Genomic DNA, 70,700 nt, shown 5'->3' with positions numbered 1-70,700 from the left:
ATTAAATTGACTGACGGCTAAACTTTAGGATTGATGGTTTAGGGCCTTTAGGCGGGACCCTAAACCCTCTAGCCTAAATCCTGATTAATTTGAAGATTTAGGGCCTTACAACACTAAAGTCGAGGAATCAGTTTAACAAAGTAATAATTGGAACATAGGTTAACAGTCGTTAATATTTTAGGGTTCATATTTGGCTTTTAGAATGATTAATTTATACTTAAAATTAAATTGGCCGACGGTTAGGGTTTAGGATTGAGGCCTAAATCCTAATTAATTCGAGGCTTTAGGGCCTCACGCTAAAGGCGAGGAAACAGTTTAATAAAATAATTTAACGGTTGTTAATATTTTAGGATTCACGGTTGGATTTTAGAATTATTAATTTATACTTAAAAAATACTTTAGGGTTGAATAGAAAACGCTACATGATATAGCATTTTGAAAGTTAAACGCTAGATAGAGTTGTGTTTAACCCTCGAAACGCTACACGATATAACGTTTTGCCCTAAAATGCAAAACGCTACACGATCCATCGTCACTGAATGGTATTCAAGGGCCATCTCCTAATAAATTGTGATAGTCTGGACCGTCACCCTGCAGAACACTACCCACCCTAAAAAAGCACAAAGAAATAGAAAATGGATAGATAGTCAAAGATCAAACTAGTCAACAACAGTACCAAATCAAGATTAATAAAATTTTATGGATCTTCAATCATTCCCACTCGAAACCAAAAACCAAACTCAACTCTGAAATCCAAGAATCCGAAACACAAATCAACACTAACCTCCGGAAACCGAATGACTCATCAGCAAATGCTAAAGCAAATAGTGGAACTGTACTAATAAAGAGAGATTTGGGATGGTGAATCAATCATAAGATCTAGGAGTGGGATTTAAGGTTAAAAGAGAGCGTTGTTGCGCGGCGGGTTAGAAACTTAAGATCAGATTAGGTATTTTAAAGTTTGATGGGTCGACCATTTGTACTGTGTATCATGTATGTACATTATATATTTTTTTTGTTTCTAAGTTAATGTTTCTTTTTTATTTTAAATTTTAATTCTTGTTTAAAATTTATAATATATAAATATAAATATATAATAAATTTATATAAATACTATTTTTCTTATATATAAATATGAATAATTTCGAATACATATATTTTCAGATACAGATACGCCTATATCCATAACCGTATACAGTACGTAATCCCCGGATTCGAATACGGATAATATCCGTTTGTTTTAGGATACAAATTTTATCCGCTTTTTCCCGGATACCATAATGAATTTTTCGGACGGATATGAGATTTTTTGGATTTTTTTAACAGCCCTACATTGGAGTCCAATGTAGAACTGCCTTATAATTTTTATATTTTTAATTTTAATATTTCGGTTGGAAATTTAGTTAGATATTTTCAAGCATTTTAGAAGTTCCATATAAATTCAAAATAACTATAAATCGAATCTTATTTTTTAATGGAGTGTGTTTTGTTTTGTTACAAAGGCTTAAGTAATTTTAAAAAAGTTTTTTAGGACTTTGCATCCATTATTTTGAAAACTTTTTCATTTTGATCACATACTTTAATTCATTACATTTTGTACTTAATAGTTTAAAAACTTTTACAATTTTCACCCTTTTAAATGAGTTCCATTAAAATGGTTGAAAAATCGTTAAAATAACAAGAATGTCAACCGTAGAGAGGTGCAAAGTGTAAAAGGTTTTTATAAAACATATTTATATAAAGTAGGTTCTGGCTTGGAAAAAATATAAAAGATAATATATTTTGGGAGAAAAAGATGATTAATTAATTATTATTAAATATCATGTTATTTATTTATTAAATTTTAAATAGATAGAGCAAAAATTATGTGCGATGCACGATTTAATATTTGTATTTTCAGCATTTTATTAATTATATTGGTTAGAAAGAGTAATTTAGTAGTTCCTAGAATATGCACCTCCGGTAGTGTTTCAAATCACAAACCGAATGTCTTCCTAACAAAATACATTATTATATACATAATCAGTTACGTCATCCCCCAGAGAGAGATAAATGGCTTTCATCCGTTCCTATTAATCAAGCATTCATAGTTCTATCTCCGGGCGGGAAGTTTATGGTGCTATTTGAGTATTTGTCAACCAGCGTACCAATCAGTTCTGATCATGCCTCACGATAATGGAATGGGAAGAGTAGTGCTGGTGGTTAGTATCATGTTCAAGATCGTGTCTGGTTTTAAAGATATTTTGGTCTCAACAGTCTGTTGTTTCTTTCTTTGATGTGGCAACTTTTGATTCATCAGTTTTTCTCTGATTCTTCCCCAACAATCATGATACACGCGTCTTTTAATCGTTGCGCTAAGGCTCATCTACGGATCTACATGTCAAGATTTTGACATTAAAAAACAAAGGTGCGCTCTCCTCTTAATTTACATGTTTATGTGACTATTTGTATTCTTAGTATATACAATATTTTATGTTTTTAAAAGGGTTGATGTAAAAAATCGAATTATCTCTTTAAGAGGGTGGTATTGTATTATGATTTTTAATGACTTTTATTGACTTTTAAAACGTAGGTGTATTCAATTAAGAATTTTAAATACTCTTTAAAAGTAAGGAGGTATTGTATCAGGATTTTTAAAAAGTCTTTCAGAGTTTGAGGTATTGAATTACAACTTTTAAAGAGTTATCAAAAGTCGGTTGTTATTCAATATATCAATGATTTTGGAGGAAAAATACAAATTGATATACTTTTAATGACAAACTATATATATTTTTTCAGAAAATTGTCAGGCCATTATTGAAAAGATTTGACATGACTTTATCTTCACTTAATAAACCAGTCGTTTTTCCTTTAAACAAAATCAAACCCAGATTCTTGTCCTTGTTTATCTTCTTTTGTTTCTTTAATTCCTTTTTTCTTTTAACTGCTGAAACTCTACACCACCACATCAGTAGCCTGGGAACTCTTCTAGCTTCTCAAGATTAACTACTTGGACATGATATTCATCAAAAAAAAAAAATATGCAATCTTATCTTATTGGTCATTTTCGATCTGAACATTGCTTGTATTATGTATTATGCAAAAGTCAACAATTAAATAACACAGCAACTTGATCCACTTGAAATAATCACTGAAGTACCAAAAAAGTTACTAGTAAAACAACGACATCCAGCTTTATAATAATATCAGGTTATGCAGCATAAAAATTCTGTAAATTACAACACGAGCAGTCACAAAGATATAGAAAATATAGAGTACATGAAACACAAATTAGCCAATAAAAGGTATAGCAAAAGGTCCAGAGAGGTTATTTATGATTTTAATAAAAGTCTATTAAAGTATTTGAAAGTCATGAATTTGTAAAAAAAAAAAAAAAGTCTGTTAAAGTTTTTAAAAATCATAGTCTTAAGAGTCATGAATTTTTTTTTGAAATCTTAAGAATTCAACAAGAGTCATTAAAAGTCTATAAAATCTATTAAAGTCATCCTCGCAAAATTTGTCATTAAAAGTCATGATACAATACCAGCCCCTAAGTTTGATTTGTGCGTGATTATCAATCGTTGTAGGTGTTGTTTTATGTCTTAATTTTGTCCTTTTTTATTTATCTAGTAGATGAGAATTTTGGTGAAGTGTAGTCAAACTTATTTTATATATTATGTGCTTAATATGTTGTCTTCTTACCAAATTTTTGAGTCAAAAGTTTTATTTGAAATTGTGTTTTTTTGAGCTTCTAAGGATTGTTATAACTATATATTTATAATTTTATATTTTTTTAAACTACATAGTTATGTTTTTTAAAAAATTCTCAAATTATTTTGATAAATACTAGAGACAATTATGAAAGTACTCGAAGATATATCGTGGTAAAAAAACAAACAGTTGATTTTTGATAAATGATTAAGTGAAGAAATATGAATAGTGATGTGGGTAAAATGATATATATTTGTTTTATAGTGGCTTAAATGAGTCCGAAATTAAATGGGTGGGTCAAGTGAGAAATTTTGACGAAATGGATGGTCAGTTTGATATAAAACCCTAAATTTTAGCTATTTTAAATGGTAAGTTGACTCGCTTGATTGTTGCTAATTTTTGAATTCTATTTTTTTCTCGAGTAATTTCTTGTATATATATGCTCAAATAGCTTTTATTTGTATCATTTATTGATGGCCACGATTGATGGTGTATATTCTTGGCCTAATAAACGGTAATTTGGTGTCATTTTGTTGGCTTGTTTATTACATTTAATTTAATTTGTTACTTAAAATTTTAGATATTTTTTGAAGATTACACTTTTATATTTTAATACTTATATTATTAATTATTCTTAGTAATTATTTATCTTGTTATATATCTAGCCAAAGGGTCTCCCTGTGGTTAGATATATTTTTTTATGTTTTCATTCTTATATTATCTTCTTTTTTTGTCAAATTATTTTTATATTTATCATTTCATCCACTTTTACCACTTTTGATAAACTATACTGATTTTAATTGAAAGGCATATGTTAAGCCTATTTGTATTTAAGAGTATCAACTCAACTCTGATAAGAAAGCAAGTAAATAGCAAGTACTGTTAACCGGAATCCGTACGAAGAACGTCAAATGATTTATTGAAGATTTTATGTCAGAAGAATTTCAGGATGCTGCTACAAACCACTGGAAGATGTTCATTAATATGTTCAAGCCTCAGTGTACAAATAATCTTTTGTAGCACGTCCAAAAAATCAGAAGGTATAAAGTTTCAATACTTTATTTACTCAGAAGATTCCATTATTGTGTCTACAAATGAAGAAGAACTCAAGAGACGAAGAATCGACGAACAAGCCACAACTTAATTGTTTAAAAGACAAGGAATATTTGATTCAGCTAGTTACAGATGAACCAGACAGTACATTTCTGTATCAGCTTATCAGATTAAATATTCTACGTCAAGAAAAGGTGGTCGTTTAATCAAGTCGAAGATCTTAATTGTTTAAAGAAGACTGAAAACTCTACTGAAGAAGAAAAGGGATAATTGATTATCTAATTATTTATTTCACTTCTCAAAATAATTATATATGATGTGTAATTTATTTATTAAATTAATTCTATCTCGAATTAATTTAATTTATAAATTTATGCATTTAATATAATTAAGTGAATGCTAATTGGTTAATTAATTAAAGGAAATAAGGGATTGTCTTGTTGAATTACAAGGTAAGACAATCCAAAGGATTGTCTTGCATAAACAACAAGGTAAGACAATCCAAAGGATTGTCTTACCGTGTTATGACCCTTCCAACACAAGGTAAGACAATCCTTAAGATTTTCTTACCGTCCCTCAATTGTCTTACCTACGTTTCCTTCCAAGACAATCTTCAAGATTGTCTTGCCGAATGGCTTGTAAGACAATCTTGAAGATTGTCTTACCGGCCCCTCTCAATTGTCTTACCGCTTGGGATTGTCTTACTAGGCTATAGACAATCGTTCAGATTGTCTTGCCTTGTGTTTTTCAGCAAGACAAAGTGCTTAATTGTCTTTGCCATCTTTGCATTGTCTTGCCTACCATTGTCTTGCCTTGTTCTTGGATTTTGCCTATAAATATGGCCATCCAACTTCATTTGTAAGTGTTCAAAGTGTTTGTAAGCTTTCAAGTTGTGCTAAACTTGCTATTCGTTAAATCCACAGTTTACTGTGCTTTGATCATTCGGTTGTTTTGTTCCGCTAAGTTAGAATACTTTCTGTCAAATTTATTCTACGAACTAGTGGACATTAAAACGAACCATATTAATTATATAACGACTTTCACATTGTTATATTAATTAATTAAAATCTGATTAACAAGTAAAACTCCAATCAGATTATTCCGCCGCGATTATTTTTAAGTGACGATTGTATTCAACCCCCCTTTCTACAATCGTTCCAGGACCTAACATTAATTATTAAATTTATTATTATTATTATTATTATTATTATTATTATTATTATTATTATTATTATTATTATTATTATTATTATTATTATTATTATTATTATTCTTGTTATTAATCGATCGTATTTGTTTCAGGTAGCGTGGTCTTACAAGTTGGGACGCTTTCTTTTCGGACATTAAGGTCTTATTCTCCAAACTTTCGGAGACATTTTCATGTCTTTCGGTTAGATGATAAACTTATCGAATGAAAGAAACTCCTTGGAGTATTGGCGTATATCGATACGAGCAAGTGCATTTCTGTCAAAAAAAAGAATAGGTCCTAGAGTATATGTTTAAAGTGTGAGTCTACTAGCCCAATGCAGCCAACTTGGGTTGTCACAATCGCACCATAGGTTCAAATAAACTTCTAAATTTGACAAACAGCTCGAATTTACTCGATGTGTTGCTTCTTATTTTTTTACAATTTTCTTCTACTACATTCTTATAAAAAAAATTACACAGAAACAAAAATGAATCCCAACAACAACTCTCTGCCTTCAAACTCGCAAAATCCAAACCCAAATTCCAATTCTCAAACACCAAATACTCAATATTCATATTCGTTTCCAAATCTTTATTTTCCATATGTTCAAAATATGAATATGGATAATATTCGATTTTCACATCCACAAAGTATAAACTATAATTCTTAAGCATCGAATTTTCAATTTTCGAATCCATATTTTTCGTTTTCTCAGAATTTTGAGTATCAATTTTCGTGCTCCCAAAATTTTAAAACTCCACAATTTGAAACCCAACAAACACATATAAATAAACAAAGTTCTCCAGAATTAGATATTTCAGCTTTTGATGACGCAAACGTAATCAACCTAACAGTAATTGTGATGATCTTGAAGATGGACGAGAATTTATTGGCCAATGAAAATGGATTGAAGACAAACTTTTAATTAATACTTGGTTGAATGTATCTATTGATCATATAATTGATCATATAATCGGTGCAGATAAAGAGGGGAAGCATTCTAGGAACGAATTCGTCAATATTGTAAGTAGAGCAATCCCAACCTTATCAAGAGAGGTCTCATAACTATTAAGAAAAGGTGGCACCGGATAAATGAAGGAGCTCAATGATATGCATCATGTTATGAACAAGCGGAGCGAAGGATTGGAAGGGGTTCAAACTTGGACAATATAGTGGAGTTAGCTCATGAACTCCGGCCACAAAGCTAAATACAAGAAAAAGTCCAATTTTGATAGGCATTGGAATGAGTTTCGTTGACAGCCGAAGTGACGAACTCCTTTGACAAATAGTGGGAGTACAAAGAGAACGAAAAAAATGATTTTAAAGTTTATTCCTCATCGACTAACAATGATACACCGACAGATGACAATGATGTCGTGCAATCCCCGGTTCATCCTAAAGATACAAAACGTTATACGATATAATTAATAAATTATATTCGGGGCCATTTTTTGGGTCGTGATATTCTGGACATTAACGATAGATATTGTGATAATGAGGGCCGACACACGTTATATGCGGGATCCATCCGAATAAAATACATATATTTTATGGATAAATATTGGTTAAAATTTATAATGGATAAAAATATGAGTTATGCATAGTAAGAAGATGGGTTATAAGTTTAGCACTCATTAAGAATATATAGATACAAATAGCCCTTTGTTATTCCTAAATTCTCCCCGCTCTCAAAGTAGCCGCCTCTATTAAGTGATGGGCTTTCATTGGCTTTCATCAGTGGAAAACCCCGAACTCTTTTGTTTGTTTTATTTGATTGTTTCTTTCAATAATCTTTCTCTTTGAGGGATGATATCTAATTTTGATTACGTTTGATTTGATTTTGATTTCTAATATGGTGGAGTTAGCTTATAAACTCCACAAGGCTAAATACAAGAAAAAGTCCAATTTTAATAGGCACTACAATGAGTTTCGCAAACAGACGAAGTAACGAACTCGTTTGACAAATAGTGGGAGTACAAAGAGAACGAAATAAATGATTCTGAACCTTATTCCTCGTTGACTAACAATGACACACCGATAGATGACAATGATGTTGTGCAATTCCCGGTTCGTCCTAAAGATACAAAACGCTACACAATGTAACATTAATAAATGATATTCAGGGCCAATTTTTTGAATCATGATATTTTAGACATTAACGATGGATATTATGATAATGAGGACCGACACACGTTATATGGGGATTCATCCGAATAAAATACACATATTTTGTGGATAATATTAGCCCATTTAAGATGGGGGTCGTCAATTTCAATCTCAAACAAATGCATGCTTACTCTCAAACTAGATGTTTTCCGGTTATGTTTCAAGATATAGACGCAAACTAAAAGCCGGAATCAGCAACCAAGGTTGATTACTTTTTGGGGTTGGAGTCTAATTTGCAGCATCCTCGCATCTCCTTGTACGTATTCTGAAGTCTAAAATCTAGGAATCCAAATTGCATAAACCTTACATCTTCTTATAATTAAATATATTTAAACAAAGCATTACAGAGGCTCTAATAAGAATTTGTCAAATGTACCTAGTCAAAAAGAATATAACAATTTGTTGTATTTCTTCTCCTTGAATTTTTTTCATGTGATAATTTTTCATTTGAAGGACATAAAAACGGTATGCTATAAGCAATGAATAAGCACCGGTCACAAATTCAAAATGGCAATCCAGAGTATAAAAAGATCTTACCTAGTCCCCCATTATGAAATTGTGAAGTTGGTTGCAAAATTTTCATACATAGATAGCAATTCTAAGTAACATTAGGTAAATGATACCATCTACCGCTGGCTAAAACAACATTGTGCTGGAGACATTCTACGGAAGCAGTTCAATTTTTAGTTGCTGGTTCAAAAAAAATGTCAGAGAACCTAATTAAGTTGCAATTTCTTGCCTCTATATCTCAAAATGATAAATTATTAATGAACATCTAGTCCAGGGAGATCAATCATTAGCAAACATTATGAGGCAAGAAAATGACAGGAAAAAAACCCCCTTCCAATTGTTGTTGTAGATGCATTACAATTATAACAAAAGTCTATTTTCCAAACACACACATAAGCTAATATTAACCACCTCTTTGTATATCCAGCTTATTACAAATACTTACCGGTCACTCGATACTTATCATATGAAAAACTAGAATAAAACTAAAATACTAAAATCAGAAAATAGTAAATCAGAGAATTGCTCTACTGCAGTATTGGTATAAGAATTGCAATAAAAAACTATTTACTAGTACTATGTTCAAACTTGAGGTTAAGAGAGATAATTCCCTTATGTCGATGCTTGTATTAGTAATACCAACATGTATGGCTAATTACTATAGTTAACAGAAAAACTCAGGGCATTTGTACTCTGATAGGGCACTTTTTCAAGACCATAGGTAATATCTTATTACTCAAATTTACTGGAATGAACAGGGGTCCCAGACCCTTCAGATTTTAGAGTTTATAACCTGGAAACTTCACTTTTCTCCCATATTCACATCACAAAACTTCTAAAATAAACAGACAGACTATTGCATGTTGGAATATTAATGTGTTTAGGAAAATAGACATCAGGATCCAAATCTAGTAAGCGGAAGCAAACATTGCGGAGTGCTAACGAATTAGGCAACAACCTTGGATGCACAGCTTCAAGAAACAATACAGAATCTATAACTAAAAATTTAGCATGCCGAGGCACAAAGCATAATTTTATGGCATTCTGTTTTTTGGGGGAGGGGGGCAGTACCAGGATATTTCATCAAGTTGTCATCAAAAGGAAGAATAATTCACTAATGGAAATTAGATCACTATACCTATTCATATGAAATAGGTCAACTCAGCCTTACAGTCAAGAAAACCAATCTTTCTAATACAGCTTGTCTTAAAGGGGATCCACCAAAAAAAAAACCTCGTCTGATTTCTTATTCAACTAGAGGAGCTGGCAAGTTGTATTCCCCCTTTGTCACATTAACCTCCAAAACAAGAGCCCTCAAACCAACATATTTTAGGCATATTAACCTTATCAATTGCACAATTCAACTCCAGCAAACTATCCGAGCAAACTATCCTGTCTAATAGGATTATGGACAACCTTATCTTTGACGAAGAGACTAGTTTCATCAAAGGGATGACATTTTCAGAACTTTATTAATCAATTCAGAAATCATCAACGGCCTTAAACATTTCAAAATAAACGTAGGTATCATCTTCAAATGGACCTTGAGAAGGTCTTTTACAAAATCTGAGTTAGGATTCCTCTTTGATACACTTACGGGATCACGTGGTTACAGGGATAGCAGTATTTAAATTTCTATCTTCATCAATGTCATGCTTACTTATAAATTTTAAACCACTTGGAGACCTGAGACCAGGAGAATACAGTAGTCAGTTGTACTTACTATAATGAAAATCGACAATAGAAGGTAGAGGGCGAACCTTGAGATTAATAATAATCAAGAAACATAACTTCTAACACAAATTATCAAACAAATAGAAGCAAGCCTTAAAAGATACAAAATTACACAAATTAAATCTACCTGAGCTACCAAAACTTCCACCAACCACTGTGTTATTTTAGGGCATCAACATCGTCTTTGAGGGCTTCAATTGAATTCTTCTCCTCCTCTAGTTTGCACAGCAACTCCTTGTGCCGCTCCAATTTCAATTCCCGAAGCTCTTCTTCAGCTTTCTTCCTCAAAGGCTCAAACCTTATCTTTTCATAAGCTATGATGAAGCCAGCCGAAACTGTAGAAGATGCGCCCCACCACAGCCAGTGGCGGATCCAGCTCCGAAAATAAGGGAGTCGTATATAATATTTTGTAACAAATATTAATTGGAATAAACACAGAAAAAAAAAATATTCATATTATATAATTTTTTACTGCTTCACAACATAAATAAGTTATGTCCACTTTCATTAGAATGGTGGATACCAAAATGATAACATATAAAACAAAAAATTAATGTTTAGATTATGTAATTTTTTACCGTTACATGACATGATATAATTATGTAAAATTAAGTACAAAAATTTAATGGGGGTCGACTGACCCCTCTTGCCCCTATCAAGATCCGCACCACATCAACTTTACTTAACCACGTCCAAAAGGGCGTCTACACCAAAAAAAAATTAAAAATTAAAAATAAAAGATATAAAGAGATTAGGGCTATTGGGTTAGCATATGCACCGGTTTCAAATATAATTGAACAACACAAAACCCTAAATCTACCCAACAATAAGGCCCAAAAAACATAAAACAAAAAATAACATGCATGAACAAAAAAGAACGGAATGAAACATAAATAAAATACAAGAGAAATATTCACTACCTCCTCAACAGCATTGCAAACAAAGGGAGTTGTTTTCAGCTTTTGGCTAGCACTTTTCACCCTGAGTTTCTGAAAATGAAAAATCAAGTTCTCCGCAGTTTCAGAAACAGGGAATGTTGATTCCGTTAGCTTCGAAGCAGCATTCTCTGCAAGTGACTTCTGGAAGTTCAACATCAAAATCTTCGCCTCAACACAAAACCTAGACATTTAATTTTCTTTCGCTCACTTTTTCTCTTTCTCACACCTTGTCTTTTATTTTCTTCATATTTATCTTTTACTACAAAATGATGGGACGGGTTTGGGATTTTCATACAATGAGTAAATAAAAATTATTAAGGTTTGTTTGAAAAAAAAATAATGATATGGTTGATATTATAAAATCTTAAATATTAACAAATTAATGGGTTAACTAAGTTCCTTTTATAATTTTAGGGATCGAGTGTATACTTTATTCGCATCAATATTTTTATTCGATGGTTAAAAATTTTATTTATTCCAATTATAAAAATATTTCAAAATTTGAAATTTTCATATTTTTCATAAATTTAAAATTTTAGACATATATAATTATTTTATTTTGTAAGAACCGGAAATTTTAGGAGGAGGTAATTATGTGTTAAACGTAATTATATATGTTTTATTCCGGTTTAATGCACTTACATCACTACGTGCTCTTTGTGATGTGTTCCATGAGATTTAAAATGATTTGATATATTTTTTCATCTAATTATTTAAATTAGAGAATAAAGTACCCATAATTGATATTTGGAGGTATATTTTTTTTATTTACAAACCTTTTTGATAATTATTAAAAATTCTAAAAAGTAAATTTGAATAAATAAAACTCTAGAATTTTTATTTAAAGTAATCTTAAAGTATTCTTGAGGATCAAACCAGTTTTCAAAGAGATTTTTAGATCCAAATCTAATTTTCGAGTAACACAAATCATTCTATCTATTTCTTCAATCAAAACAACCAAAAGCAACTATTCTAAAAACATTAATTTAGGGCTTCGAATTTAATTACTTTTATTTTTTTGGATGCTGTTGTTAGTTTTAGCTCTTTATTTCAAATTAATTCATGTCGGTGTCGTGTGTTTTAAGTCCTAGTTCTTGTAGTCGAGTTAAACGGTTTTTCGCAATTTTAATTTAATTTTTCGACTTTATTTTTGATTTTTTGATGATATGAGTTTGTCTATAAGGTATGTCTGATCGTAATCTTCAAATTCTAATATAAACCACAGGTTATGGTTAAGTTTGGGGGGTAGTCGAATTTTACGGAGAGTTAATTACATGTTAAAGATATTATATGTGTTTTATTCCAGTTTGATACACTTACATTACTACGTATTCTATGGGATGTGTTCAATGGAATTTAGAATGATTTGATGTTATTTTTTTGTCAAATTATTTAAATCATAGAATAATAATACACTTGATTGATATATAGGGGTATATTTTTCTAATTACATTTTTTTTGATAATTACTAAGAGTCCTGGAAAATCAAGAAAAAAAGAGAAATTTCTGGAAAATTTTCTTTCAAGATGATTTTGAGTTCCAAATCTTATGTTGAGTAACCTAATTGAATCCCAAATCATTTGCTATATGTTTCTTCCATCAAAACAACCAAAGGGTGACTATTCTAAAACATTTGATTTCAGGATTCTCAATCAAATTTAGGGATTTTTAATTTAATAAATGTTCATTTGTTTGGATGTTATGGTTAGTTTTATCATTTCATTTCCAATGAACTTATGTGTGTTTAAGTTCGAGTTCTTGTAGTCGAGTTAAAGGTTTTTTTTTTTCAATTTTGATTTGATTTTTCCAACTACATTTTAAATTTCTTAGTAATATGGGTTTGTGTATAAGGTTTTTTAGATCGCATTCTTTAAATTGTGATACAAATTGGTGATAATGGTTGAGTGTGGAGATCAATGACTTTTTTTGGAAAATTTTTGAATTAAAACTATTGTCTCTTTTATATTTTTTAACTAAAAAAACTCAATTTTCTAAAATTAACGTTGGACAACATGGTAACAACCCTTTTTAACTAAAACACATTATTTTTTTCAGATGCCTAACTTAAAAATCGATTTTCAAAAAATAACACATGCAATTAAAAAAAATATAATATATAATCATTAATATACAACCGATGAAATATTTCAACTAGTTAATATTATTTTGAGTTATTCCATATTATCACTTTAAAAATAATATCATAGATCTAAATTATCTATTTATAAATATACTATACTATATATTATTATTCTATTAAAACTGAAATATTAATAATTTTATTGATCGATCGAGTTTTATCAGCTAGTCGGTATTATTCTACGGGTCTCCTTAATATATAATGCGTTCCAATAAACCTTTTTATTATCAATTAAATAAAAATATTTAAAAATTCAATCAATATGATCGGTTTGTATTTCAATTAATTTAAAATATATACAACAAAATTATAAATCACCGTGCATGCACAGGATATAAACTAGTATATTTGATGGATAAATATTGGTTAAAATTGATAATGGATAAAAATATAAGTTATGCATAGTAAAAAAATGGGTTATAGGTTTATCATTAAGAATATATAGATACATACTCTCAAAACCTTAAAATTCTCTATGCTATTGAATTAGATGTCTCTATTGTTTGATGAGCTTCCATTCTATAAACTATTTTGTTTGTTTTATAATTTTTGATATATTTTTTTGAATAATCTTTTTCTTCATCATTCTTTTCGAGAAGGATTTCTATTACTTTGGTTAGATTTGGTTCGTTTTAATAAGTGTTGTAAAAAGTGAGATTCAAACTTAATTAGTAAAGTTATTTGTTAAATTAAAGATTAATTGAATTGATCAATAATCGGATATTTAATTGATTTTGCGAATTACAGATTTGATATATTATTTCCTCCATCCCGCTGATTATATATTATTTATTATTATATTAAACTGATATATTCAATTTATAATAATCTAAATATTAATAACATACTATTTTTAAATTATAGCCAATCAATATAGTCAATACCATTGAAGCGCAACGCCTTACAGGTTAAGCAAATTTTACATAATAATGTCTTACAGGTTCAATATAACCAACGATTATAACCAATGTCATAATAATGTCTTACAGGTTCAATATAACCACGATTATAACCAATGTCATTGGAGATGCTCTAAAAAATGAGAATCAAACTCAATTATTAATAAAATTATTTGTTAAATCGAAAATTAATCGAATTGATCAATAATCGGATATTTAATCGATTTTGCGGATTACAGATTTGATCGGTGATTAATTTTAGAACAAAGGCAAGAAGTCGTCCATCTTTAGTTATATTGTCTTTACACACCACTTGTTTGACTGAGTGTCTCAAAGAAGTGTTCATCATCTGTCATGGCCATGGCTAGTAGTACTAGAAGCATCAGTTATACATATGATGTTTTTTTAAGTTTTAGAGGTCCTGATACCCGAAAATCATTTACTGGCCACCTTTACGCAGCCCTGACTCGAGCTGGAATCAGAACTTTCTTAGATGATAAAGAACTTGAAACCGGGAAGCGCATTTCTGCAGAATTGCCTACAGCGATCGAGCATTCTAGTATGTCGATTGTTGTTTTATCCAAGAACTATGCTCACTCCAGATGGTGCCTTGATGAGCTACTCCAGATTGTAGAGTGTATGGACACTAGGAAACAGCTGGTGATTCCGGATTTTTATGATGTTGAGCCTTGGGAGGTGCGGCATCAGGGAGGTAGTTTTGCGGAGGCTTTTGCTCGGCATAGTTCTTGCTGGGACACCCAGAAGCTGGAAACATGGAAATCTGCTCTCACTCGTGTTGCAGATCTCAAAGGATGGGATGTGGCAAAAATTGCCAATGGGTAAAATTATGACCCTTTGTTTTTATTTTATTCATGAGTTTCTTGATCAAGTTAAACCTCTCGTAATTAGGAGGATGTAGTGATACTTCCACCTAGCTGCAGTCTGCGCAAGTACTTGGACCTTCATGGATCGAATTATATTGACAGCCCCTGAAAAATCACAGGGGTCAAGTAGATGTGCTTTTGCATATAACTAAAATTAAACTAGGTTGGAGTCACTCTGAGTTCAACTCGATACATGGGCTCGGGTCAATACAAACTCGAGTAATTGTTTTTAGTTTGATTAGTAACTCGAGTAGCCGGAGCCCCACCCAATAATAGTTTGAATAAAATTTTAAATAGTATATTGAGTTCTGCTCTGTATTGGTTCTAAAATGAAGTATGGAGTAGCTTGGCTTGATTCAGGTTCAATAAGAGTGAAACGCTCGTCAACAAACTCGAAATTGGTTCATTGAGTACACGAGTCAATCTTCACTCATTTGAACTCAATCAATTTAAGAGTACAATTAACGCAAAAAAAAAAAAGTTCAAACTAGAACTCAATGACTAAAAACTTGGTTTGGGTTACAACCCTACTCTAGATTTTAGCCACTGAAAGTATGTAAATTGAAAGTGTTAGAACTGATTTTATTTCACAATTTTCTGTGGGATTACATTTATCTGATTCTAATTAGAAGGATATATTATTATGTGTTGTTGATCGTGTTGTCATAGATGGTTACCTAAAAGCCCTGCAATGTCTTAATACTTCTTAGAGTTAACTATACTCAAATTAGCTTCATTAGTTTTGTGATGATATTAAACTGGAATGAACTGACTAGTTCCCAATTGATTATAACCCCAACACACAGTACTCAACGATTACAAACAAGCAAGCACAAGAAGATGTGAAAGTACAGTTTGGAGCTTTCAAGAGGCCCGACTCTCAATGACCTAATCGCACACACAATAATTATATAGATCCCCAATTCCTTTCCCCACAATACAAGTATTTGCCTCTAAGCTGAGATTACAATTATGTCCCTGGACTTGCTGTGTTTGACCCTCATTTTTTTGTTCGGCGCCAAGGTCTATTTTACTCTTGCTGTATTCTTTCTTGAGTATGTTAATACCTGTCCTGTCCCATGATTAGGGAGCATCGCATAAACTTGAGTAATCTTTTAGTTTGATTAGCAACTCGAGTAGACTGGGTTTTGGACTAGCTTGGCCCGTGCCCCACCCGATAATAGTCTAAATAAAAATTTAAATAAAAATATTCAGTTTGGCTCTGTATTGGTCTTAAATTAAAGTTTGGAGTAGCTCGCGCTCAACTCAAGCTCAATAAATGTGAAACACTGTGAACAAACTCAAACTTGGTTCGTTTTATACACAAGTCGATCTCGACCAATTTGTGCTCAATAATTTTTAAACTAACTACAACAACATTTCCAATTAGAGCCCGAGGACTAAAAACTTGGTTTGTGTTACAACCCTTCTGTTGGATTTCAGCCACTGAAACTATGTTAGTTGAAAGTGTTAGAACTGATTTTTTTTCACAGTATTCTGTGTGGGTTAAATTTTATCTTATTTTTAATTACAAGGTTATGTTTTTATGTCTTGTTGATCGTGTTTTCGTAGATGGTTACCTAAAAACCTTGCAATGCCATAACACCTCTTACACCCTTATTATATTTAAGTATACTTTAATCAGCTTGATTATTTTTGTAATGATATCAACCTTGCAAAAGCCTATTAGAGATCTACATTTATGCCATCAATTAAAGATGCATGGTATTATGGGTGAATACGGTATGCTATGTATCTATATAAGTTATATTTACAAAAGTATAACTCCTTTAAGTCCATGCAACCTTGCAGGTGCGAAGCAACTGTCATTTTACAAGTCGTGAGGAGGGTTTATTGTGTGCTGAAAACTAAGACATGCTTAACCGCTCCTATTAAACTAGTAGGCATGTCTTCTCGTATTGCAGAAATAAAATCGAGATGGGATGACCGATCCACAACTGGTGCCAACTTTATTGGATTCTACGGAATGGGTGGAGTAGGGAAGACAACAACTGCAAATGCATTTTATGATTTAATTCGTGGTGATTCTTTTGAGGGCCAATATGTTCTTGAAAATATTGGAGAACGTTCAAGAAAAGGTTCCAGCGGTCTACTTGAATTACAGGAGAGACTTCTCTCAAGTATCTTGGATATCAACAATCTTAGGTTGGATAGCCTTTCCATGGGAACTGCCTGGATGAGTAAAAAAATATCTACTAAAAAGGTATTGCTTATATTTGATGACATTGACAAACCTGATCAAGTGCGTGCATTAGTTGGGGAACGAAGTTGGTTTGGTCCTGGAAGCACAGTCATGATAACCACAAGAGATAAAGGTTTACTACAAATGATTCCAGTAGATGTAGAATACGAGATTAAATTAATGGAAGTTTCTGAATCAGAGGAGTTGTTTAGTAGGCATGCCTTTGAAGGTGACCCTGCGCCAGAACCACACAAGAAGCTATTGCACGACATTGTACACTACTGTGGAGGGCTTCCTTTAGCGTTACAGATTTTAGGTTCCCATTTGTTTAACAAACCACTGAAAGAGTGGAAGCGTACACTTGATAAAGTACGACTGGTTCCCATGTTTGAGATTCAAGACAAGTTAAGAATAAGTTATGATGGTCTAGATGTTGATGAAAAGACCATATTTCTTGATATTGCGTGCCTTTTTATTGGAGATGTGCAAGATGAGACGATAACCATATTGAATGCTTGTAATCCTAACGCTGCAATTGGAATCAGCAGTTTAATTAAAAAATGCTTACTTACAGTCAAGGGCATGGACGTTGTCTGCTTGGATATGCATGATCTTCTTCGTGACATGGGAAGGCATATTGTTCGTGAAGAATCTCAACGAATAGGAGAGCGTAGTCGTTTGTGGTTGGAGGAAGAAACACTTGATGTTCTGAAATATAACAAGGTACTAATAGCAATATACTGTAGTGAATATATTTGCTTTACTAAGTTTTATCCACAATATTGGTTTATAGCATATGACAGAAAAATAAATGTAAAACGCATGCTGTGCTATAAATGAACTGCATATACTAGGAGTACTTATTGTTTCTTGTTTTACCTTCCTAATTAAATCAGGGAACAGAAAGTGTTCAATGTATTATTCATGCTAGCTATCACGAAGAAAGAACATTCAGAACTGAAGCATTTGAGAAGATGCAGTATTTAAGATTACTAAGGTTATATAATGTAAATCTTAAAGGAAGCTTTCAACATATATTCACGGGTTTAAAGTCGTTATGCTGGCAGAAATGTCCACTGAACTGCTTACCGTCCACTTTTGAACCACAAAATCTTGTTGTCCTTGACTTGAGGGATAGCAAGGAACTCATTACAGTGTGGGAAGATATCCTGGTATGACATTTACTTCACTATCTTAATACCAAGAACCGGTTTGATGCATGGGTGTTAAATACATTTTCAGCATATATAAAAAGTAGTTTGATTGATTTCAAAGAGTAGAATATTTGTAAAGTATCAATGCAAATAATTTAAGATTCTAAACAGAAATTAAGGATAAGGATAGAGATCATAGTAATCTTTTTTTGGCCAAAGCGTCATGTTAATATTCATTTTTATTATATAATTTTGATATTAATGCTGATATCGCTTTCTTAATAAAAAAATATAAATATAACTTGTATATATTAGTCAAAGCTGGTGTAGTTTCTAGTTTCAGGTAAACAGAAAAAACACTGGTTTCAAGTTACACTTCCATGTAATAACTAATAGCCAATGTTATTGACTTATACTAATGAATTGCTAGGAACAAAAGAACCTTCACTTTTACCGAATTTGGGACACTTGCAAAGAATGACTGAATTGAATCTCGTGAAGTGTGGTAAATTGAATGATATACAGGGCTTGGGTAACCTCCCATACATTACAGAACTTTACTTTACATGTTGCACAAGTCTTCAATCCCTCACAGTACTTCCTCCAAACCTCAAAAAACTATATTTGTCTGGTTGCGAGGGTCTAAAGTCACTCCCTGCACTACTGCCTCCCACTCTAGAATCTTTAAATGCAAGGAATTGTATATCACTGGAAAAGTTACCAAACTTAGGCCACTTGCAAAGAATGACTGAATTGATTCTTGTGAACTGCAGTAGCTTGAATGATGTAATTGGCTTGGGCGGCCTTCTAGACATTGAAGACTTGAACTTTTCTGGTTGCACAGGTCTTGAGACACTTATAGTACTTCCTCCAAATTTGAAAAGACTTGATGTGGATGGTTGCAAGAGACTTCTGTCACTCCCTGATATACTTCCTACCAATTTAAAACATATTTTTGCAAGAAGGTGCGAATCGTTGGAGAAGGTACAGAATATGAAACACTTGCAAAGCATGATTGATTCGATATTTAAGAATTGCAGTAGATTAGATGATATTCTAAGCGTGGACAACCTCTTTTGGCTAAGCTTAATTAGTTATCAAGGATGCATAAATATGGCAAGAGCAGATCATACTTTACAAAGCTTGATCATGGTATGAATCCCTTCCCCTCTCTCTATGTAGTATACACACACATACAAATGGTCTAATCTAATAAATACCTGAATTATATCTGTTTCATGTTAACAGCCGCCATTCTCTGAATATCGACCTGACTTTACATTAGTTACGCCGAAAATTGAAATTCCGGACTGGTTCATTTGTAGAAAGAATGATGATCCAATCCATATTGATATGCCTCATACCTCTATTCAGAGATTTATTGGGTTTATGATTTGTTTCATTTGTACATCGTCATTTCCTTCCTACAATATTGTCATTGACAATCAAACATGCAGTAGCATCTATACTCACAAATTTGATAACGGATCGCACACAATCACCGATGAAGTTATCTCTGTGGTGATTCAAGTACAGAAGCAAATTCCAATGCGAGGAGGAGACAGCATTAAGATTTATGGCAGTCCTGCCTCAGGAATAACAAACATTGGGGTTTATTTGGTATATAAACCTTCAGATGAAAACGAAAAGAAGGATGATAAACCCGCGATAATAGAAAATGTCAAGTAGATGGGACCTGAGCTACATGCTATGGTTTCAGACGATCTAAGGTGCAGACAAGAAATCCTACATTTTATTGACAGGTACCAGGAAAATAAATGTTACTTGATTTCATACTTACCAGGTTACTTGTTAGCCAGAAAGTTCCAAATAACTTATCTCAGTTATTTGATGTATCAGGACTAGTTGCCAATTACCAGGGAAAGAAATATCTGGCATGACTGGGCTACTCTTCGACATGTTACCAAAAATAATTCTCGATCTGTTTCAGGTTCCTTGTCGTCTTGCTCCTTTCCAGTTGTCTCGTCTAAGCGAGCATGGTGTCTTATGTGAGCTAGACATGGTTTCTTATGGAATTTCCAGGCCTTTTGTCCTTGTAGTCTCGTACTCTAAAAGATCTGTGTTTCATTTGGCTTGAACAAGGTCTTCATTACATGAGTATTAGATCTATGCTAATACCAAAATTAACGATAATTAACTTAAGGTTAATCAGTCCTGATCAGGGATGGACCCAGAACCATGCAGTTTATGATTTTAAAGGTAAATCACATGCAAAATATTATCAATCTGGGTTGTCCAAAACATGATCTGAATTATGAACTTGACCTTTTTGTTTGATTCTGTCCCAAAGTTCGTAGAGAATAAAGACCAATTGTTTAACCCTTAGCACACATGCTTTTGCATGTGTTTCACCATTTTCCAAATCATTCAATTAGTATTCGTCATTTTCCACATATTGTTCTTAATCTATTTCATTCACTAATTAAGATGGCAATACAAGAAATTCCACCTAAATTTGCTGCAACTATTATGATATTTTATTTTTAAATTCCTTCATCGACTAAAAGCTTGCAGCTTATTATACGGGTTTTTTTCTCCAAAGTTTTTGTAAAGTAGTATTTTCTTTTTCCAATGTGTATCGATTGGCGATATTCATACATTTAAATTACCAGGGTATTTAATTTAAACAAAATTATCGTATATAAATATAACACGGAGTATCAGCTAGTGCAGAAGCTGCATGTGCTTCTTCCAAAGATTATTACTTTCGCATTTCATCTTCCGGTCCTTGTTATTGTCCGGTTCCTTATTTCAGGTGCACGCAAATATAATCAACCCTCCTTTAGTCCTTTTGTTCGAGCAAGTCTGATGGTTGGTACTCCTGCGTAGCAGGGCTGAGCAAAATCGAACCGAAACTGTAGAACCGAACTGATAAAATATCGGTTCAGTCAGTTCGGTTTCATTTTTCTCAAAATTTCGGTTAATTGGATTTTTCGGGTTGAACCGAAAATATTATCTCTTCGGTTCAGTTTTTGAAATCAAATAATATTTTGGTTTAAACTGAAATAGCCGAAATTTTTATTTTACATAAAATAAATAGACTTTATATATTACTCCCTCCGTCCCACCAGGTTCCTTACGTTACTTTTTGGCACGCATTTTAAGGCTCATATAAAGTATACTTACATTATATATATATTTTTAGAAAAATTCTTGAAAAAAAGTTTGAAGTTTAAACTTTTATTCAAAAAAAGAAAAAATCAAAAATATGTTATAGAACTATATTTTACGAGAGCCTCAAAATACGTGCAAACAGTGTATGTAAACTTCCTGTTGGGACGGAGGGAGTACTCATCAGTATGTAAAGCTTTATGTAATTGGAGTACTAGCTTTCTGTGGTTAGTAATCTGTGATTGTGTGACTAACTGACTGATGTGCTCCGTTGTTCTGTTTTGTTCTAAACAAACTGTTTATGTTGCTCTGCTAGGCTAATGTTAAGTTCTAGCTGAGCTAGTTTTGTTTATGACAGGAGTCCTAATACCACAAAAAGGAACTCAGTATCATAATATTGTCAGTCAATATGGTTTCTATGTTTTGATGTATTGCCCAGTCTGCAACAGTGAATTTGGCTGGAAGCACATGCTAATGTTATAAATAAAAGTAAAGTAGAAGTTAGGAATATATTTACACGTGTCTAGAAATGCATGTAAATAAAAAGTTTTTTTTTTCTAAACCGAAACCGAACCGAAATAATTCGGTTAGTTCCAGTTCGGTGTAGAATAATAATCCGGTGGGTTCGGTTTCTAAAAGAAGTGCAATTCGATTTTCAGTTTTTCGGTTCGATTTAATTGGTGGTGACTCGAAGTGATTTGACTCGGTGGGAGGTGGATCGAGTGACAAGTGAGAGGGGATGAGGGATTGATGAGATTGGGGGTCGGGAGAAATTAGGGTTTGGGGATTGAGAGAGTCCATTGAAATATTGCAATTTGAGTGATAAGAGGCGGCGGGTTGAGACTTTTTATTATGAAGAGAGATGATGAGGTTATTTGCCGACTTCTATTCGGATCTTGTTTTTGTTTTTCAAATAGAATTTTTTAATATTTCTCTGATAAATTTTTAATTAAAAATCTAAATTATATGTGATAAATTCTCGTTGAATAAATTAGGTTTCAGTCGTACTGAGGATGATATATTAAATAGCTAAATATAACTTTTTTTTACTTTTATTATCATATCACTTAAACAACATATATAAAAATTCAGTCTAAACTTTAAATTTTACTTATTATTTATTACTTATATTTATATCAATTATGTTGATATGATTATTACTATCGATACTATACTATATTATAATAAATAAAATATTATACTTTTGGTAGATCGTTATCTTTTTTTGTTACCTGTTTTTTGGTACTTTCTTTTTATATAATCACTTTTTCATAGAAATGATTGGAGACGACGTATTAGAGTAGTTGAGACTCGGTCTCGTGACGTCACGTACAGAGGTTTTGATTGTCCGGGTATTATGCCTTAAGAAAATGTTCAGATCATTAATGGACACAGGAATTAGAGACAAAAGGTTTTTGAGTGTTATGGCTATATACTATAACGAAAAGGTTCAGCTCTTTCATTGACAGACGAATTAGCGGTAAAGGTGAGTCCCATGTGTTCGCAACCATGGGCTCAGGTACTATTTAGGCCGTGTTTGGAAGTTAGCGGTTTGAGAAAAAATTAGAGGTTTGGGGTTAGTTAGAGGTTTAACCATTTCAATCCGCTAATAATAGTGTTTGATAGTTAGCGGATTGAAATAGAAATTTGGGCTCAAAAAGCTAATTTTCAAAAAGCTACTTTGAGGAGTTTTTTGGGTTAGCGGCTTTGGTATGTGTCATAAAAAGCTAATGAAACAACCATTTACCAAACAGTTTTACACGAAACCGCTAATCCATTCCGCTAGTCAAAACCTTTGTTTCAATCAGCTAGTCAAAACATCTATTTCAATCCGCTAACAGCTAACCGCTAATCCCCAAACAGGGCCTTAGCATCTACACATGTATCACACCATACTTTGTCTTCTACTAAGCTGGGGGTCTGCACAGAAATAGCCTCCCTATTCTTTAGAGTAGGGGCATGATCTACGTACATTTTACCCTCTCTCTAAGCGGGATATACTGGGTTTATTTGGTTTGGTTTGGTTTACTCTTTCTTAAAATAACTTTTGGTACTTAATTATTTTACTAACTTATCCCAATATTTCGTTTTACTTAAAAACCTTTACTAACTATACTTTATCAATCTTTGATAAATTTATCACCTAAACCATCTCCTTTTTCAAAATTATCATGATTAATTACTTTTTTCAACTAAAACATGTTATTTTTCCTATTTTCTCAACTAAAATATCTCATTGTACATAAATATCACATGTAACTACTTTTTCTAATCAAAACACATTATTTTTTTTCATATTTTCTCAACGAAAACGCCTCCATTTCCGATGATATCACGAGCGATTCTATTTATAAAATAAAATTATATTACATTTTACTAATAATCAACCAGTTAATTTTTTTAATTGAAACGCATTACCTTCTATTTTTTAACGAAGTAAAATTGTATTTGATGAAATACAATAATAACACTTTAACTACTAAAAACAACCAGATTTCTTTTCAAATATCATCTAATTGTTTTTAGTTGTTATTTGTTTTACCACCTGGTTGTATCGACAGTTGGGTGTTTGTCCCGGCTAGATTATATTCAAGTTAATGAAATCTTCTTGCATTTGTCCTAAAAATATCAATAATATCAATAATATATATACATGTATATATATTTATACCATTTATACAATATTATATAGACGAAATATTGCAAGTTTGATTGGTCGGTACGATATCTGTTTTTTGGTACACGTTGATTTTACGAAATTACCCTTATTTATTTATATACTAAAAATATAAAAAGCCAAAATTTTCAGGTTCGAATCCCACCAAGTACATTATATATGAAAAATTTATTTTAAAAGTAATCAACTACATCCTATTTTTTTAGCTAACTATGTGTTGCGGGTTTTAGGTCACCTATTAGGGTATCTCTCTGACTCTCCTGTTTTGTTTTAAGAGTCGATTCCCGTACTTTGGGTTCTGGCCACCACTTCTCCATCTTCTAAATTTTCACCCCTTCATCGATTAAGCCATTTTCGTTCTCCCATCCTCTATTGTGTATTTCAATTTTTCAATAAACCAAGATCTGTGAGATCTTGTTGAGTATCTTGTTATCAAGGCCTTTTTGGGATGTTAGTATGTCATGTTTTGAGTTCTGTGTGTGTGTTTTCATATCGTTGTCGAAGGTTTCTCTAAAAAGTATTCATACGGTATCTTGGGTGATCTTTAAGACTCGCCGGGATGACGGTGGATATCGCAAAAACTCACCTATCACTACAAAAAAGTGTTTATATGTTGGGAGTACTTGTTGCTCCAATATCAGTTGATATAACTGATAGTTCTGAACGTTGGGTTACAGATGATACTTATGTTAAGGTCAATTATGATGCTACCAGTTTCACAGGTTATGTAGGTTGGATTGCTCGATATGTCATTGTCTTACCTTTTAGATCGAAGAATTTGAATATTCTATGTGTTAAGCAGTCTGAAGACAAAACGGCTATTGTTTAGCTCGTTCTTTGTTTTACAATCAGATTGTAGTTGACAGTTCGGGGATTTGTCCCGGCTGGGTTCCGATGAGTGATTTCTGTTAATAATATCATTTGTTTGTCAAAAAAAAAAAAAACTACAACCTCTTTTAATATAAATAAAAGATAAAAAATATTAATTAAGACCCATTCATCGCACGAGATTTAAGCTAGTACTATATTATAATAAACGAAACATTGAAGGTTTGGTACGGTACATGTTTTTTGGTACAGAGTAATTTTAACTTTATTTACTTATGTATTTTTATAACAGCAATTTTTATAAAAAACAATTGTACACTTTATCAACATATCACATATAATTATCTTTAACAATCAAAACATGGAACCTATTTATCACTGCTAATTACATTTTTTAAATAAAAACACGTTATTTTTCATATTTTTCTCAAGTAAAACATCTCATTGTTCGAAATATAACGAACAATTTTATTTAACTAAATGAAATAATAATACTTTAATTTACTAATAACCAACTAGCTACCTTCTTTTAAACTAAAGCACATTACCTTTTGTGTCAAAAAAAAAAAAGCCCGTTACCTTCCATTCACATTTATTTCAAAGATAACACGAGAAATTTTATTTAATAAAATAATAACATATAATTACTAGTGATAGGGATTGAATTAATTAAATATAATGGCCTAATCCAACAAAGGCCCGAACAGCCATTTAACTATGTGGGATCCAGATCTGGCCCAATGAGGGTCTAAACCAAATATATATGGGTCGCAAGAAGGACACAGCTAGACTAGAGGCCCACGTAAAGGTCCAACTACGAGTTCAAGTCCTCCAATACGACTAACGATCGTAGATAAACTTCCAAGAATTCTAGATATACGTTAACACTCAAAGATAAGAGTTCCGTCTTATCTATTGCTCCGAAGCATACTTCGATAAGAAGTCTGGTACGTGGAATTATACTTCCACCCGACTTCTGACTCCGAAGCGCCTATATAAAGGGCTCTACCCCTCAGAACTAGAACTACGTTTTAGACTTGATTCTTCTCCGAGCAGAAGATACGTAGGTATCTCACATCGAGAGCAGTCTAAAGCACGAAGCTCACCCTTCGTTTTTAATTCCATAACATTTGGCGCCGTCTGTGGGAACAAGACGACAACCATGACAAACCCATCAAGACTACATTCAGAAGTACATGTTCCAATAAGCCAGACGACCACCGGAGTCCCAACCGGAACGGTCCCCATCACCGCCTCCATCCCACTCGGAACTACCGCTGCTCAAACAACCGCTCCCCTGATTTTTGGCACGCTGTCCCCAATGACTCGAGTGATTGCAACCGACACCTGCACCCATTACTCAACTGTCATGACAACTACTCGTGGAGGTACGGGTAATAACGACTTACACATAACTGATTACGACTCCTCTGACTCGGAGCAAGAACATGATACCCCTCCTCGAAGGAGAAGAGATACCGACCCTACCCGAAACCGCCGATGTCGCTCTAGGCAAGATTATAATGAGCACCGGGGGCCAACAAACCAAACCTATGAGGAACGAATCCTAGCCTACAAAGAGGAAATTGCCCGATTGAAGAGGGACCAGGCAAGACTACCGCCCCCAGAACCAAGGGATGAGAATCCCCGTCGATCAAGTATGAATCAGATCCACTTGTTACCGGCAGGCGATCCCGATAACCCCGTTCCACCGTTTACTGAAGTGAAGGTCATGTATCACTTCTTTCATTGATCTTTTAGTGGTATAATTTTGATCACTAAAATCGTATAAAATATCAAACAGATACCTCGAAAAATGTATCGAGAAGGTAAATATTTTTTTTCATTAAGTTCTACACATTTTTCTTCAATGCTACTATAACCAAATGAAAAGTGGTGAATTTTGGTATCTTAGATAATATATCTAGATTTTTAAACACATATTTACTATATATTTTTATTTAAATAAGATTAAATAATTGTAAAATTTCAAATAAATAATAAATATTTTTAAAAAACTCTATATATATTATCTAAGATACCAGAATTAACAACTTTTCATTTGATTATAGCAGCGTTGAAAAAAAATGTGAAGAACTTAATAAAAAAAAATATTACTTGCCATACACATTTTTCGAGGTATCTGTTTGATATTTTATACGACTTTAGTGATCAAGATGATACCTCTAAAAGATCAATGAAAGAAATGATACATGGCCTTCACTTCAGTGACCAACTTGATACTTAACCCCTAAAATATTCATATCTTGTATTATTGTTCTTCCATACTCTCTCCTCGAGGAAAATATTATTTTTCTTAATTTAATGTATTTATTTATTTAAAATCTCTATTTGTTGTATTATTTATTCATAGAAAATAAAGTATTTCTAAATATAATTATAAGCAAAATATATTTATATATAAACTTTTAAAATCGGCCACATTTCGGTATTTGGTTTGTGTCGGAGAAACGGAAAGAAATTCAGAAGGGGAAATGAGGAGAAAGTAAAGAAATGATACTGAATTGTTTTACTTCTTTGGCTCGGATCCCGAAACAGAATGAAATTTATATGATTATATGTAAATTTGAATTTTTTAGTATCATGCAATCTCAAGAGACAATAATTATTTATAATAATATAATTTATTTACATTATAATACATTAAAATAATTAATTATTTAAAAATATATTATTTTTTTAATATGTTAACATAAAAATTATATCAAAATAATTTTTTAATATATAAAAATAAAACAATAAAACAATTTTAATATTTAAAAATAATTTATATATTGATCTATTTTTTTTGCCGTGTAAGAGTTAATTATAATTGAAAATGAAAAAATAAGTGGAAAGGGAAACCAAATACCTTTTTTTTTTGAATAGCGAATTTATATTAAAAAGATTCGGAGGATCCTACAAAGACCAAAAGGAGGGCACTGCATAGTTAAAACTAAAAACCTATAAAAACTACTGAGAACTATGCAGCCAAAACCTAGACACCCAGATCATAAAGATTTAAAAAGCTAAATCTTAAAAACTCCCAAACCATGGAGAAAAGCGTTCTCAGGCACCTGAGCTTGGACCTGGCTTGGCTTCACCCCTTGACACTTGACTTGCCTCAATGCCTCTGAATCCTAATAACCCCCATCAGATTATCAGCATCAGAAGAAGAGCAGAGCAAATTGTCTATCAAACCAAGGACCGCTTGTTGTAACACAACAATAGCAAATGGTCAATCCCCAACCAAGGCTTCAAGATCAATCAGCTTCTTGCCAAAGACCGCATTGCACATTCATTTTTGGCCTATTTATTCCATTTTTTGCCAAAGAATCTGCTTGCTCATTGAGGTACCTGGGCACATATTGAACAAAGATTGACCTGTTTATGCACTCCTGGAAGCTAAAGTCCAAAAGTTTTAGGGGGAATTTAGATTGAAAATCGGAATTGAAAATGTTAATTGCCTCCACTGAGTCCGTACAAACCACCACTTTTTTCTTATTAAGCTTATACTCAATGATCCATTTGAGCAGGAACAACACACCTTCCACCTCAGCTTCCAATGGGCCATTAACCTTAATTGGACCTGAGAAGATTAATAACAGGCCTCCTTGTTTACTCTTTATGTAACCACCCATCCCTCCACTAAATAATTTATTCTTACTTAGTTCCCATGCTCCATCCACAACACAAACATAGTCATAATTCTTTACTTTGTGCTGCCAATAGTCTTTTGCTAATTTATAATGATGAATCGCTATAGCCCCATGTGGATTAACTCGCCAAAGAGGATCTTCCCCGAAGTTCATTAGATCCGCAGCCTTACCCCATTTATTAATCCTTGCATTGATAATTTGAATGAAACAACTCTGATTAATTTTAATCCCTGAGAAAACAAGATCGTTTCGGGCTAGCCAAATTGACCACAGGACAGCTGCAGCAACCAATTGCCATACTTTGCTCGTATATGCAGATTTATAGAGATTTAGAATATGGACAAGAGAAAAGCGACCTTCTATTTTGCCCATACTACAAATACTCCACCATCTACTAACGAAATTCCACCCCCAATCTGCCAACTGACATTCCCAAAAAATATGATCAACTGTTTCCCTGGATACCACACACCATGGGCACTGTTGAGCGATGGATCCAATTCTTTGACTCAAGAATACCTTGGTTGGGAGAATTTTCCACTGTATTTTCCACAAGAATGCATTGATCTTCGGGGGGGCTTTAACCTTCCAGATCAGACGCCAAATATGACTATTATTCAAAAATAATTCTTCCTCTTTTGCTAGACATGCATACCCAGCTATAGTAGAAAAAGAAGAATTACTGGGGGCCCATATTAATTGATCTGCCTTTCCTTTAAGAGAGAGGCCTGCCAGCAAGTCTACCAGTGAATTAAACTCCACCTCCCCTGCAGTTGTGAAATCATGCGACCACAAGTTTGCGCTTTTTTGATCCTGATGCCAAGATTGTAGGAATTCTTTCACTAATATGTGCTTGCGACTGACCTTCGAATATAGGAAGGGAAAAACAGAAGAAAGTTCGTACTCCGTCAACCAACGATCCTCCCAGAAAAACACTGATTCTCCATCATTAACTACCCACTTGAAGTTTGTACGATGCACCAGTTTATTACCCTGTGGATCATTCTTCACACTAATTATGCTTTTGGCAATTGAAGAACATGCTCCCTCCTGTATACCTGCAATGTTGTAGTTCCAATCAAAACCATACCGTGAAGTGAGAATTTTGTTCCACATTAAACTTCTTTCTGAGTAGGCTCTCCACCACCATTTGGCCAACATTACTATATTCCTATGCCGGATAGACTTTAGACCCAAACCACCATGCTCCTTCGGGTTACAAATCTTCTGCCAATCTAGCAGATGCAGCTTCTTATTCTGACCCTCTTTATAACCCCAAAGAAATCGCCTCCTTATTTGTTCAATTCTTGACACAATTGTCGCTGGAAGTCGATACAGATTAAACCAATACACTGGCACACTATCAATGGAAGCTTTCAACAGAATCACTTTCCCAGCGATCGAAATTTTTTCAGCCTCATATGATTTGATTTTTGTCTTAATTCTTTCCAATAGAGGCTCCCAGAAACTTAGAGATTTAGGCCTGGAACCCAAAAATGCGCCCAGGTATTTAATCGGTCCCTTCTCTACTTTGCAACCCAGAACAGAAGCCCAAAGTTTAAGTTGATCCTGAGACTGGCTATAACCATACAAGGAGCTTTTCTGAAAATTTATTTTGAACCCCGATAAAACTTGAAAACACTGGAGGGTGAGAAATGGATTTTGAGAATTATGGGTAATCTTAAAATTAAAAATAGCAAAGAGAATAACATTTTTAACAAAACAAACAAACAACAAAGAAAATAAGCGTAATTGTTTCTCATTCCCTTTCCTAAGTGTTCTAAAAATCGGTTTAGGCGGCCGCCTAGGCGTTGCCTAGGCGCTAGGCGGCACCGAATCACCCCGATTCGGTCCTAGCCGATGAATTACGCGTTTTTTTACATAAATCGATCATAGGCGGTCAACATCCCGCTCAGGCGGTCCAAATCCCACCTAGGCGGTCGAGGCAGCCAAAAATCAAAAAAAAAGAAGCATTTTTAATAAATTAAATCTAAAATTATGATTATATTATAAGAATTTATTTATTCAGTTGTACTTAACTTAATATCCTACAAGTGACTAATTTTATTTAATATTTATTACATTATTTATAAGAGACTGATTGATGTATATTTATTTAATCAATGATTTTATATTATATGTATTAAGTATTTATTTAATATCTGATATTATATTGTTTACTAGTTTGACTTCACTAGTACTCCCTCCGTCCCCCTCAATTCTTTACATTGGAGGGGACACGGAGACCAAGACGATGTATAAAAAATGAGTAAAGTTAGATGAAAAGTGGGTAAAGTGGTGGGACCTATCAATATTTAATAATAGATTTGAGATAGTGGAGGAAAGTAGTGGGTGTAATAGTAGTTTTTATGGTTAAATATGAGATAGTAGGGGAAGATAGTGAGTGTAATAATGAGAAATGAGAGGGACATCCCAAAATAGTAACCGTAAAGAAACGAGGGGGACAGAGGGAGTAATGAAAAGTCGATAAATTTATTAAATTAAATATAATTATAATAATTTAAAAATAATATATGTCTGATTAATTCTTGATTAATCTTTCCGATTAACTCCCGAGAAGTGCGAGAGAGAAGAGAGAGGGCGAAAGAAAATCAAAAAGCGAAAAAGGATGAGATTTGGAAGAGATCTTCTTAATGGGATGAAGGTACTCAGTCATATATTTGTATATTATCATGTTGGGATTCGTATTATACATATAAATATTTTAATCGCATTGAAATCTAATATTAGTTTGGGAAGAGACATGACAAGGTAATGTTTCGATTGAAAACGATTGGGTTTTATGGAGTATTTGGCACTTTTGTTTGGATTGCAACCAGCAAGGATGAAGAAGGAAACTACAAGGACCGTCTTCTAACATGGGTAATTTTTTAATTTTGACAAGTTGGCAACTTTTTATTAATTTAGGGTAGCTTCATGTTTATTAATTGTACATTCCATGCCCCTTTTTATGTTTGAGCAACATCGCTCTGTCTTTGAGATTTTGTATACCAATTGGTTTTGCGTGTCAGTTAGGGAGATAGATATATAGAGAGAGGGATGGGACAGAGAGATGGATGGATGGAGAAAGAGGGGGGAGGTACAGGGGGAGAGAGAGAGAGAGGGGGGGAGGGAGGGACAGAGAGAGATGGATGGAGGGAGACAGAGGGGGGAGGGACAGGGGGAGAGAGAGGGGGTACGGGGAGAGAGAGAGAGGGAGGGAGGGAGAGAGGAGGGGAAGTGAGAGGGGGGTACAGGGAGAGGAGGGGAGAGAGATTAAAATTTAAAACGAGAGAGATGGAGGGAGGGAGAGGGTGGGGGATTTGTTGCAAATCCATTTATGTTGTTTTGAATATTTTGGTTAAATTGAATTGACAGGTAGTGTTGGCTTGTTGCAGATGACTTATGACGTGTGTCGTATGACGTGTGTCTGTGTGTTAATTATACTATTACAGGTTATAATATGCGATTATAGTTTATTAGATGTTCCTTAATGTATTAGGTTTCAGTCTGAACTTCCCTTTTTCTGCCTTTTTTTTCCAAATGTATTTTCTCATGTATCTTTCGTTTTCCCTCATCGAGTCTGGCAATCTTCACAAGTTTTGGGTATGTGCAGCTTGTTTATTTGAAGTTTGAAGTTGAAACCACTATGGTTATTTTCCATTGTGTTGCAACATGTGTAGTTTAGGTATAAAGCAGGTGGTTTTGAAGGCTTCAATTTAAGTTAGCATGAAATAAATGGTTTCTGTATGGAGCTTATTTCATATATATATATATATATATATATACATACATATATATATATATATATGTGTGTGTGTATGTATGTATGTATGTATGTATATTATAATAAGTGTTGGGACAAGCGTATGACTCATTAAAAAGATAACTGCATCGTCACCATTGCTCAGACTAATGAACGTTTCCTTCATTGTTTCTAGTTACTAATATTATCAATTTCAGATAGTTTTCTGTTTCCTTTATAGTATGCCTTTAGCAGAAAGTCCCTGTTGTTGCTTACTTTATGTAGTTTGAATGCTTGTTGACAATTTGATTATGATGTGTTTTCATTTATTTGATTATGTTGTGGTTTATAGTCGATTATCCTCTGAAAGTTATGTATGTTGATAAAGTTATCAGAAGTTATAAGTAACTACTATGTGGAGTAACATGTTTTATTAACGGACAACGGAGAGCTCATAGAGGAGCCCATCAGCACACTACAGATTGAATTGTTTAGTCAATTGAAGAATCTTGTCATGGTGGTTATGGGCTGCTGCGGCACATGATGCCATATTCGTAATATGAAGTTGTGGAGTTTGAAAGTCGTAAGGTTTGTGGCTTCCTGAGGTTCATGCACCGGGGTGCAGTTATTGGCCATTGAACCAAGTAGTAGCAACCTTGTCTTTTTGGATTTTCCTAGTTCTCTTCACAAAAGAGTGAAGAAAAGGACTAATACGGATCCGAGATACCTTTCTGATTTACACTTGTGGGGAAACTCGTACGATCCCGAATCAAATTATTTACTTTCACAAACTGGACTTCGACTGGTGTTTAGTGGTGTTTAAAGTAGGTAGTTAGTTCCCAAAAGGAAAGTATATAATGTTAGCTAGCAACTTACATGAATTTCTTGTGTTTAAGATGATGAAGTTATGCATTTGATTTGATTTAAATAAATATTCTAGTTTTGGTAATAGATTTTGTCATACTGTACATAACTCCTCATGTTATCATTTATATTTTTATTTTACAGATGCCTGATTCCTAACCCCCCTGTAATCATATATATACATATAGCAACTGTAGTTATTGACACTAACAATCTCAATACCGTTGATGCAGCTCAATGGCGAATAAGTTGACTGAAAATTCGGCGGTCCAGGACATCAGCAAAAGCATGCCTAGTTAGATTTGTAAGTAATAATGGCTTATTACTCCATCTGCCATCCAAGTTTGCTTCAATATGCAAGCTAACCCTTAAAGTTTAAAAACGACCGGTCCAGTCATTCAAGTAACCTTTGTGTCTGGTACAACACTATTCTTTATTAAAACAAGTGCACCCCATATCGCAATAAACTTTTTTCTTAAATAATGTTAACGCATAATCCACGTCGCGCGATTTATAATATTTATTGTGTTATAATGATTTTAATAAATACTTTTTTAATGAAAAAGTTATTCTAAAATAATATGTATTTTCTATTAAAAAGACTTTTAATTTAAAAACAAAAATACACGTGTGTGCTTTAAAATAAAACTATTGGGTGTGTTAAATTCTAAATTTATAATTTGTTGTAAATTATAATAGTGACTTACTTTGAAATAAAATCATTGAACGTGTTTTTATTTTATTGTATTGTTAATATATATTTCTTAATTTTGTAAAAAGAAAATAAAAAAAATTCAAGGAGCAATCATGGCTTTTGAAATGCCAAATAAAATGAAGACCGAAGCTTTGAACAGAAACTCTACTAATGATTTGCAAAAACGCTTTCTACAAGGGCCTCGGTTTGGTTTATATGATTCAGTTTCTTGTTTTAAGAATCATTCAGGAGTTAAAGCTAATGTCCAAGGATTACACGTTGAGCTGATAACTCTTTGAGACATTACAGATTGTTCACGACAACAAAGATTTATTATATATTATATATATAATATTTATTATTTAAATAGCCGGTTTGGTTCGGTTTTTATCTGTTCGGTTTGGAGATTTAACCGGATCCCGATTATTTAAATCAAATCGGTTTTTGATTTTTCGGTTTCAATTTCAATTCAGTTACATTCGGATCGGTTTTTCTAGATTTCAGTTTGGTTTCGATTTTAAATCGGTTTTTTGCTCAGCCCTAATTTGTAAGGCTTTGCCCATGAAAAGAAATTGTGTTTCTCAGTCATTTTTTTATTTTTAATATATTATAATATTATTAGTGAAGCTGAATATCGTTTGCACTTTTTGTATAGATTTTTTGTTTTTGTTTTGCAAAATTTAAAAGTATATTTTAACAGTACGATAAAATAAAATAAAAACATCAAACTTGGTCTTTACGAGAATCATTTGACATTCTATTTATAAGTTATTTTTTTAAAAATTAATCATTATTATAATTTATAATAAATTATAAATTTTGAATATAATAATTTTATTTTAAAGCAAACACGCTTTTTTTAGTTATAAAAATCTTTTTTTGTTAAAATATACATTTTCTTCTAGAACAACTTTTTCATTAAAAAGTTAAATTAAATCATTTTATTAAAATAATAAATATTCAAAGTCAGATGACACAGAATATTGAGCTAATATTATTTAAGCAGGATGTTTATAACAATATTTAGTACACTTGTTTTATAAAAAGAATAAAAACTTTAAACTGCACCACCAATGAATGTACAACAGAGGAACAGAGGAACCGAACGGTGGCATACTCTCAGCCAACTGCGTGTGGCATGCACTCTTCACTCATTGTGGCTAACATTGTACCCATCATTTTTATACTTTGAGAGTTTACATGCATATTGGTGTAAACTTGAATGACGGTGTGTTTTAGCCGTAATAATAAGTTAAAAGATTATTGTAGTACCAGACTTATTGTCACAGAAGAGAAATGAAACTCTTTAATGTTGACAAATTCTTATTACAATCACCTGTATGCAACTTATCATGCTTCTTAAGAACTGCTTTCGTCACCTTTTTGTTAGAATTGTCTTTTAAGTCAGAAGCTTACATTTAACTTTCAAAGGAATCGTTGCTGCAGAGGGTACTGGCCTTCAATTGAAATTGGGGTGCCCCCGGGTGTTTGCCACTATGTCCCTTACAATAAAATTTAACAGGAATATTAGTACTCATGATGATTTTTCGCTTCACCTTTTATATGAAAAGTAAAATTTTGTTCTGTACTACCTCTTCGTGCATTATCCATTTTGCCAAGTTTAATGTATATATCTTTCTAATCCAGACATCCAATCAATTTCGAACAGGCCCAACTAAAAAGAACCGGAAAATTTTTAAGCATCTCTTTTCCAAATAAATTATTTGTATGCTTTATCATCCTTGGGAATATTATGAGACTGATTTCGCATAATTCTTTAACTTGAAATTGGTTCTTAAGTTATTAGGGCTGTTAAATGGATAATTAGGATACGGATACAGTTACGTCCGAATTCGAATCTGGGAGTCCGTATTCAAAAAATATCCCGGAAATAGATATCCGTATCCGAATTCGTCAGATATTATCCGGATCCAAGTTTATTTTTCAATATATTAAAAAAATTACAAATGTTTTAATTACTAGGAAAAACAAGTAAAATAAAATGATAACTTTGCAAATAAATGAAAAATTTTAAGACTGAAGGAACCATTTTTTTTTTTTTTACTGATTCCTTTAGTATCTGCACCAGGAGGCATGACTCATGAGCAGTAAGAGCTAAGCTACTACTAGAAAAACACGTAAGCAAAAGCCAGAGCCCCAGACAATGAGATGTGCCAAGTCATTTAGTCATCTACATTGAAAAACAAATAACAAAAACCAAATTACAGCATCTTCAATTATTCAACAATCTTGCTGCCATTAATACAATAATAAGAGAACTCTGCTACCATCAGACCACATATTTTGGCAACCACCAGGCACTAGCACCATCAACAATGTTGTAATCCAAAAAGAACTTGCAGCGTCGCAATATCCAGAGAAGTTGATCCCATCAGCTTTTGGACCTGCCAAAGCAAAGCACTCATTATTGTATCAAAATATAAAAATTTCAGTAACATATTTGTCACACAAAACTGAAACTAAAGTTGGTGAAACAAGCAAAGCCCATTTGAGATGGGGGTCGTCAATTTCAATCTCAAACAAACAAATGCATGCTTACTCGCAAACTAGATGTTTTCTGTTATGTTTCAAGATATAGAGGCAAACTAAAAGCCAGAATCAGCAACCAAGGTTCATTACTTTTTGGGGTTGGAGTCTAATTTGCAGCAATCTCGCATCTCCTTGTACATATTCTGAAGTCTAAAATCTAGTAATCCAAATTGCATAAACCTTACATCTTCTTATAATTAAATATATTTAAACAAAGCATTACAGAGGCTCTAATAAGAATTTGTCAAATATACCTAGTCAAAAAGAATATAACAATTTGTTGTATTTCTGCTCCTTGAAATTTTTTTCATGTGATAATTTCTCATTTGAAGGACAGAAAAACAGTATGCTATAAGCAATGAATAAGCACTGGTCACAAATTCAAAATGGCAATCCAGAGTATAAAAAGATCTTACCTAGTCCCCCATTATGAAATTGTAAAGTTGGTTGCAAAATTTTCATACATAGATAGCAATCCTAAGTAACATTAGGTAAATGATACCATCTACCACGGCTAAAACAACATTGTGCTGGAGACATTCTACGGAAGCAGTTTAATTTTACTTGCTGGTTCAAAGAAAATGTCAGGGAACCTAAATAAGTTGCAATTTCTTGCCTCTATATCTCAAAATGATAAATTAGTAATGAACATCTAGTTCAGGGAGATCAATCATTAGAAAACATTATGAGGCAAAAAAATGACAGGAAAAAAAAACCCCTTCCAATTATCGTGGCAGATACACTACGATTATAACAAAAGTATATTTTGCATATCAGGTAAGCTTTTGGACACAGCTTATGTACTCTCCTTGCTTTGTTGCATATCATATAGCAATTTAACTTGATATTGGAAATGTTGTTTCTCTATTAATTGGATTAATTTAAATTATTTTAGTGTTTATTTAGGAAGTTGTAATTTAATAAAAATATAAGCAAATTAGGCAAAATTTGAAATGCTTCTCTATTTGGGGTAGTTGTGTATTTCTCTGTTATTTGAATGTAGTACGGGATTAATGGTTTGCTTGAGCCGCAGCACGAAATTGTGGTTAAATTCCGCGGTGTTTATGTTGTTAATTAACTGTGTTTACGAGCAACTTGTTTAGTTTATTTTCGAGCAACTTGTTTACATGGATAGAACCTCACTAAATGATGACAGATATAGAGGTTAAGTTACTTACATGAAAATGATGAAATCATATGTGAGTAGACCTTGCAGAATGTGGTTTTGGACCAATTTTGGTTCATTAATATGGAATTGGATGGTTTATGAACCAAAATCATATATGAACCATATTATATCAAATATGGTGTTTTGGTTTTATATGTTTATGGATTAAAATATGAATATCCATATTTTTATCAAAATTTTAAAAATTTATATGAATTACGCATCTTCTCTGGACTTTCACATGCATGCAGTTAGCCAGTAAATTTGTCAATAGAAAACTACGGAAATGAACAGAGAACCTCGTTAAGCTAAAAAAAGGTCATACATCCATACAACTGCTACAAAAGTAATTAATACAAAAATAATATGTACGATTTAATACAATTATCTTAAAAGATAATTATATAAAACTAAAACTATCAACTTTAACTTCAAAATAATTTTATGCCCAGTCAGAATAAGTAGCTTAGTGCCATGTTTTGATCCTAATCAATTTCAAGAAATCTGATCATCCTTACTGAAGCAAGCCACTGTATTCAATCAGAAAATCTATTGCAAGGTTTACCACTCAAGTCACCCACTGTGAAGGAAGCTGAAATCTGGCAAAAGAAAGAATATGGAGTTAAAAATTACACAATTAAGCTAAGCTCCACAACAAGTTACGCAGAATAGAAAATTACAGCAACTTAACAAAAAAAACATATTTTCTGTAAAACAAGTGATTAATGCTAGGAATAAAAGTTGCAGAGAATAAGCACCTTTGTAGTACAGACAAATAAATGGTGCAAAAAAATGACAAAACATTAGCTAGGCCTTGAGGATACAATAAAATCACAATACACAATTGCAGGTACTCATGAAATGCAGATAAATTTAAAAAGGGAAGCCTAAAAAATTTGCCAGAACAGAAGAAAGCATCTTGAGGAGCATCCTAGTAAAGGTGGAAAAAATACTCCTCTCTAGAGACAGCATGCATCATTGCGTAGGCAAATCTTAAAGATAACTATTATGAGCCTGTATTGTGAAAGATAACTATTAAACTCTATATTAAGCTGTAGAAAAATGTGCTTAAGAGATGGAGCTAGTGTGATCTACAAAACTCAGGTTAGAGGAAAGATAAGCAAAATGTAAAGCAGATTGGAAAAGCCAGAAAAACAAAATCATACAGTTAAACAAAATGTGATAAACACCAAAAATTGTTTATTGAACACCTGCTTTACCAGAGTAGTGCATTATTAAAACAAAGGGTTTTATATCAAATTGCCCACCGAACTCAACAAAATATATCAAATAGCTACCCGATCTCCACGGCGACTCATTTAAACCACTATAATACTGCTATATATCACTCCGTTAACTTAAAAAAAAACCCTAACAACAAACGTTAAGTTCAAAAATTTAACGTCAAAAACACCCACCATTGCTGACAAGTCATACAGATGGCAATGACTGGTATGTTGACATGGAAAAACAATAATACACATCCGACAAATACACATCTTCCAAGAATGGAGATAGGGTGGAACAAAAAGACTGGAGAAAATAATCCCCAAGTGTTCATTTACAATGGATAAACACAATTCTTACATGATTGATAAAGAGAGTATCAGAATTCATAATAAGAGAGAGGACTAAAATCACTTCATCAGAAGCTTCGAATAAAACAAGCATATAAGCAGATTACCAGAACAAACCACTTATTTTTACAGGCAAAGGACACATTTATTTTTACCTTAGCTACCAAAACTTCCACAGTGGTTGTTTTAGGGCACTAATATCATTATCATCTTTGAGGGCTTCAATTGAAGCCTTCTGCTCCTTCATTTTGGACAGCAACTCCTTGTGCCACTCCAGCTTCAACTCCCGAAGCTCTTCTTCCTCAAAGGCGCAACCCTTACCTTTTCATATGCTATGATAAAGCCAGCTGAAACTGTGGAAGAAGCGCCCCCACCACAGCGATTTTACTCGACCACGTCCAAAAGGGCGTCTACTAGAAAAAATAAAAACACAAAACCCTAATTACCCAAAAATGCCCAGAAAACATACATAAAATACAGAAACATTCACTACCTGAGCAACATGGCAAACAAAGGGCTTACCTCCTGAGCAGCAGGGCAAACAAAGGGCTTTTGGCGTGACTTCTGCAATTTCAAAATCAAAATCTTCGCCTTACAAAACCTAGACATGTCTCTCGCACCTTGGCCCTATTTGAAAGATAGAGTTTTAGGACAAAATTAGAGGTTTGATGTGTTTTAAAAGTTATACCACTAAAATAAGTTAATATTCCTTTTATTTTTATTTTTTTTTGAAATAAGCTCCATTCCATTTTATTAGACATTTTATTATTTTACACGCATATTAAGAAGTTGAATTATGACCTGTTTCCGTAATTAATACAGCAGGTTTCATGTTACTAATTATTACTGCTTATGAAAATTATAAAAATTAAATTCTCTCTTTTACTCCTCTTCTCTGTACTCTCATCCATTTTCCCTCTAAAAAGTTTCCTTCTTTCCAACAAAAATTCTATTCCCTCCACAAAATTAAAATTTTGATTTTAAGTGTTGTTTTGATTGTATTTTCTTTTCTATATAATGAAGAATAGACATTTTTTTATAAGTAACATAAATTATACTTTATAATATTATTATAATTGCTTATAAACGCACATTAACATTAACAACCTAATTAGTGGACTTTTTTTTTTTGTCACAAGATACTTTCTCGTATAAACGAATTGTATCAAAATACAATAGCTGCTACAAGGAGTTCTTTTTGTTCAAGAAAGTTTACCATCTAACCCTCGGACATGTAGAGATGACCGGGGACACTTAGACAATAAAGCTTTAATGTTCGATAAGAAAACACCCATAAGAGGTCCCGCTACCATTCTTCATTCCACTCTCGTATGTCCTGAAAAAATGCAATACACATAAAAACATAATAAGTTCATATAGACAGTAAAATAATAAAACTATCTAAAATGATAGAGGAAAAGATTTAACAAACTCATAATTAAAAAATATGAATATAATATATTATTTAAAAAATAAGGAAAGTAAAATAAAAAATTTATGTAAAACAAATCATTAAAAAATCTACACCAAAGAGATAATGAGATCTCTTTGGTTAGATACATGATAAAATATAAATCTCATCGGGAAATAACTGATAAATATGTCAAATATTTAAAATATAAATTAGAAAATATAATTAAATTTAAAAGCATAGCTAAGATATATCTACTCAAATATAATACAAAATTTTGGCAAGTGAATGTATCACGATTTTAGCTAGTCATCAATAGCATCACAATATAAATTTGGTATACACCAATCAACCATTAGTGGCGCAATAATACCTCATTGAGGCACAATAAAACCATCATAAATGGCCCCATGAATAACGGATTCAGGTACAATAATCACCAATAAAGATTCTATCAAATAAACTTCTAATAAGAATACAAAAATTCAAATTAAAACATGTAAAAGAAAGTTCAAACTACAAAGATAAACAAGTTTAAAAAGAGTCAACTAGCCATTTAAAAATAACTATAATTAAGATCTACAATCACTACAATTAAATCAAACAATATTCAAAATTACAAAGCAAAAAAATTAGTGGACTTTGATTAGCTCTAATCTTATTGTACAAAATTTTATCCCAATTATAGTGGGTTAACTCATCAAAAACTAGTTGTTTGATGAGTAAACTCTAAAATAATATCAATCATTCAGCCGTTAGATGAGTTTACAAGCTTGTAAATAATAATCGGAGAAAACAATTATCTAAATTAAATCAACCGACTCATCGCAAAGTAATTTACATATGGGCACACTTTATAAAGAACCATAATCGAAATACTATAATTTATTTTTGATTTTTTATATTTGAAAGACTGACCACTAAATTCACCCCTGTTAGTGAAGATATTTTTGTGAATGAAGTTATGTTTGATTTAAAAAAATGGTTTAATACATTGTCAAAGGACAGGTTAATGGCAATTAAGTAGTTTTATTTAATGATGATGGAAGCAAAAAAAATATTCATCCAACCATGATCGGATCAATTCTCAAGCATAGGTCAAAAGAGTGAAAATCCTGTTACACAAGATACATTCATTCAGTTTATTACTCAATTGAATTGTCTAATTTCTCGAAAGACATAAAGATATGGAAAGAGAAAGAAAGACAAAAAAATAATTAAAGAATATTAGAGATTAGGAAAAAAAAAATATATGAAATAGTTTGAAAGAAAGTCTCAAGAGTTGAGAGCACAAGGATTGAGTAGACTTTCAGTAGATTTACAAAAGTTTCTGATTAAAACTAGAATCAGAACTTAAACTTTTAGATTGGAAAATCTTGAACATTATCCAAATTCCGTTGAGGCCCTTTAACAACATTATTGAAGAATTGAAAGTACGGTTGAAGTATAAATGTTCTAACAAGACATTAATTAGACAACATTAACAAAACACTACTTATAGAAGGTTCCAAATCACAAATTTTTATAATATTTGCTTATAAACACACATTAATATTTAGGGTTAAAATTGGGGTGGGAAAAACGGGGAACTCGCCCCCAACCGCCCCGGTAATGTGGAGAATAGGGTAGTGACGGGGAATAATTTTCCGCCCCGTCAAAATATGCAAGTATGGTATATGTTGAATCCCCGCGGATATTCCCTGCCCCGCATATATTTAACGTAATATATTTATTATATTTAATATAATTAATAATTTGGAAAAGATGAAAACTTATTATATTATGTCACTAATGTCTTTAGTTTGTGAAATATTTTAAGTAGTCTAGATCATGAGACTTGAAAGTATTAGAAAGTTCTTATGTTGGTTAATGTCTCTTTTGATATTTTTATATGCAAAGTGATTATTAAAAAAAGATTGTGTGATTATATTATTATTCTAATTTGACATGCATACATTATTTTAGGTTTTTGCTTTTAATATACATGTATCGTATATTTTCATTAAATTCTAAAGAGAAAAATGCTAAATTTTTAAGTAATTATTTAAAATATAGGAGCCGTTTGGGTTAGTTTAAAAAAAGTGACTTCTTACTTAAATTAAAGAAGTGGAGCAGAAGTGAGAACTAAATAAATTAGTAAAGTGTTTGGAAAAGAAGTAGAAGCTGGGAGAGAGAATCTAGCATTCTTAGCTTCTTAAAAGTGCTTCTACTTTTTTACACAAACGGTAAAAAAAAGCAGAAGTCAGAAGCAGCTTCTGCTTCTGTCAAACAAACAGCCCCTTAAAGTAACATATGGGAGCGAGGCGGAAATATATTAAATCCCGAGTGGGGCTTGGATGGGGATTAAAAATATAAACTCTAGAAATTAGGTTCAGAAGAAGTTGAGAGAGAGAGCGAGCGAGCGAGAGAGATGGTGAAACCAATTAAGTGCAGCACAAATGGCAGCCTTGAAAGGTTTTGTGAGTCGACACACGAAAGCTGCGAGAGAGGTAATTAAATATGATACATGTTTATGGTTTATGTTTGTTTTGAATGTAAATTCAATCTAATTATTGAACCTGTAGGTTTTCTGGGATGATATGAAGTTTTCTGTAATTGCCTGTGGTGCATACGCCGTTTTCTCAACCACGTGTGTCGTGAGGTGCATCTTGGATAAATAATACCTTACCTGATAATTCTATTTTCTCCTATGTAAATTATTTTGAATTTTTAACATCTACGTTGTAGTATGTAATTCGTGACATTTGAGTGCAGTCGAAATATGTAATATATACTTTGTGGTATGTAAGATACTCTATGTTCTCTTATTTCGTGACATTTGAGTGTGGCTCCACGTTGAATTGATTTAGGCCCAATGTATTGCACATAACTGAGAATGGCAATTGTAATTCTTTATGTTGCTTATAGCGGTTAAATCATAAATGTATCAATTAAACATTAGATGTTTGTAGGCAAAAGAAAGGAAAATTATGGAAGGTGAGACATGGTACTAAACATAGTAGATGGTTGATTTACTTGGTTATTTTATGAGTTGCAACATACGAGTCACGAAATACCGAATGCCAGCAACTTTGTAGGAGTGAGCACACTAGCCATATTTGGACAAATACAAAAGTGACAAATAGGAGAGGATTGGAGAGTCTTGTTGTTGATATAGAGAGAAACGATACTGTTAATTGGTGTCTCATTTGTTCATTAGCATTGCAGTTGTGCATGGTGTATTTATTTCACAGGTGTCATGTTACATATACACAATCACACAATATATAAATTTGTACACTGCCTTTTTGGGTGTTTTCCTGCATACCAGTGCTTCTATCTGTTTTATACTATACTATTCTACATTTCTACTTTGATTTCTGAATGCATCTTCATCGAGGGACTGCTTTACATATACGCCTAGTTTGGTTTCCCTTCCAAGAAGAAAATCCATCTCCTCCCCTATGAATTAGTTCATTAAAAGACAAATCAATAAATTTTTATAAAGTTTCTATGGAATCATCTGCTGGTTTGGAAGACAATTGAAGTGTTAAATTAACAGTCCATTTGATAGAATTAAAGGTAGAAGGCTAGTTTAACTGATTAGCCTTACTATTCTCTTGTTATAGGTTCATAATCGGGTTTCGTTGTTTATCTTGTTCTGGAATCGGAAGGTTTTAATATATATGTTTGCTTATTTCGCGTCTTTATCCTATACTTATTTTGCCGTTCATATTACTCTATATTTCTCTTCTTTTAAGCTCATTCTCAGGTTTTGTAAGTTCTCATATTTAGAAATGAGGAATTCTATAAGTAGTTAAGTTAGTCTCTCGTATGTTTTATTTCTTATCTTGGTTTTCCCTTTTCTAAGTGTCTTAGTGGAGCGAGAGAGATACCATCTGACCAAGAGGTCATTAGTTTCCGGATACAAAACCTGTTGCCATGTGTAATTGCTGTACATGTGGATTGTATTGCTAGCTAGCTTCTGTTGATCTGTTCTGCCTATATCTTTTGGCACATAGAAGGAATTACTTCCCCCATCCAATTGTGCCTAGCATATCCTGGAGGAGATTAATTTCGACCAAAATCTGTGTTACAGTTCTCGGTTTTTTATATATACCAGCTTAACCTTGTGCTCTGCACGGGTTAATTTTCGAGTTTAGATGACAACTCAGGTTTTGTTATCTCTCGTGTTATCGTATGAGGAAGTCTTAATAGTTATATTTAGTTTGTTCATTCATTTTATCCCCTCAGATGGTTGTTTTCTGGGGGTGCCATGCTTTGTTTTGCAATGTTGCAGAGCACAACAAACATGGGTTGCGGAAGGGAGGTTAAATCGGGCTCAAGTCCGGCTGAGGGCGGATCTAGCACACAAATGTTGGAGAGCACCAAGCAAATTTCCGAAAAACATTTATATATTTTTAAATTTTGTGGGGGCACATTTATAATCTTATAAAATTATATATGGTGGAAAAATATACAAAAAAAATTGAGGGGGTCACATATCCCTCGTGCCTCTTCCTAGATCCGCCCTGCTTTCACCGACTTTCATTTGTCCTTGTATTCTTGTACTCTAAAAGATCTGAGTGTTTCATTTGGCTTGAACAAGGTCTTCATTATATCAGTATTAGATCTATGCTAATACCAACATTAACGATAATTAACTTAAGGTTAATCAGTCCTGATCAGCCAGATAGGGGATGGACCCAGCACCCATGCAGTTTATAATTTTAAAGGGAAATCACATGCTACCATATGCAAAATATTATCAATCTGCATTGTCCAAAAGATGATCTGAATTATGAACTTGACCTTTGTTTGATTCTGTCCCAAAGTTTGTAGAGAATAAAGACCAATTGTTTAACCCTTATAGCACACATGCTTTTGCATGTGTTTCACCATTTTCCAAATCATTCAATTAGTATTCGTCATTTTCCACATATATTGTCCTTAATCTATTTCATTCACTGATTAAGATGGCAATAACGAGAAATTCCACCTAAATGTGCTGCAACTATTATGATATTTTATTTTTAGATTCCTTCATATATATCGACTAAAAGCTTGCAGCTTATCATATTGTTTTTTTTTCTCCAAAGTTTTCGTTAACTAGTATTTTCTTTTTCCAAGCGCATCGATTGGCGATATTCGTACATTTAAATTATCAGGGTATTTAGTTTAAACAAAACTTTCGTATATAAATATGGGTTCAGGTCCTGATGACAACCGTTAATAAGGGACCATTTACATAACATACACTATAATTTTTCATGAATAAGAGCTTTTCCTTTCCGCAGATAATTGGTAAAAAGAACTTTCATCCTGTTGGGCCACAAGCCCATGAAGGCAAAAGCTCAAACCACAGCCCAAAACAGGAAAAGGAAAGCCCAAGATAAGGCCCAAAAGACAGCAAATGGAGCCCTACTGCACGTGAGAAGCACGGAGGCTGGAGGCTATAAATACAGAAGAGAACCTCTAGATTAGGGGCTGGCAAATTAGGAGAAGGACATCCTCCTTGTGTAATCAGATCTGGATGAGGGTTTTGACCCCCATTGGATCAACAGTGGCGCTAGAAGGAGGCCCTAATCAGCTAGCTCATTAGTTTAATAATCTCAAACACTACAGATCTAAAAATGGAGGACGAATCAAGCAGATCTAGAAAAAACAAAAATCCGAAAGAGAGCGACACACGCATCATTCTTTCGCCCATAATCAAGTCACAGCGAGCTCTGGAACCCCGGCGTTTATTCGAAGATGATGAAGGAGATCTGGAAATGGTAAACGTGCTACCAGCTCAGTTGGAACCGGTGGGAACTTACCGGAAGCGAGCTGCGAGAATGATGGTAACAACACCGCAAGGAAAGCGAGTCCTCACTAGCGACGCTAGACTCCATCTGGAGAAAATCAAAGCTCAGAAAAAAGCACAGCAACAGTTGGTCCCTCTCACTATCGAAGAAGAGGTCAGAAGTTTGGACAATAGGAGGAGGCTCCTTGAGGCGAAGTTAAGGCAAAAGCAAGAAATAGACCGATTGGAGGCAGCGCTGGGAATTCGCAAAGAAATAGAGCCCTCGACAGAATACCAGACCGAGGACCACGATCCTTCATGGAGGCCCTCTGCCAACAGCAAACAATCTTATCGGGAGGACTCCGAGGGGTCTTACAGCTCTAGGCGACACAAACGAAGGTCAACTCATGAAAACAGAGAGGACGAAGACTCAGAGACCTCTGACGCAAAGAGCCAAAAGAGCTCAGACATGGACAGGTTCCGAGAAGAATTCGCACTAATGAAGGAACAACTAAAATCTCAACCAGGAGGGTTTGACTTTCCATCAGGAAACCCTTTGTCAATCGACATCGAGAATGCCAAAATTGACAGGAATATTAAAATCCCATCTATAGAACTATTCGATGGATCCACGGACCCATCGGACTTTCTTAACATGTTTGACGGGCGAATGTCCTTCTGCGGACACTCCGAGATAGCAAGGTGCCGGTTCTTCGGTACATGTCTTAAAGGGACAGCTCTCACATGGTACAACAATCTGCCCCCACGGTCCATCGATTCATGGATCACTATGAAAAACAAGTTCAGAGCTAGGTTCTCTATCAACAAAAGAGGGGGAAAGATCACCGCCTCATTAATGACTGTAAGGCAACGATCCTCAGAACCGATACGTGATTTCTTGGACCGATTTAGAACTGAAATGGCAAACATCCCTAACTTGGTCGAAGAACTAGCAGTCAATTATCTGGCAGCAGGAATTGACAAGACAAGGCATGGGCAGTTGTTGGAAGAATTCTTTGAAAAAAGCCCTCGAACCATAGAGGCAGCAATGGACATCTTTGAGCGCAGGATAACACTTCAAGAAGCAGTGGGTAGCATACAAATCACGTCACCGCGGTCCAAACGATGGGATAAGAATTCTTCCCCAAAGGGACAATGGTCCAAGGGATTAGGACAAGAAAAGGGGAAAACTGAAGCAAGCAAGCAGACCGATACCCAAAAAGGGTCCGCGGTCCAGGAGCCTCATCAGTCTAACAGGCCCTGGCCCCCTCGCCCTCCACGAGAAGAAAGACAATTCTCCAAACTAAACATGGATATTGCTACAATCCTAGCAATCATGAAGGCAGACCCTAACTACAAACCGCCTAGACCAATGAATCCAAACAGACCCCCTAGCTCGAAGTATTGCGATTACCACGAGGACACAGGCCATCTAACAGAAAAATGCTTTCAACTCAAACACGCAATAGAAAATAAAATACAGAGTGGAGAATTTTCTCACTTCGTCCAAAGAGAGGACCCATCCAGTGAAGGCAACAAGAGCTCAGACAGATTGATCGATGTCATTTCAGGGGGATACATTCCTAAGGGCCTCCCAGACCAGAACAATATGGTCTTCCAGGTAGAAACAAAAAGACAAAGGAAGGGTCCATCACTTGTCATATCCTTTTCAGACAACGACTACACAGATGGCATAGAGCGGTCTCATCATGACGCCCTGGTAATTACGGTCAAGATGGGAACCAACACAGTCAAAAAAGTCCTAATCGATAATGGAAGTTCTGTAGATGTTTTGTTTCATGGGGCGTTTTCAAGAAAGGATGTTGGAGACCGAAAACTGGGTGATGCAAGACATTCCCCCTTGTATGGATTCACAGGCAATGAGGTAAAGGTCTTGGGTATCATCGATCTACCGGTCCTTTTCGGATCCCCCCCGCAGCAAGTATGGCACATTGTCAAATTTCATGTTGTTAGTGCTTCGTGTAGCTACAATGCAATTCTAGGCAGAACCACACTGTCGGCTTTAAAAGCAATAACTTCAATACCTCACCTAAAGATGAAATTCCCAACCGAGTTTGGGGTGGGAGAAGTCAAAGGAGACCAAAAGGCCTCGAAGCAATGTTATGACAACAATATAACGCCTAGATACAGGACAACAAAAAATGCCAGCGAAACAGTAAACCAAATACGAGATGAGCCAATGGAGGAAGAAATCAAAATAGAAGAGAAAGAGGCAGTGGACATTCCTCGTGAATCGGTCTGTCAGCCAATCGGTCCAACAGAACAATTTGAGCTAGACCCATCAAATCCAGGGAAACTCATCACCATTGGCTCAGGATTGGACCCCTCGGTTAAAGAAGAACTGATAACTCTCATCAGGGAATACGCGGACATCTTTGCTTGGTCACCAAAAGACATGCCCGGTATCCCAGAAGCAATAGCCCTCCACAAACTCAACATCAGTCCCACATACAAGCCAGTCCGGCAAAAGAAAAGAATATTTTCCCCCGAAAAACAATTGGCCATAGATGCCGAGCTAGACAGACTCCTAGAAGCAGGGTTCATTAAGGAGGTCCAGTTTCCCACTTGGATCGCCAACACCGTTTTAGTCAAAAAGAGTAACGGCAAATGGCGAATGTGCATCGATTATTCTGATCTTAATCGAGCCTGTCCAAAGGACTTCTACCCTCTGCCCAATATAGACCAGTTGATCGACGCCACTTCGGGTCACGAACTGTTGTCCTTCATGGACGCTTTTTCAGGGTATAATCAGATCAAAATGGCCCCAGAGGACCAAAACAGTACAGCCTTCATCACCCACAAGGGAATTTTTGCATATAAGGTGGTCCCATTCGGTCTCTTGAATGCAGGAGCTACATTTCAACGAACCATGGACACAATCTTTGCTCCGCAAGTGGGGAGAAACATGCAAATATATGTAGACGATATGATAGTTAAGTCCTTAAAAACAAATGAACATTCGAAAGACCTAAGAGAAACATTTACTCGCATAAGAGAACACTCAATGAGACTAAATCCCACTAAATGCTCCTTCGGTCTAGCAGGAGGAAAGTTCTTGGGATTCCTCTTAACCCAAAGAGGGATAGAAGCAGACCCAGCTCAAATCTCAGCTATTAAAGAAATGCCAGCACCGAAAACAATCAAAGAACTTCAAACACTCACGGGCTGCGTGGCGGCCCTAAGACGGTTCATACCACAATCCTCAAAAAGGGCTCTACCACTCTATGAGGCGATAAAAGTGGCAGCCAAATCAAACAAATTCTCATGGAGCAAGGACTGCGAAGAAAGCTTTAACAATATTAAAGACTTCTTACAAAGTCCTCTGATCCTAACAAAAGCATTACCTTGTGAACCATTAAAACTGTACCTATCAGCAACAGATTCAACAGTCGCAGCGGTCCTGATTAAAGAAGTTGGAAGTGAGCAAAAAGCAGTCTATTACGTCAGCCATATGCTTAAGGATGCTGAGACTCGATACACTCAAATCGAGAAACTTATCTTCGCTCTAATCGTGGCAAGTCGTAAGCTAAGACAATATTTTCAAGGACGACAAATCTCAGTAATGACTAATCAGCCACTAAGAAGAATCCTCCACAAACCGGACATGTCAGGGCGATTGGCCTCATGGACCATTGAGCTAAGTCAGTTCAATCTGGAATACTTGCCACGGAACACGGTCAAATCACAGGCCCTTTCGGATTTTATGGCAGAATGCAACTTTGCAGCAAGCCAAACCAACTCCCAAGCTCAAGCTTTCAATGATAAAACTTGGACTCTATTCACAGATGGATCGTCCACATCCTCCACAAGCGGAGCGGGAATCATTCTCACAAGCCCCGAGGGGTTCAAAGTCCAACAGGCCATTCGCTTCAAATTTTCGGCAACAAACAATGAATCAGAATATGAGGCACTAATTGCCGGCCTCAAACTTGCGCAACATCTGGAGGTCAAGGTCATCGAAATTTACAGCGATTCCCAGTTAGCGGTTAATCAGATCATAGGCCAATATAAAGCTGCTAATGAAAGAATGAAAGCCTATCTCCAGAAAACCAACGATCTGCTGAAAACATTTGTCTCATGGACCATTAGGAGCATCGACCGTTCATCGAACCAATGGGCCGATGCTCTGTCTAAACTCATCACAACGTCCAACGAAAAAATCACAGACCCAGTCTATTTCAGAGAACTGGAACAGGCCTCCATAACAGAAGTAGAAATTTTTTGCATAGAGCAAGAAGAGGACGACTGGCGCCGTCCTATCATGCAATTCATCAAAGGAGAGCTAATATGCCAAAACAAAAACGAGGAACATAAGATAGCCTTCAAGGCAAGAAATTATTGTATCAACGATGGTCATTTGTACCGAAGGGCCCTGGCAGAACCGCTTTTGAAATGCGTTGGTCCAAAGGAGGCAGAGGTCGCCATGATAGAAATTCACTCGGGCATTTGCGGAGAACACACAGCTGGAAAAAACATGGCCTTGAAGTTGATAAGACATGGGATCTTCTGGCCAACTATGAGAAAAGATTGCGAAGAATTCTCCAAGAAATGCGGACCATGCCAGTTATATGGATCAATGAATCATAGGCCCGCAGTCCAATTCACTCCAGTCCAAGCACCCTGCCCATTCTTCATGTGGGGAATGGACCTAGTAGGCCCATTACCCAAATGCACAGGTCAGAAACAGTTCATAATCGTGGCCATAGACTATAGCACAAAGTGGGTGGAAGCCAAGGCTTTAGCACGAATCAGAGAAGTAGAAGTGGTGCAGTTTTTTATGGAATACATTGTCTTCAGATTTGGAGTTCCAAGGATCGTAGTCACAGACAACGGATCTCAGTTCACAGGAAAAGTGTTCGAAGAGGCGTTGGAACAACTCAAAGTCAACCACCTCAAAGCATCAGTCGCTTACCCACAAGCCAATGGACAGGTGGAGATCACAAACAAGGCAATTTTACAGAGGATCAAAAAACGGCTCTTGGACACAAAGACAAATTGGGTCGATGAACTGCCCAATGTTCTTTGGAGCCATAGGACCTCTCCAAGAGGCCCAACTGGTGAAACACCCTTTAGAATGGCTTACGGCACGGAGGCGGTCCTCCCAGTTGAAATAAGCATGGGATCTCCAAGGATTGAAAACTTCTCAATCAAAACATCTGAAGAGGGGCTTAAATTGAACAATGATTTCATGGAAGAGGTCAGGGACCAAGCACAGCTTCGAAATACCCAGTACCAACAAAAAGTAGCCAGCTACTACAATTCAAAGGTCAAAACAAGACACTTCCAGGTCAATGACTGGGTCCTCAGAGAATCATCCGTGTCAATGCCAACCAAACAAAACAAACTGTCCAGCCCATGGGAGGGTCCCTACAAAGTTACTCAGATAGTCCGTCCAGGGACCTATCGCCTCGCTTATCCAGACGGTTCTCCGGTTCTCAACACTTGGAACGCTATTCATCTCAAACGCTATTATCAGTAATCTAAGTTAGCTGCATTTTTACCATCCCCTAAGTCCATTTCTTATGTTTAGAAAAACTACATGCATCTATATTCATATGCACCTTTTGTATTAAAAATCTCGAGGATCTATAAAATTAGCTTTGCTTTGATGAAATTATTGCAAACATGTATGGTTAATCACAGTTTAAAAAAAAAAAAAAAAGCATCATACATATTCCTAAGTTACCTTCAGTTAAAAAAAAAAAAAAAAAAACTTTCCCCTTGGACCCATTTTATAAAATCTTCATCTTTGATTCATTCATATTCATCTATAAGCCCTTAGTCTCATGCGTTGACACGTGCATCTTTTATAATAAACTCTTAAAGATTTGTAAAACTTTATGATTGCTTACAAAAATGTTTTCAAATACGCACATGTGCGACCCAACTTACCACTCAGATATTTCCCAAGTATCGACACACACCACAAAGGACCGTTAACATGTTCCAATATTACAAAGACACAAACAAAACTACATCTTCCAAGCATCAAGCGGAAACTTGCGCTAGTCAGTACTCCTAACAAGCTTTGTAACAAGGTGTCAAGCAAAGCTCCAAAACAAAGAAGACAACGGCATAACACGACCAAAGGACAAAAATTGTAAGCAGATTGCTTCACAGCCACATTCACAAGACAAAGCGATAAACAAAATTCCACAGCAAAAAACAAGACACTACGGGAAACATGAACAAAGGAACGACATAAAAAGGACATGAAAGAAAACCAGATCATTGTCACAACGCAATAAAAAGCACCATCCAACAGGCAACAAAAGAAAAGCACGAAGGACCAGTTCAAGCAAAAGTACAAGGCCAAGTCAGAACCAAAGTCTGCAAACATAGAACACCAAAAGCTAGCATAGAAAAGTTACAAAGCCTATAGGGCATTCCCCAGGCAAAGTCTCGTGCAAACAAACAGAATCCTAAGGATCCGCAGCAACAACCCGGGTAGAAGAAGCAGCACCATCACGCTCCCGAGCAAGTTCGCCACAATAAACATCAAAAGTATGATCACCCATCGCATATCCATGGCGGTTAGCCCGTGCCCAGCAAGCTTGATAACCTTCTTCAAAAGCCTTCAAGCTTTCTTCACGACTCAAGCGTAATTCCTCGCGGACAGCTCCCAGATCGGTCTCAAACTGCCCAGACTGAACAAACTGATCTTTTCGAGTCTTATCAAGCGAGTCAGTGAGATCCTTTTCAATCTTCTGATATGACACAATCAAAGCAGACAAAGCCTTATTATCAGTAACAAGGGATCCCACACGCTCCTTCAAGGCAACAACAGCCTCATCAACCTTCTTCTTCTCTTTCTCCAAGACGCCAACTCGGTCAGAAGAATCTACCAGCGACTTCTTCAAATCAACCACTTCCCTGCGTAAACGGGGCACGGCTTCACTGTCATCTCCATGATCCACCAGGGCAACAACCCTATTAAAATCTTGCAGCAACTACAAAAAAAAAGAGAGAGAAAGAAAACGAATGATTCTTGCAAAAAGAAAAATGTATATATATATATATAAAGAGGAAAAGGGGACAGCAAACGACAAACTCATACATTGTCCAAATGATCCTTAAAATTCTTCAGAACCTGCTTCTTGCTGGGAGGTTCCTTTCCAAACAAAATCTCTACTTCAGCAGCACGATCCATAGCAGTCTTCAGCGAGGTTCCGCCTCCAGAAGAAGAGCCCACCTCTTTAGACTTCTTGAAATGGTGATAACGAGGGGGAGCACCATCCTTACGAGAACGTTTCTTAGATTTCTCGCGAGCCACAGGACCAGAATCTTCCTTCACATCAGTCTTGACCTCATCAATAATCTCCAAATCAATCTTCACAGGGCGAGAGGTCTCCTCGGCCCCAGCCTCAGTAGTTCCTTCACCAGAACGATGGACCATGGAGGAAACCCCCCTCTCAGCCAACATAGCAAGAACCGCTTCACTAGGCATTATCGGATGACGAGCAAGCAAAGCAGTCAAAGATTCGCCGGCCACTGCAAATCAAACACAAAAAGAGAAAAACCCTTACAATGCGACAAAAACCCACAAATACATAAACAAGATGCAAATACTATATCTTACAACAACGTGCAGATAAGAAACTGGCATCAGCAAAACGGCCAATATTGTACATTTCGGTCTTCCCATGAAATTTGTTCAAAAAAGAAGAAGAAAAAGAGTGAGGCATGTCACTTAAATCCTGCAATCGAGAGCGGGAAACCTCCCCCCAAGGTTTCACACGACCAAACTCTCCACCTTCCAAATAAGACCACTTGTTTTGCCACCCAGAATTGGACAGAGGGACCTTAACCAACCGGGTACGCCCAGTCTTCTTGTCCAAATACACTTGACCCCCGATGCTCTTAACTCGAAAAATCGCAAATAACAACTCCAGAGAAGGCAGGACCTTGTGCTCACTACAACGAGCTATAACCCCCATAACTTGAGCAAAGCTATTAGGAGACAATTGGGCGAATCCACACCCAAGCACTTCAAACAACAAAGGGATAAAAGGGTGCATAGGAATCCTCAACCCAAAGTCAAAAAAGATGGTAGGAACCGCATGCCATCCAGGATTCGGAGACTGCCAAATCCGATCATTGGCAGAGGGAAAATGATGCTTATATGTGGAACCAAAAATCACGCATTTATCAACTTTGGCCGCCTCCGGCGAGCCCTCAACAACACAGCTATCCAAATTCAGGCAAGGCTTCGAAAGAAACAACTCCTGAGCACCCGAATCCAACCCACCAAACGACCCAGCCCCAACAATACCAACATCAGAGGGGTCGACAATGGTGGAATCAATCTTACCCAACAACTCAATACCACCACCAGAAGTCAAAGACTCGGTCGACTCATTATCTTCCCCCTCAGAATGGGCCCGGGAGGAGGATGACAGACTCACCACGGTTTTCCGAGGAGCCATAGAACAAAACACAAGAAAGGAACGAAAAGAAATACAAAGAAACAAAAACCACCAAAACGAGATAAAAAGAAAGAAAAGGACAAAGAAGAATACCTAATAGCTCTCGCAGGAAGAAGTGACCTTTCAAGAAAAAGCAGAGACTGGAAGAAGTAGAGGAAGAGTAAGAGAAAGAAAAGCTTATATTTCCGAGACAAGAAGTCGCATAGTCCCAAACACGAAAGCACGTGACCGTGCAGCCGTTCAAAATTCAAAAAAAAGAAAAGGAAGAAGAAAAAATAAAAAATAAAAGAGGGATAGAAGCTTTTCACAAATCGCGGAAGAAAATAAACACTTGGGCCACACATCTAAAGATCTGCTACACTTACGAGGGGGGCAAATGTTGGGCCACAAGCCCATGAAGGCAAAAGCTCAAACCACAGCCCAAAACAGGAAAAGGAAAGCCCAAGATAAGGCCCAAAAGACAGCAAATGGAGCCCTACTGCACGTGAGAAGCACGGAGGCTGGAGGCTATAAATACAGAAGAGAACCTCTAGATTAGGGGCTGGCAAATTAGGAGAAGGACATCCTCCTTGTGTAATCAGATCTGGATGAGGGTTTTGACCCCCATTGGATCAACACATCCCAATCATTAAAATACAGATACTGAAGTTGTGTGTCAACTACGTCTAGTGCAGACGCTGCATGTGCTCCTTACAAAGATATTACTTTCGCATTTCATCTTTCGAGTCCATGTTATATGTTCGGTTCCTTATTTCAGGTGCACGCAATAATAATAAACCCTCCTTTAGTCCTTTTGTTCGTGCGGATCTGGTGGTTACTACTTGCTACTCGTACGTTTAACACAGGTCGTTTGACTGTAGATTTACGCATATTTTAATTTTTTTCACGAAATTGTTAAATCATTATTTTAATATCTTTTTCTCTTCAATTATAATATTAATCATGCATTTTTATTTAGAAGATATAAAATTTAAGTGATCTATATTTCAAAATAGAGAGAGTATAGATTACTGTTACGGATATTTATACTTTATTTCAGTACGACAGAAGACAAAACAATTTACTTGACAACATCAATTTGTCCGTATACTCAATTTAGTTACTTGTAACGAAAACGTCCGTTTTTATATTTATTCAACTTGTAAATGGATAATTAGCCTTCGGAAAATGAAATGCCAATAATATTACAGTAAATAACTCAAGTCCTTAGGATATATTTTGAAACAATACTTACAAGTCGAGATGCAACAACTTAACAAATTTACATTTATTTCTGTAAAATAAAACCATCAGGTCACTCGTAAACCTTCTGCAGAACATATCAAACAAACAATCACTCATACAGCAATCGCTTGCATAGATAACGATGACAATATCTCTCGTTTAAACAAAGCAATGCATTACAAGTGCCCTCCATTGTTCTCGCTCTTCTAGCCCTTGCAATCATGAAGAGGAGATCCACACAGACAATCATTGTTCTCAAACGAAGCGGCTTCTAGCTTCTCAAATGGCAGACCCTCCGGAATCAGGCCGCAGAGATGATTATTGCTCAAATCCACTTGTCCGAAAAACATAGCCGATTTTATTGTTTGCGGTATCGAGCCTTTTAAGTTGTTGAACGATATATCGAAGGAGAGAAAATACGTTTTCGGATGAAAAACGTCGGGTAAAAAACCATCAAAGTAGTTTCGGCTCAAATTAACGACATTTAAGCCGAAACTACTCAGTAAAGTAGCCGGTATTTCACCCGACAACAAATTATTATTCAAACTGAGAGAAGAAAGAACCGGCATGGTACCTAGTTGAAACGGGACCCAACCGGAAATTTGGTTCATAGACAAATCCAAGTCGACTAGACTCCGAATATTTGTGATCGAACTTGGAATCGACCCGGTCAGTTGATTCTGATTCAGTAACAATCGATTTAATCTTTTGAGCTTTCCGATATCACCCGGAAGCTCCCCAAAAATTCGATTATTACTCAAATCGAGATGTTTTAAACTCCATAAATTAACGATAGACGCTGGAATTTTTCCGGATATCGCATTATTCGACAAGCTCAAAAATGTGAGCTTGTTCAACTTCCCGATATCCGCGGGGACCTCCCCGGATATATTATTCCCGGCCAAATCAACGAACTGAAGGCCGGAAAGTGACGTCAGGCAGGCCGGAATCTCCCCGGAAACGCCCTTCCAATCCGCAACAGCCAGCGTATTGAGCTGATCAAGATTGCATATAGCAGGCGAAATCGCACCTGACATGAACCCGGATCCGCCGGTCTTTTGCAACATAATGTCTTCGGATTCGCCCCGAAGCGTGATCTCAGCGACCCGGTCAGTGACCGGGTCGCAGCTAACGCCATAATAGGCGTTACAGTCGTCGCCGGTCCACGTATCGAAGATGCCTAGAGATGGGTCGTGGAGAGCGGCTTTGATGGCTTGTAATGCTGCCTGGTCAGAGGGTGGACAGGCTTGAGCTGTGAGTGTGATGGTTAGAAGAAAGAGTGTGAGACATAATTTAAGAGCCATAGAGTTTGGTCTCGAAATAGTTGTGCTTTGTTTCTCTGGTTTTGGTTTCTTACTTGGCTTGCATGTGAGAGATGTTTGGAAGTGAGAGTGAGTGAATGGCTTGTCAATGACTTAGGTTTCAGATAGGAAGGTCTGTATAAATATATGCTCCTCGCAACCTCCCAACAAATTCTCTACCCGTCTTCATTGTTTGATTGTTACGGAATTTATTGTTTGCACATATTTTGAGATATTTATAAAATATAATGTTATAATATTTATTTAATTTTTTAATAAATATTTTAATATCAAATTTTATCCAGGAAAAGAAACTTAAAAAATATTATGAAATCTTATTTTGTAAGAATTTGAAATACGTGTCAAAAAGTAACGTAAAGAATCTGTTAGGACAGAGTGAGTAATTCTTAACATCATCAAATTTTTTTAAAAAATTAAATTAAATTTAAATTATGTGGAAATTAATTTCATCCAATTTGTTTTCAAATGTATCAATAAAACATCGATTCGTCGCATCATTTATAATAAATTTAATTATATAAATATTAATCTCACCCATTGTTTTTATCTATATTTTCAAATATATCAATCTAATATTTACTAATCTCGTTATTTCTTATTTTCTTTCTCGTTATTTCTAACTGAAAATTTCATATTTTCATTCACAAACTTGTTTTAAACCATGATATGCAGATGATGAAATGCTTCATTTTGTCGTGCGAAAATTGTGTTTTGTCATAGATTTTACTAAAGATTTTATATATCTACTTTTTTTGATTTTATATATCTACTTTAGTAATGAGAAGAATGAGTCAGAATGTGGACATTTCACTTGACCTGTATTTTAGCAACTTAAATAATAACGCAAAGGTGACCGCGTATATCTTCGCAAGATATTTGAGCTCTTTAAAATTAATTTAAAAACTGTAACAAGAATTTAAAATTTTCTGTCCTAGAGTGCTAAACTACATATTGATTATTATAACGTATATTATGTATTGTACTTGTAAACAATGCATTCTCCAATTTGTATTTAAATTTTCATAGTTAAAATTGATGATAGTTTATATATTTGATTTTCATAGAAAATAAGAAATCACAGACATCACAAGAGATTCCTTCGACTATTAATCTGATTTGGATGGTCCCTAATTTGTTATAGGGCTGGTTTAGAAAAAAAAATGAAAGAAATGAAGTAGTTTCTCGATTCTGGCATACCGCTGCTCCTCGTCGTTAAGCATTTGCTTGGCAATACCTTTAGAAAATAGAATATTTTTTTGGATTAAATATCAATTAGGTAACTTATTGCAGTTCGATGATTCATGTTGATCACTGATCGAAAAATTTACTTATCGTACTCAATCACATATTTAAAATGTACATTCCGTTAAAGTCAAATATAAAGATAGTCAAATTTAACGTAAATCGTTTTAATCAGCGTTAGTGGGTGACGTGTTGCCAAATAGGATCCAAATGGCGCTGACTGTATAAAAAAATAAAAATGAAAACATAAATTTAAACATAAATCGGGATCTAACAAAACAACTATGAGTGTTTTTTTAGGAGTTAGGGATTTGCTCTGAGGAGACTAGAGTTTTCTATCTAACATATTTAATTCAATTTTATCTGTTACTGAAATAGTCGATTATATATATTTATAATTGGTGTATCAATTATGCTTGTTGATTCTCGAGTTATGTGAGATGTTGATCGGAGGGGTAGGGCTGATTCTTCAAACGACGGAGATATCATTGTTGAATTAATCTCGTTGGTGATGTAGAGTTCGACGGTGAATATTTGGGTGTGGAGACAGATGGGACTGGTTTGGGTTCAATAGGTGTCAATAGGCATAAGTGGGTTGGTGATAGTTTTTGAGAAAAGTTTTGGGGTGATTAGCGGCGAAGGTAATGCGTTGGAGGTTGAAAGTTAGATAACGGAAGTGTGGGTTGGAAGCATGGCCACGCAATGGAGTTGGGTGGAGGTTGCTATGGTGGGTTTGAAGGATGAGATTTAGGATAAGGGTCGGGCGGTTGTTGGATTTGAGATGGAGGGTGGTGATGGCAGTGGTTGGGTTACGCAGCGGCGGTGGCAAGTTGTTGGTTTGTAAAGCTAACCGTTAGTTTAAAAGACGGAGTCCATGTTAGATTTTCGGTTGAAACTGAAGAACTGTACATTTTAAACGAGTGAGTGAGTGCAATGAGTCACTTTTTCAATCAGTAACCTACTTGAGTCAACTGACTGCAATGAGTCACCTGATTGATATTTAATCCAATATGTTTTATATCCTTGTAAAATTCGCTAAATGAAATTTGCACTTTTATGATAAACATATTGCATCTTTCACTACAAGAAAAAACGAATCAGACAAGGGTTTTTGCCCGTTGTCTGAAACCCTCAAATACCGTTGAGTATTGAGATGCCATCTAATCCTAGGATGAGACAACGGTACGCGATTGTTGTCTGTCTCTGGCTAAGACAAGAGGAAACTCTTTACAAAATGTTGTGAGAATGCTGGATGACACAATTGTTTATGATCGCTTACCTATTGTAAAACAAGTGATTAATTAAGTGTTTATTAGGTGATAACCTGTTGTTACTCTTCTTTACCACAACAGTGTCTTTAAGTGGACGTATTTTTTTTCGCAACGGTTTATTTTCGCAGTGTTGTCTGAGCCTGTTTTTCTTGTAGTGTATTAACTTTAAAATCCTTCACATTTTGGACCTTTTAGACACTTTTCTATCATGCTTTGACCATTACCGTTAGACAATCAAGAGGAATTTAGATATCTCATATTAAAAAAAGATTTATTTACATTTTGCATCACTTAAGTTTCGGCTAAATGCATTCCCAGTAATTTTGCTTATATAATCATTAACCATTTTGTCTATTAATATTGATGAGTCTTATTTTTGCAATTTGACTAACATATCAATTGCATCGAAAAAATTATATAGTTTGTATAAGTAACAAGTACAAGAACCGATTATTTATATGAACTGAGTAGTGTTAATTAATTAATGTCACATATAACTAATTAATACAATTATATCATAAAAAATTATAGAATTATATCATCTTTATTATTATATGTTAATAAAATTGATAATATAGGGGGTGAACATCATGTTTATCACATTTTCATGACGAAGTGTCCAAAATGACTGATGGCGAAAGAAATGTCCAATATACCCACTTGTATGCACATATATGAAATGCGTAAGCATTAAAATACATATGTACATGTATTTGACATCATTTAAGAAATATGAATGTCTTGTCTAATCCTGTACCCCATGGGCGAACCTGCATCTGGACTGGGGTGGGCTGGAGCCAATGTAAGATTTTTGAAACCAAATTTTTTACTATTACCAATTTTGTTTGGAGACTCCAGCCCTGTCCAATATTTGAAAAATGCTTAAACAATTCGCTTTTTCTACAGTTTTTGGCCCGCACAGAGAAGCAGCAAGTTTGTGTTCAAATTTTATGTTTTATTAAACATTAAAATAAATAACTTTTTTATCAACAAATATAGCAATCAAGTAGTTGACGTCCTCCACATCTCTCTATTTCTTTTGTAAGCATCTTGTTGTTTTATTATATATTCTGTGTAATGGGGGTAATTAATTAGCTTTTATATTATATATATACATAAACACGTATTCAAATTTTGTTTAGACACATGAATAACCTCCGCTCCATGAATACGTAATATGAGTCGTTTAAAGATTGTATTAAGGTCATGCTTGTGATAAAGCTTATGAACGCTTTGCGACTAGGTCCACAAATCAAGTTATCAAAATTGTGGAAGGAAGTTTTTCTTTTATTGTTTATGACAGCAAAGCTGACAAAATTTTTACTATGTTGATAGGTTGAACGGTAAAATTACTAACTTGACCAACTTTAGGATTCTGATGGGGAGTGAAAACTCACTGAGGAATTGTTGTAGATGGTTCTGTTGTGATATTTGATGATTTAGGGGTGATAAAAGAAGGATGTGTAAGGTCATTTGTACCCTTTCCTATCTTATAAGTGTATGTTCACGGTGAGCGAAAGCTGATCAATTTTGAACATCCAAAAACAAGATAAAAGCGATGCCGAGAGTTGAGAGTGAAGGGATATGAAAAGATTATAATCCATTCACATGAATATAATTAGTTCATATCATATAATATTGTTTATCTCATTCATCACTTGACGTGCACGCTAGCCAATTAGTGTACGAATTTCTCTATCACCCAATATAATTTAAATTTCAGTCAATGATTCAGCAACAACAACATGAATTCTAAACTTGAATATTTTTTCTAATTATAATTACATTCTAAAACTTAAATAAATAATTATATATGCTGTAAGATTTAGTCATAGAAATTTGTACTTATTTTTTGTCCGGATATGGAACCAATGTGCTGCTACTTTCGCAAACATGCATTGAATTATCTATTCATATTTTTTTTCAATATTTGTAAAAGCATTGGAACATCACTTTAACACATTCTCGATTGTATTTATTGTCACATGTATGAGCACAAAATTTTGTAATAAGTGAAAAGGGGATACATTTCATTTTAACATTGTAACAAAATATTTATAATATGAAAATCGAAGTGTACATGAGATAATATGAAATACGTCAACAAAAACTTTTTCTCAAGTTTTTAATCCTTTCCACATCCATCAGCTCTGTTCCCTTTGAGATATCTTCTCCCAATATTTCTTTGCAAATTCAGGATTACTAAGCTTTTTTTAGATTTAAATTTTTTGAAAAAACTAGCTACCATGATAATGGTAAAATAATATAGCACAAAAATAATTTTTAATCGTTTTTCAGTTGAAAAGCACTTTGATGGTTGTGGATATGGTGGAATTTAGTTGGTGGGATGTTTTATATATAAATGACCCTTTTAGGTAAACAATGTTTATATTCTTAATAAAATCGAAAAATGATAAATCTTTAAGTGCATTATGTGCTTTTACAAAAACACAGAAATTGCATTTAATTATATTTTGTTGAAAAGTGTTTTGACAAATATTTTCAAAATATAGCACAAAATATTTTTTTTAAAAAAAACTAAGATTTTGATACATATCCTTATTTAAATTACAAAAGCAGGAAAAGTAAATATAAATATATAAATATAAATCTATACTATAATATAATAAGGCAACATAGGTATAATTGGTAGTCGTCTAAAATTTTGGTTTGGTCATTTTCATTTATAACTACAAGTATGCAACAAGTAGAGTTCTATTCCCCTTAAATCATTAAACAGTTTCATACTCTTCAAATTACAAACACTTTGTCATGTACTACGAGATAAAAGCTCCACCATTCCTTTTTTAAATATAATTTAATTAGTTAAATTTTCAGGAGTGAATATAATCAGCCAATCAATATAATTAAATAAAATTTTAATTCATTAATACTAAAACACTAATAAAATAATATTAAAATTTAAATTATAAATAATAATATACAATTATATAGTCGCCCGTGCTTTGCACGGGTTTAAAGCTAGTATAAATAAATATACCAACACCCTTCCCACCTCAATATTATATTTTTCTTTCATTCATACACAAGAGCGACAAGTCGTCTGCTCTATCGTCTTCTCCACCACCGACGCCCCCAATTCGTTTTCAATCGGTACGAATAACAGCAATCTCTACATACAAATATACCCGCGGATCCTTGTTCTAATTGATTCGTATTTCAATTTAATCGATTAACATCTCATACATGTACATCTACGACATCGACTTGTATTTGTTTGTAATTGTAATTAGGTTGACGAGATTGTTTTTGAGATCAATATTAGTTATAATTGTGTTTAGATTTCGTTTCTCTAGTTTCATGATTATTGATGCTTTGATTTTGATTGTTAGGGTTTCGATTTATGGGGATTTTATGTTTTTGTAGTGTATTGAGTTGGAGTGGTTTTGTGTTTATGATTTTGTTTAATTGGTATATGATTTAGGGATCTAAAAATGATTTTAAGCGATTTCGGTTCAGGTGTGATACCACACCTGCTAAAATTAAAAGATATGCATTTAAGTGTATGTGTCTAAGAACGGTTTACTGAAGCTTGGATTCGATAATATATATAGAAGTGTAGATGATTATAGTTGAGTGAAGGAGCCATTTAGGGTCTAACATAGGTTAATAGATTTTTGTGTTGTGCCTATGTGATCGAGTCTGGTTTGGGGGAGTGTGTCAGACGTTGTAACCCTACCAGATATCGTGGTTTTATAGAATGAATTATGGTGATGTATTTGGTGTTTTATCTTGTTATTGGTTCCCGTTTGTTTAAACTGAGGAAAGTTTCTTTAAAAAAAAAAAAGGACTGAGGAAAGGTTGACTTGTTTTGTTGCGGCTGGGAAATTTCATTAATTGCATAATGATCTAATCATATATTAGCACAGTACAAGTCTGATGATTAGTATTGGTTTTCCTAAATTCTACTTGAATATAAATAACTACAGAATATGACATTGTTAGTTTGTTGCGACATTAATAGGTTGTTGCAATTCTAATTTTTAGATGGAACTCACAGTTATCTTGGTATAATCCATCTTAGTTCGTGAATATGTGTATTATTAGTTGCAACCAAACATACTCAGTACTGCTCTTAGAGCAGGTCCAGCGAGTTTCATCAGTTGCGCAAGCTAATATGCCATTTTTCTTAATTATTTTATTATATAATTTAGAACAATTAATATTATAAGCGCATCCTTTGAACAAGGAAACAGATCAATACACATTCAGTAAGTAGAGTTTGATGATTGACAGATGTATAAACTGTTTTCGATTAATAATATGTAGCTGACAAACATAGAGATTTATCCTCTTACATGTTTGGCATAGTGTCACGTACTAATATTTTCTTAATCTACGACCTTAGAATTTCAGTTTGAGACTCCAGTTTTCAGAAAATAGAGGTTGTGTCACATTACCAATATATATCATGCGTACCAATTTAATATTGGTGCATCACTGCACGTCTTTAATTTTTTTTGTTTGTCGGCATTGATATCCGATGTTTGTCATAGCTATTATATGTTATGCAACTTCTCTGAAAGAATAGACTGTAAGCTTACTTGTCAAGCAGTGAATCTTTTAAGCAGCTAAAAGAATATCCCCTGTTGCTACATGGAGAAGGGAAAATCCCCGGCATTATTTGTTAATGATGGATCATTTATGGAGAGGTTTAAACAGCTTCAAGAGGAAAACCGAAAGAGTGCCACCAAGCTTCCCCCAACTGTTTCAGGGGCTCCAGTTCCAAAGCATGTCATAAGTAAGACCGGATCAGTTTCTAAAGTAAATGACTCGCGGAAACCCAGTACAAATGCTTCAGGTGGAAAACTTGCATTCAGTCTGAAACAGAAGTCAAAGCTTGTGGCACCCCCTGTTAAGTTAGATGAAGATGAGGAGGAGGAAAGGGATGATGGATATTCATCAGGTAATGGATCAACAAAGAGGCAGAAAGTTGGCCAGTCTGATGCCCCTGTGCAGCCAACAAAAGGGGTCGATGTTGGTAATTACTTCCTATATACTATATTTCATCGAATATTTGACTTGGGGGTTTATTGTGAATATCATGGCTAATGATGAAAATATGTGACTCTGATCTAACAATACATGGTGCTTGCTAAGTATTCTTGATGCGTGCATTTACCCCTGATAAATATAAAATTTCAATGAAGTAGACAGATTCATTTGTTACGTTGTTCAACCTTCGTTTGGGATTTCTAAAAGTACAAAACGTTCATTTTGTTTAGTTATGATGTGTCAGTATACCACCAGTCCCAATAATTTTTTCTTACATCTCTGTGTTATCATCCCCTATGCTTTTCTTTTTATTGGTCTCCTACCATGGTTTACAATTTCATATCACTTTATCTGGCCAAAGTAGAGGTAGGGCCGGCAATTTCAGACACGACCCGATAACCCGACACGAATTCGACCCGTAAAGTACGAATTCGGGTCAAGATATTTCGGGTTCGGGTCGATTTCGGGTAGACCCAAAATCAACCCGAAAAAATCGGGTCATTTTCGGGTTGGGTTCGGGTAACCAGAAATCCACCCGTATAATATATAATATATATATTTAAAACTTAAAAGTATATACTTAGCATACCAAAGTCAAAACCTAAAGTAACGCACTATCACTTCTTCCCTTTCTTTCTTTTCATGTGCCGCCTCCAAATCTCTCGCTCACCCTTCTCTTCTTTTAGCCTCCAGATCAAAACCCTCTCATTAGTCTTTAACTTCTGAATCTTTAATGTCTGTTTTTGAATCTTTAACTTCTCAATTACTGATACATTTCTATTCGAAATTCTGGCTCTCCTTCTCAACCGGATCAATTTTTTATCACTTCGATTATCTGATATTTTGGATAAATGCTTGAGAACAGACCCTTTCGGTTGAATGTGTGTGTGTGCGAAATTCAAGTTACCTAATGCTTGGTTGCTCGCAGGTTTGTTTGTGAATCCACACTCTAATATGTAAAATATCATCAGATTGTGTAAAAGATTGTGTGGTCTGATTGTGTAGAAGATTAGTTTCTTTTCTTTTGCAATTAAACTGAGTCATGTTGGACACGCACAAGAATTTCGGGTCATTTCGGGTCGTGTCGGGTAACCCGAAATTAAATCGGGTCGTGTTCGGGTCAGATACTTATACCCATTAAATTTTCGGGTCGGGTTCGGGTTGGGTTAAAAAAACTACCCGAGAATGTTGACCCGACACGAACCCGACCGACGACCCGTAATTGCCAGCCCTAAGTAGAGTTATGTGAATGTACTTATGTAGCTTCGCAGGATAAGGGACATATTTGTCGAAGTCATCTGTTTTTTTCAAATAATCTTCAGAGGAAGCTCTAAATATGTATCACTTGAGTACTATCGATTAATTAATGGGGAATTAATATATAATGGTCGAGAAGAGTTTGTTTTTCGATCTCACTGCAAGCTGTGTTGGAATGGAAGTCAAGAATTTGTCCCCTTCCTCGTATGAACTGATAGGCTTCTTCTTCGCTCTTGAACTGAAGGAATAAGAAGACCGAAGCAGTTTTGATTTATTTCTATGTGATATATGCAGCTTAAATATAAAGTTCTATTAATCAGCAGTGGTGGAAAGAGATTTTCAATGACTGATTTGCAAAATGTTGGAGCCTGCTACAAGAGTAATTTGCATTTTCTGTTCATGTTCTAGGTATTAATCAGTTCTTTAAGTGACATGCAGTACCACCATCACCAAGTGATCCTACAGTGAAGAAGGTCGCAGACAAGCTAGCTAGTTTTGTGGCAAAAAATGGAAGGCAGTTTGAACATGTCACACGACAGAAAAATCCCGGTGACACCCCTTTTAAGTAAGTACCTTATATGTTGATGAGCAGCATTATCGTTTATTCTAATTGTCTGTTGCTATCTTTTTTTGCTTGTTTATCTGATTCTTTTTATTTACACTTTTTCATGCATATTTCTTTGTTTGTCCATCGATTTTGTGTGCTGAGACCAGTCATGTATGGATGTTAGTCTGTATATATATTTAGAATACTGATGAGCATATATGGGGGCTTGGTGAATTCACAGTAAAATTGATGGTGTAATATTTGTTCTTAGTATATATCATTCTGTTCTTTTGCATTAATAGTTTTTTCAGATCAAGTAAATGTGCGCGGTGTTGATTCTAGTTGTTCAGTTCATTTGCCTTTCTTACAGTTCCATTGAATTAAATTTCTCGGCCCCTATAGTTTTTGGCTCTGTTTGCTGCGTATGTATTTGATTACTGCTTAATGCATGGACACAGTTTATTGATTGGATAACATCCACTTGTTTGTCAAAACTTTATAAGGCTCTGATGTATTCAGTTTCTTTAGAGTGGTCTTGCATAAAATGTGTAAATGTTATCAAGAGGAATAATTGGCCAGATATAGCCCCTTTTCTTTTAAATATTCAGTTGTGTTTTAGTAGGAAATAAAAGTTAAGTATATCTAGCATCTAGTGCAACACACCTATGTACTTCTGGTTCTTTACTTAATCTAGATTTCTTGCTCTATAATATGCAGATTTTTATTTGATGAAAGCTGTGCTGACTACAAATACTATGAGTTTCGGCTTGGTGTTGAGGAGAAAGCTTTGTCACAATCTGCTGAACCGCGAACGTCACGAAGTGGTCTGTGCTGTGCATCAGTTACAATTTTAGTACTGATAGATAATAAATGATATGTTAAATTTAGTGGACATTACTTTTTACTTCCTAGATTGTATTCCTATTTTGACCATGTTTACTACCTGACTTGACTATTCTCTAGTGGTGCCCTTTGCTCGGGGTTTGTTTGTTCGATTGTTCTGATAGGGTATTGTAGACATAGCTCTAATATCTTATCTTCAAAGTGTATAATATTAAGAGGTGTGAACCTTATACTGCAGGTTTTACTAGCCCTGCAACCGTTAATAATACAGTACATCAGAAGCCACATCAGCAGCAACTGAATTATCAAATTCCTGCATCTGCTTTATATGAAGCTCCTGAGACGGATCCTACCGGACGATCTGGATATGGTAGGGTGACAACATTGTCTTCTTGTTATTATATTTGTCAACTGCTGATAACTTTGCGCTGAATATCCTAGTTAAAGCCTTGCACGAAAGAAACATGCTGATATCTAAACATTGTTTTTTGTTCTGGTAATTTAGCTTAATCAATATAGCGACTCGCCCTGCTTTTGACTTGTCATGAAACCCGAGCATGATATTTTGTGAAATGAGAATATTAGAGTTCCGTTAAACATAAATAGCCTTATCACTTGAAATTAAATACAAAGTGCATGATTAACCGTGTAATACAAATGTTTATATACAAATATACAGTTATGATGGATATTTGGCTGTAGGTGAATCAACTGCTCCAACATCTGCTGATCCCATTGCAATGATGGAGTTTTACATGAAGAAGGCTGCTCAAGAAGAGAAGAAGAGACAGCCTAAGCAGTCAAAAGATGAGATGCCCCCACCTGCATCATTGCAAGGTTTTTTCCTAGTTATTTCTTTTGTTTTATTTCTGTGGAATATATGTATGCTGGTATACCTCCTATAGAGGTCATTCATTGTTCTGCTATTTTCTACATATCAATCTATCATCTTATATCTTATGGTGTAATGATAGCAGGCCCCGACAAAAGAGGTCATCATATGGGTGATTATATTCCCCTTGAAGAGCTAAATAAGTTCATGTCTAGTTGTAATGATGTTGCTGCACAGAAGGCAGCCCAAGAGGCTGCGGACAGAGCAAAGATACAGGCTGATAATATAGGGCATAAACTTCTGTCTAAGATGGGTTGGAAAGAAGGTTTGCTTATATCTCATCCTTGTATTTCGCATTTTTTTTAATCCTGTAGTCATTATTTATAATACTCTTACGCACTTAAGGTATATGTTGATGAACATAGTTGGATATAAGGTGTTTTACAGATTGTTCTGGTGCACATGGTTTTCCATATTTGCTTTAACTAAATTATGCTACCTACATAAGCAAGCCAACGTTAGGCATGACTATTAATTTAAGCAAATAAATGATGATAAAAAAGTGCTAGGTGTAGTATGCTTTTAAAATATTAAGAGAATATTGCTCTCTTTGAAGGGAAAATTTTAAGTAATGTAGTTTCCAGTTGCATCAAATTCATTGTCCACAATCCAATGTATCATATGCTGCATATACCTAGTAAATTGATCCGACATCTGTATCCAGGATATTTCGGCTACTATACCAATGTGTGAGTGGATGTGATAGGTTAGGCGGTCTCTGTAGGTTTACTGAGAGTACACGAGGTAAGAACCTTCTGAACTGGCAAGAGATAAGCCAAATGGCCAACTTATCTGTTGTGTAAGCTAATGATTTCTGTACAATATATTTAGAAATCAGCATTGTGTGTCTTGTGTTTGAGGATACCTATACCGGATCATTTTAAGTAATTTATTACAACACCAATATTTGAAACTAAGCTCGGACCAAGTATAAATTTGTATAAATTTCTCATGATTGGTGCAAGGTGGCTGCAGTAGAGGGTTCAGAGAAGGCTAGTTAGCATAGTAAGAATGTCTTTAATAGGATAATGTTGTGTGGTGGTGATTGGGATGATGTGTCAGCTCAGCTGGCATTGCTTGCGCTAGGGCTGTGTGTATCGAGCTAGTTGTTTGGTTTAGATATATTGATTAGATCCAAGACCGTTAGAAAATATGAATGCACCATACCGATCGAACTTCTTGCATTATGAGTTCTTACAATCTTCAGTACTATATGATAGTTGAAATAATGTGTTGTTACATTTTGCATAATTAAGGTGAGGGTCTGGGCAGTTCTAGAAGTGGTATAGCGGATCCAATTTCAGCAGGCAATGTAAAAATCGACAACTTGGGTGTGGGAGCTTCTAAGCCCGGGGAAGTGAAACCAGATGATGATATATATGAGCAGTATAAGAAGCGAATGATGCTTGGTTACCGTTACAGACCAAACCCAATGGTATACATATATATCCTCCTTCAATTGTAGTATATTTTACAAATGCTTGAATGCCCCTAATATGATGGGATGCAGATGGGTAAAAATTTATTTTGAGTTCCTAATATTTCTCTATGGTTTGCTCCTTTCAGGGTAACCCACGAAAGGCATACTACTGAATGAATGTTGTAAAACCTTCCTTAGTTGGGTTCACTGCAAAAATAATATTAAAGTTTGATCTTGTTGTATCAGAGCAACTGAATATTTTATGTTAGATTGAAGTTTGGTTTCATATTTATGCAAATTTGAGATAATACATGAATTTTCCCAAATTTGGTCTATATTTTTCATTCTTTTCTCCAGTTGCTTAAGGTATTATTATTTCATTTTGGTATAAGTTTAGGATGTTTTTCTGGACTGCGTACTTTGAATGACAACATGAGATAGTTGATGTTTGATTGATTTGAATCTTTTTTTTCGTATTGTAAAATGAGGATTGGATTTGACAAATGCGAAAAGTTTTTTTTTTTTTTGAAAGAATGGTCACTATTTATTTGTATTTTGTATGATTTACAAAATACCACGAGCAGTCAATA

General features: G+C 34.6%; 4 protein-coding genes and 2 long non-coding RNA genes across 12 annotated transcripts; 5 read left to right on the top strand and 1 right to left on the bottom strand.

Moving 5' to 3' along the window:
* Positions 1 to 14,565: 14,565 nt before the first annotated feature.
* On the top strand, positions 14,566 to 19,574 carry LOC108201248 (TMV resistance protein N). 4 transcript variants are annotated; one of them, XM_064084791.1, is made up of 4 exons: positions 14,567 to 15,158; positions 17,016 to 18,129; positions 18,303 to 18,578; positions 19,405 to 19,574. In XM_064084791.1, exons 1-4 carry the CDS (start codon positions 14,674 to 14,676, stop codon positions 19,420 to 19,422), a joined length of 1,893 nt encoding a protein of 630 aa, XP_063940861.1. In that variant the 5' UTR covers positions 14,567 to 14,673; the 3' UTR covers positions 19,423 to 19,574. The 4 variants fall into 4 exon arrangements, with proteins under 4 accessions (XP_063940863.1, XP_063940861.1, XP_063940862.1 ...); XM_064084792.1 differs by having other exon boundaries at positions 19,334 to 19,472; XM_064084790.1 differs by lacking the exon at positions 19,405 to 19,574 and adding an exon at positions 18,991 to 19,184.
* Positions 19,575 to 31,374: 11,800 nt separating this feature from the next.
* On the top strand, positions 31,375 to 33,948 carry LOC108201973 (uncharacterized). The gene is made up of 3 exons (XR_001802980.2): positions 31,375 to 31,521; positions 31,608 to 31,739; positions 33,699 to 33,948. It is a non-coding gene; the product is annotated as an uncharacterized LOC108201973 (long non-coding RNA).
* A 9,223-nt stretch (positions 33,949 to 43,171) lies between these two features.
* Positions 43,172 to 43,734, top strand: LOC108202357 (uncharacterized). Its single transcript, XR_001803084.2, has 2 exons — positions 43,172 to 43,354; positions 43,430 to 43,734. It is a non-coding gene; the product is annotated as an uncharacterized LOC108202357 (long non-coding RNA).
* Positions 43,735 to 46,477: 2,743 nt separating this feature from the next.
* On the top strand, positions 46,478 to 52,129 carry LOC108201247 (uncharacterized). Its single transcript, XM_017369540.2, has one exon. The coding sequence runs from the start codon at positions 46,478 to 46,480 to the stop codon at positions 52,127 to 52,129; it is 5,652 nt and encodes a 1,883-aa protein (XP_017225029.1).
* Positions 52,130 to 56,239: 4,110 nt separating this feature from the next.
* On the bottom strand, positions 56,240 to 57,728 carry LOC108200920 (DNA damage-repair/toleration protein DRT100). The gene has a single exon (XM_017369192.2). It carries the CDS (start codon positions 57,602 to 57,604, stop codon positions 56,507 to 56,509), a length of 1,098 nt encoding a protein of 365 aa, XP_017224681.1. The 5' UTR covers positions 57,605 to 57,728; the 3' UTR covers positions 56,240 to 56,506.
* Positions 57,729 to 63,135: 5,407 nt separating this feature from the next.
* LOC108202490 (SURP and G-patch domain-containing protein 1-like protein) lies at positions 63,136 to 70,466 on the top strand. Of its 4 annotated transcripts, none has more exons than XM_064084725.1 (9): positions 63,136 to 63,249; positions 64,728 to 65,137; positions 66,847 to 66,973; positions 67,673 to 67,779; positions 68,037 to 68,168; positions 68,501 to 68,635; positions 68,776 to 68,955; positions 69,947 to 70,125; positions 70,257 to 70,466. In XM_064084725.1, exons 2-9 carry the CDS (start codon positions 64,753 to 64,755, stop codon positions 70,281 to 70,283), a joined length of 1,272 nt encoding a protein of 423 aa, XP_063940795.1. In that variant the 5' UTR covers positions 63,136 to 63,249; positions 64,728 to 64,752; the 3' UTR covers positions 70,284 to 70,466. The 4 variants fall into 4 exon arrangements, with proteins under 4 accessions (XP_063940795.1, XP_017226389.1, XP_063940796.1 ...); XM_017370900.2 differs by having other exon boundaries at positions 68,773 to 68,955; XM_064084726.1 differs by having other exon boundaries at positions 63,144 to 63,249; positions 64,712 to 65,137.
* The last annotated feature ends 234 nt before the right edge of the window (positions 70,467 to 70,700 follow it).

The sequence above is a fragment of the Daucus carota genome, chromosome 9, assembly GCF_001625215.2.
Source record: "Daucus carota subsp. sativus chromosome 9, DH1 v3.0, whole genome shotgun sequence".
Taxonomy (NCBI): Eukaryota; Viridiplantae; Streptophyta; class Magnoliopsida; order Apiales; family Apiaceae; genus Daucus; species Daucus carota.
This window is presented reverse-complemented; position numbering and strand designations above follow the sequence as displayed.

Coding starts and splice junctions, on each gene's coding strand:
- LOC108201247 (XM_017369540.2), top strand. CDS start 46,478: ATGGAGGACGAATCAAGCAGATCTAGAAAAAACAAAAATCCGAAAGAG.
- LOC108200920 (XM_017369192.2), bottom strand. CDS start 57,604: ATGGCTCTTAAATTATGTCTCACACTCTTTCTTCTAACCATCACACTC.
- LOC108201248 (XM_064084790.1), top strand. CDS start 14,674: ATGGCCATGGCTAGTAGTACTAGAAGCATCAGTTATACATATGATGTT. Junction 15,159..17,015: donor GTGGCAAAAATTGCCAATGG/GTAAAATTATGA, acceptor GCAACCTTGCAG/GTGCGAAGCAACTGTCATTT. Junction 18,579..18,990: donor CAGTGTGGGAAGATATCCTG/GTATGACATTTA, acceptor ATGAATTGCTAG/GAACAAAAGAACCTTCACTT.
- LOC108202490 (XM_017370900.2), top strand. CDS start 64,753: ATGGAGAAGGGAAAATCCCCGGCATTATTTGTTAATGATGGATCATTT. Junction 68,636..68,772: donor CCCACCTGCATCATTGCAAG/GTTTTTTCCTAG, acceptor GTGTAATGATAG/CAGGCCCCGACAAAAGAGGT. Junction 70,126..70,256: donor GTTACAGACCAAACCCAATG/GTATACATATAT, acceptor TGCTCCTTTCAG/GGTAACCCACGAAAGGCATA.